Genomic DNA, 60,948 nt, shown 5'->3' on the forward strand with positions numbered 1-60,948 from the left:
TTTAGAAAATAGAGCAATCTGTGATCTTCATCACTCTGAAGTTACAGGGAGAGAAGAAAAGCGTTCTTTGGTTGTTGCTTCAAAGTCTCTTCCAATGCGTTAATGGGAGCCGGGTGGTCTGGGGAAGTTTACTGTAACTCACTTTACTCTCTGTAGTAAGCCAATTTAATCTTTGCTCTTTAAATAAATATAGCTTTTTGATGGCTCCTTGCTTATTATCCTTTTAACTTATAATATTGAACTTCCTGATTACTGCAAGGGTTATTATTTTTAGCGTCCAATTAAAAGTCTAGGCTACTAGGGACTTTGTAGAGTACAGCTCTTCTAAATCAGCCAACTGGTGGACAATATTCACACATTCTTGGTCTTTGTGAAACAAGTACTGAACGTGCAAATATAAAGGAAAGTGTCACTTTATAAAATGGCTTGTTTCCTATCCTATTTCTGCATGTAATGAACCCAAATGAACCAGCATGGTTCATTTTTATTTTTCTAAAAGTAGCTCCTATTTTATTTTCTAAAAAAGAAATAAAAAAGGAAGAAAAAGAGAAAATCCCTTTCAACTCTCCACCAATTGGCTCAGAAATTAAAGAAAATATATTTTATCAATTTATGAATCATAACAGTTACTTTATTAATGGATTTCTTATAAAGCAAATCCCATTATTAGATTCCAGTGGTAAAAATTCTGTTTTTTTGCGAGTAAATACTGAATGATCGTTTCAGAAATCCCACCTGTGTAAATTAGCAATTAAGTTGAGCCTTAAAAAAATCTAATTGTAAAGTTCAAATTATAGTGCTATTCATCATGGTATAGGTCTTTCAATTCTTTACATTTTTTTTTTTTTTTTGTATTTCAGAAATACCATTAGGTAAGATCTCACTCTTCCAAGATAATAAAAAGCATGTTTAAAAAATGTTAAAATATAGTCATTAACAATTGTACTGAAAATAGTGTCTAAAATACCCTCTAAGTTCCTTTTGCATATGTTTATTTTTAAAATACATACCTTTTACATGTGTGTGGGTATGTATATTGTTTTGAGTTCTATGTTTTTATGCAACATTTATTTCTCACATGTAGCTTTTGTTCTTCATACTTTCCATTTTAATGACTGCATAATATGTACATCTGGGATATTTTTGTTTCTTTGAGTATTATATTAACATTGGATATTTGTATTTCTCCTGTCTGTTTTCACTATTATAAATGTATGGCAAATGTACTCATAAGCTTTAGAACATTCTTTTGATAATTTAAATTCTTTGAAAATTATTGATACTATCTTTAGGGCCCAGCATGTGATCAATTTTGGTAAATATTCCATGAAATATGTGTGCTCCACAGTTGTTAAATGCAGCATTCTATACATGTTAATTAGAACATTGATCATTCTTGCTGTTCAAATTATCTTCAATATCAGCATAGCCCAATAGAAATATAATGCTATCCACATATGTAATTCTCATTTTAAGTTTTCTAGCAGCCTCATTACAAAGTAAAAGAACAGATGATATTTATTTTAGTCATATATTACTTCAGTGTGTAATTAGCATACAATTATTAATGAGTTTTTTAAATTTAGCCTTTAACATATGATGTCTGTTTTATACTTACAGCACATCTCAATGCAAGTGCTCTATTTGATCCCTACTTAAATTTCATGAAATTTACTACTGAAAAAGTAAACACAGACTCACATATCCAGATTGTTCCAACTAAATTTGAAAGTTTTCAATACTTAGATCAAGCGCCAAAAAATCATTTTCCTTTAATATTTATATTCACATTGACAAAATTGTTTTATCTGTTTTAGAATACTTTAACTTTTGAAGCAAAAGCATATAATTTTCAAAAATATGTCTTTCAAGTTTAATAAATTGACTAATTTTTGTGCCAACTCAGTACTATTAACATCAATTTCAAAGGCATATTGTTGAAGTTGAGAAGCAATTTTAAATTTATCAATGTTAAGAAAGCATTGTTCAAATTTTCCTGTAGTGTTTGCAGCCAATTCATATAATATTGTCAATTACAATTAAAATCTTTTTTATGTTGATTCATGTTAGAAAAATGTGTAAAAATAAGTATTACAAAACTTGTAAGTTTTGATGTTAACATGTTATCTTACCTGTCTAGCTAGGTTACAACAAGCTTTTTCTTTCCTTGGAACTTGAAAATTTGGCTCATTCATATGCAGTGTGATACCAGTGAGGAAACATAAATCAAACTCCTCAGGTTTTTCTTTGATTATTGGATATTAGAAAGGCATTTCTTTTGTTTCAAGAAAGTCTTGAATTGGAGTTAACAATACAATAAATACTTGTAAGAATCTTCCACAATTCAGCCAATGAACATTGGCAAAGAACACAAGATAATTAAACTCACTGCTTATTATTTCTTTCAGGAAGTCCATGAATTGGTGATGAATTCTAGCATTTGCACATATATATATGCAATATATATATATATTTTATACATATAACAATTTTAATAACTGTATGCATGACACTTTTCACAGAGACTCTTTCTGAAAGGTGAGCAAAAATATTTTCAATATGTATCACACACTGGAATGAAGTAATGAGGAAAGCATGAGTATCTTGTATAAAGTCTAATAAACATGGATTTTGATCTAAATCAACCAGAGCACCATCTGCTGTGGCAAAAAACTAATTTTTTCATCTGGTAGAAATTTTTCTTTGACAGATATAAAAGATTTGAGAATATCTATACCATCAGTTCAAATTTTTAGGCTGTGAATTTCCAATATTTTTTAGGTAATTGGTAACTCTTTTGAGACAATACATACCCAAAATATTAATTGGGCAGAGTCTGTTATACTGTATGACTCATCTAAAGCTAAAGAGAAGTATTGCATTTCCATGATGTTGGTGTGCCATTGTTTAACAAATAATTCACCTCCTGTTGAATTTATGTTACCCCTTTTTTTGGTAGGGTACTAAGCTTGCAAAACAATGATTTAAAAAAGATCTTTATAGTTTAGGATAACATCTAGAAACAAAGAAAATTTAGTAAGGATATATTATAGTCTTTTTAATAATTTATATTTTAGTTTCAAAAGAATAAAAAATGCCAATAAGATACCAGGAGAGCTGACGTTAAAAAAGGCTCAGGCACTTAATTTAACTTGACTCTCATTAAAATGATAGTTGTGACCTGTGATATTGTGATTTATACTAAGAAATATGTATTTGGTCTTTTTCCCCATTTCTGGTACAGTACTCCTAAAACCCTTGGAATTTCCTAAGTGGTAAGAGCAATAAAAGTGCCTTTTGTTACGTTAATGAGTGACTTTGGGAAAACACCTAAGGATGGGGGCTGGTTGCCAGTGGAGCCAACCTGTGACTAGATGGTTGGTCCTTTCAGTCCCACTCCCCAACCTCTGGGTAGGGGAGATGGGTTAGAGGTTGAATCACTTGCCAGTGGCCAATGATTCAATCAATCATGCCTGTGTAATGAAGGCTCCATAAAAATCCCCCAAAAGGACAGGGTTTGGAGAGTTTCAGTTTGGTGACCACGTGGAGACGTGGGGAGAGTGGCAAGCTTGCCCTATGCATCTCTTCCACTTCTGTGATTTAGTAAGTAAAATGTTCCTCTGAGGTCTGAGTGTTGCTCTAACAAATTAATCCATCCTGAAAAGGGGGTCATTGGAACCTCAATTTATAGGCAGTTGGTCAGAAGTACAGGTAACAACCTGGGCTTGCAGTTGGCATTCTGAACTGGAGGGGGTCCAGAGCCTGCAGTTTGTAGCTTATTGATCAGAAACAGATAACAACCTGGGCTTGCAGCTGGCTGGTGTTTGAAGCGGTGGGTGGAGGATAAACAGTCTTATCCTTGACCTGTGCAATCTGATGCCGTCTCCAGATGGATAGTGTCTTCCAAAACAACATGTTGAGGGAGTAATAAACATTTTGGAATGTTTACAATGAGGCAGGCTAGGTGAAGGTGTGAGGTGTACAAGGATGATGAACAAAACACAGTCTCTGTATTTAAGAATTACACAGAGGGGATCGGCAAGGGCACAGGGGATTAACTAAGGTACGATGAGATGTGTGCTATAATAGTCAGTATAATAGTGGTCAGTATAAGGAAATATGGGAACTGAAGTGACTGAGGAATAAGTGGTTCTCTGTATTGGAGTGTGATGGTGAGAATGGCATGATACACACAGGTGACATTTAGCTGACCTTGGAGGACAGAGGATAAGTGTTCCAGAAAGCAGGGCAGCATATGAAGAGGCAGAGAAAGACCATCTCTTTGACAAAAGTCATCTTCTAGCTAGACAACAAGCCATGACGGTTACAAGTCTATGAAGACTTGAAAGCAGATAAATATAGTTCAAAAGTCTTTTTAATAAAGTGGTTGCAATCAAAGAAGTTTTCTTCCTTTAGTTAGCCAGAAAATTCTTAATAACTTTGTCAAGAAGTGTGTGTTACAGGCCATATCTCATTTATTTTTCACAACAATTCTTTAACATAGGCATTATATTTGTATCTCCATTTTGCTTCTGGAAAAATGAGATTTGGAGAGTTTCAGTGGCTTAAGATGGCTCGGCCACACCTGGTGCTTGAACCCACGTGTTTGTCTGTAAGAACATTCTCTCAACTGCTATTTGGTGTCTAACCATTGAGTCTGGGAGTTTTCCCCTGTACTCTTAGACTTATTTTTAGCCTACTGACATGGGTGGGTGGATGCACGTATATACTGCAGTTGTTTATTATTGCCTGACCACGTGGGTCACATTGCTCGTTCTGTGCACATCTTTTGGACTCATTACCCCTCATTCCTCTCCTATTTAAGTTCTGACAGCAAACCTTTCTTGCACTGTTCTCAACACTTTGCCTGTTTCCACTCATTTAATCTTTAGTAACTTGCCCAAAGGCGTACAACTAGTAAGTAGTGGAGCTGGGGTTTGAACCCAGGAAGTAGAACTCCAGAAGCTATGCTCATAATTACTATAGTACACTTAATTTCAATCTTAATTACCCTTCAACTTCCCACACTTGAGACAGACTGTCTCTGTCTCAGGCTGAGCTCCCAAGCTCCATATACACCTAACTTATGGCACTGGAATTTTCTACCTTTTTGTGCATGACTGCACTGCACATCTTAATTTTTCTACTCCTACCAGAGGAAAAGCCCAGAGTTACGTAAGCGTCTATGACCAACATCATCATAAACCACGTCTCCTCTCCCTTCAATGTTTATCACCTGGAAAAAGCTTAATAAATATTTGTGTATTGACTAAGATCATAATTATGAATATTGATTATTCATTATTACATTGTGATAGAAAACATTGATGCCCCCCAGTGCTGTCACCGTATGCAGAGCTGGTTACCTTGACCCTCTAGATTTTAATTTTTTAATGAATTCTTTATTTTCATATATTTATATTTACATATATATATATATATATATGTATATATATATATTTGACTTTCCCTTTCCCTTGCTGGCTGGTGGCCTGCAATCACTTCTTTCTTTAATTCATAAACTTTATTTTTTAGAGAAGTTTTAGGTTCACAGCAAAAGTGAGCAGAAATCACAGAGTTAGTTCTTATATACCTTCTGTCCCTACGTGTGCCCAACCTCCAGCACTATTCACATCCCCCACCAGAGAGGTCCATTTGTTAAAATCGATGAACCTACCTTAACACATCAGTATCAGCTAAAGCCCATAGTTTACATCAGGGTTCATTCTTGCTGTTGTACATTCTATGGGTTTTGACAAATGTATGATGACACCTCTCCACCATTTTAGTCTTGTACAGAATAGCTTTAATCCTCTGTGCTTTGCCTACTCACCCCTCCTTCCCCTGACCACCGCTAATCTTTCTCCTGTCTCCATAGCTTTGCCTTTTCCAGAATGCCCTATATTTGGAACCATTCAGTATGTATTTTTCTTTAAGAAGGGCTTATTTCACTCTGTAATATGCATTTAAATGTCCTCCATGTCTTTTCATGGCTCGATAGCTCATTTCTTTTTAGCGCTGAGTAATATTCCACTATCTGGATTTATCCATTCACCTACCGAGGAATATCTTGGCTGCTTCTAAGTTTCAGCATTTGTGAATAAAGCTGCTATAAACATGCGTGTGCAGGCTTTTGTGTGGACATAAGTTTTAACTCATTTGGGTAAATACCAAAAAGCGTGAATGCTGGATCATATGGTAAGACTATCTTTAGTCTTGTAAGAAACCGCCAAGCTGTCTTCCCAAGTGGCTCTTGCAATCACTTCTCGCTTTTATCTCTGGCATCTCTAGTTTTCCTCCGTATTTTTTTTATTGTGGTAAAAAACACATAACATGAGATTACCCTCTTAACAATATTTTAAGTGTACAGCACAGTATTGTTAACTATGTGCATTGTTGTACAGAAAATCTCTAGGGCTTTTCATCTCGCATGATTGATAGTCTATATCCATTGAACAGCAACTTCTCACTTTCCCCTCCCCCAGCCCCTGGCAACCACCATTGTACTTTCTGCTTTTTTGAGTTTGACGACTTTAGATCATCATATGAGTGATCACGCCGTATTTGTTCTTAAAACTATATTATCCAGCAATCCCACTTTTTAGTATTTATCTAAAAGAATGTACAGTAGGATCTCAAAGAGGTATTTGCACTCCCTGTTTATTGCAGCATTATTCACAACAACCAAGAGGTGGAAACAACCTAAATGCCCATTAGTGGATGAATGAATAAAGAGAACGTGCTATATACATACAGGGGGATATCATTCAACCTTAAAAAAGAAGGAAATTCTGTCTTATGTTACAACATGTATGAACTTTGAGGAAATTACGCTACCTCTGTATTTTTTTTTTTTAACTACGTACACAGGAAGCCTGCTGTGGTTGATATCTGTTTTGGGGTTTCTTGGGGGTTTTTTTTGGTCATGCCACGTGGCTTGCGGGGATCTTAGTTCCCCAACCTGGGCCACAGCAGTGAAAGTGCTAAGTCCTAACCACTGGACCACCAGGGAACTCCCACTGCCTCTGTACTTTTAATCTCTTCTTTTCAACACCCTGTCGTCAGGGAAGCCAAGTCACTAGGCTTGTTAGAATTGTGTCTAAAGTAAGAGTAAATAGATATGTGAATCTGATCAAATAAATTCTGTGATGCACACACCCACACCTATATGTATGTGCTTAGAGACTTTTCTTGATTATTCCCATTTTCTATTTTTATTATTCATGATATACATTATTACATGATTGCAGTCGATATAAAGAATATAACTAGGAAACAGGAATAAGCAAAAAATGTTTGTATAAACTGCATGGGATTGAAAATGTGTAATGAACAGCAATAACAGTTTATATAAAATTTGTAGATGAAATCTATTGTTCAGATATCATTATGTAGAGACTCTTGACACCCACCGCTACTAGCTGACAAGCTGTCCTATTTCTGCCTCTGATTGACATGAGAGAGATTGGGAGAATTTTGTTTGCTGTTCAAATAAACTTTGAGGGTTCATAAATTTTAAAACTTCTATCATAGTACTTTTTCATTGCATGAAAGTGTCACCTGAGGGGTTCTCAAATTTTGTCTACATGGAAATTTCAGTTGGTGATAAAATAACTATGTCTTAAGAGATCATTTCCTCTGTCTCTTATCCTTTTTTCCTTCTTTGAAATCCTGTGAAGGGAAGAAAGTATTTCTCCACTTTGCTCCCTGTAAATCTTCAGAGAGCCAATTTGATGAGAACTTTTATAAATTCCCTTCCAAACATACACCCACACAGCTCCTTTTCAACATGCTTCATGCTTCATTTAATCACAACATTCAGCATTTACTCACTTACCAGGGACTTGCATTAGCACTTAGGAGTGTGCCCAGGAAAACGTCAGCTGGTCTGGCCCTGTCTTCCTCACTGCCTCATTTGGGCAAGAAGATTTGCAGAGTGAAGACCGGCAGCTTATTTACGTGCCAGCAACTTTTACTTCACTTTCTTTGAGTGCTTTTGAAGCTCCTCTTTGGGATTGCTGGACAGAAGATGTAAACACCACTCCCCACCTTTGGGTCTTCAACTCACAAGCCAGCATAGTTCACAAAATTTTAAGGGGTTCAAACAGGGGATAATAACTTTTAATAACCTAAAATATTGTTGTGATTGGCATGATTGATTTGTTGGTCTAGGATCAAAAATTCTTGTAAACTTAGCTTTTGGGACTGTTTACTTACACAGACTTACAAGGTAATCACCACTGTTAGGCAAATTCAGTCTTTCCCTCCTTCTACACACACACACACACACACACACACACACACACACACTCACTCACACACACAAATAAGTATAGGTTGGCATATAGAAGCCACTCAATAAATGGTAGGAATTATTATTATTACCGTCATCACCATTATTTTTTAACTATCATCTTAGTCATCAGGTGAACAAAATTTCCTTTAGGTAGAAATAAATTTCCCCATGGAGTACTGTTTAATCCTTCTCTTGCTGATAATCTTTCTCTTGATGACAAATTTGTCCTTTTCTCATTATGTTAGAACCTATATACCCTTGCCGATGTTTTATAATGCAGGTAGATGCTTTCGTGTTTAGTTGTGTTTTATATTCGCTCTTGTTTGAAACAATGACCTGGAGAACATCAGGCTGCCATGTTGAGCTGTCATGGATGGCATCCTGCACTATGGTTGGGGGCCTGTTGTGATGTGGAAGGGAATGATCTAAGGCTTTTCCCATTTCCCATTCTCCTGATGTTTCGTCACCGCACACACACATTCACTTCTGAGGAATGCTTTACTTTAGGAGAACTCTGTGTCATTACCTCTTCATATCAATATGAAAATAAATCAAGGACAAACAGAGTCTCATATCATATGTCATTAAGTCAAGAGCTCTTAAGCGTGGAGGTATGTCCATCAGAGTCACCAGAGGGGTTTTAAATATGCATAACAAGACCTGAACCAGAATCTCCTGTGAGACTCAGACACGTGCATTTTAACAAGCTCGATAAGTAATTCTAATGTCCAGTTAAAATTTCAAATCACTGATCTAAACCCACAGAATTATAAATATACTCCCATTGCTCAATCATTCACTGAGGCAAAAACATGGACTGTTCTTTCAGGAACTATTTTAATGGCCATCACCTGTTCTATTAAGTCATTCTCTATTGTTTTTCTGTTGTTGATTTCATTGATTCTCATTTTTATCTTTATTATTTCCTTTCTTCTGTTTACATTTGCTCTCTTTTCATTCTTGGTTTTTAAGATGGAATCTTAGGTCACTGATTTGAGACTGGCCTTCTCCTGCCTTTGGGCTTGGACTGGAACTTACATCAATAGAGTTCCCAGTTCTTAGGCATTCAGACTCACACTGGAACTATACCAACAAATCCTCTGGGCTTCTAGCTTGTCTACTGCAGATCTTAGAACTTCTTTTCTTCTTCCAGTTTTATTGAGTTATAATTGGCATATAGCACTGTATAAGTGTAAGGTGTACAGCATAATGATTTGACTTACATACATCATGAAATCATGACCACACTAAGTTTAGTGAACATCCATCATCATATAGATACAAAATAAAAGGAAAAAAATATTTTTCTTTGTGATGAGAACTCTTAGGATTTACTTTCTTAACAACTTTCATGTTTAACATACAGCAGTGTTAATTATATTAATCATGTTGTACGTTGCATCCCTAGTTCTTATTTATCTTATAACTGGATGTTTGTACCTGTTAACTACCTTCATCCAATTCCCTCTTCCCCTACATCCCGCCTCTGGTAACTTCAAATCTGATCTCTTTTTCTATAAGTTTGTTTGTTTGCTTGTTTTTGAAGTGTAATTGACCTACAACATTATGTGAACTCCTGTTACACACATAGTGATTTGATATTTCTATATATTTTAATATTTGATATTTCTATATATTGATATTTCTAGCATAGTGATTGGATATTTCTATATATTTCATAGTGATTGGATATTTCTATGTATTTATCACCATAAGTCTGGTTGTCATCTATCACTAAGATGTTACATAGTTATTGACTATGTGGTTGTCATCTATCACTAAGATGTTACATAGGTATTGACTATGTGGTTGTCATCTATCACTAAGATGTTACATAGTTATTGACTATGTGGTTGTCATCTATCACTAAGATGTTACATAGGTATTGACTATGTGGTTGTCATCTATCACTAAGATGTTACATAGTTATTGACTATGTGGTTGTCATCTGTCACTAAGATGTTACATAGTTATTGACTATGTGGTTGTCATCTATCACTAAGATGTTACATAGTTATTGACTATGTGGTTGTCATCTATCACTAAGATGTTACATAGTTATTGACTATATTCCCCACACTGTACATTTCATCCCATGACTCATTTATTTTGTAACTGGAAGTTTGTACCTCTTATTCTCCTTTATCTGTTTCATTCATCTTCCACTCCCTCTCCTCTGACAACTACCCGTTTGTCCTCCGTATCTGTGACTCTGCTTACGTTTTGTTAGTTTGTTGTATTTTTAGATTCCACATATAAATGAAATCATACAGTCTTTCTCTGTCTGACTTATTTCACTTAGCATAATATCCTCTAAGTTCATCCACATTGTTTCAAGTGGCAAGATTTCATTCTATTTTTATGGCTGAATAACATTTTATATCTCTATCTATCTATCTATATATATATATCACATCTTCTTGATCCATTCATCTATCGTTGGACACTGAGGTTACTTCCATATCTTGCCTATTGTAAATAATGCTGCAATGAACATAGGGGTGCATATATCTTTTCAGATTAGTATTTTTGTTTTCTTTGGCAAAATACCCAGAAGTGAAATTGCTGGACTTATTAACCTGGAAACTCTATGAAGGAAGGAACACATTTTGTCGTTTTACTGTTATTCCCAGAACCCAGTAGATTTGCTGGCCCATGATGGAAAAGCTGATATTCTCTATTTTAAGAAATAAATAATATTACCCATAGAGTCCTATGGACAATATTATATTGCATAGATGATGTTGTCCTCTTCCAAACCATTGGTGTCTTCCTTCTTGGAATTCCAGCATTTGAGCCTCTCTTTGGACACTTAACTCTGAATTTCTGTGGCCCTTAGTTATCTTTTCATAACCTGGAACCTGGGTCTATGAATCTGCACTCAGAGATTTCATTTAGTGGCAAGCATGAATCTGTGCACAAGGCATGGTCTGGCATCAGTAGAGAATCCACATGCAAATCTAAAAAGTCCATGTCCTTTGTACTCTTTCTCCCCTCCCTCCATTTAAGCATCTTTTCATTACTTTTCTCCTTTCAACATCTTTCTTTGGAAAGACATGATGATTTGTAAGTTTTAAAAAATAAATCACACACAACTCCTGGAAAGACAAATTTGTGCTCCAAACCCAGGCTTTGAAAGACAAGGTATCTGATCTCCAGAGGGAGGGTAAGTGAGTGATGGGAGATGAATTGGGGCATGCTTTTATGGTGAGAAGATTTTCAAAAATGAGATCATATCAGTAGCCAAGAGACGGAAACAAACTAAGTATCCATCAAAAGATGAATGGATAAAAAAGATGTGTGTATGTGTACAGTAGAATGTTATTTGGCCATGAGAAAGAAGGAAGTCCTTTTGTGACAACATGGATGGACCTTGAGGGCATCCTGCTAAGTGAAATAAGCCAGACAAAGACAAATACTGCATGGTATCACTTATATGTGGAATATTAAAGAAAAGAAGTCAAACTCATAGAAGCAGAGAGTAGAAAAGAGTTTGCCAGGGCTGGAAGTTGGTGGAAATAGGGAGAGGTTGGTAAAAGGGTACAAACTTTCAGCTATAAGATGAATAAGCTCTGAGGATCTAATGTATAACATGGTGACTGTAATTGAAACTTAACACTGTATTGTATAATTGAAATTTGCTAAGAGAGTAGAACTTAAATGTTCTCACCAAAAAAAAAAAAACAAGATAAATATGTAAGGTGATGAATGTGTTAATTAACTCAGTGGAGGGGAATCCTTTAACAATGTATATGTTTATCAAATAACTATGATGTACACTTTAAATATCTTAAAATTTTGTACATCAATTATACCTCAATAAATCTGAAATTTACAAAATGGTATTATTTGATTGGAAAAGCACAGTTACAATGTTGATAGGATAGAATATTTAAAATCGAGATTATATTGGAAAATCTGGGAATATTTCTTTTGGGGGTGATCTGAAATAGTTTTATCTTTTAGGAGGCTTGTCTGAAATGACTGTGTTTATTGACACATATCTTTTTTTCTTCTCTAAAATAAATGTAATTTCCCCCTTTTGTCCATGAAAACACATTTGAAATAGCGTTATGTGTGGGTTAAGGGCTTGTTCATTGATTTAGTCCGCAAGCTTTTAATGACATTCTACTAGGAGCTAAGTAGTGTAACATCATGTGAGCTGCTGAATTTCTCTAAATCTCAGTATTCTTATTGACAAAATGGTGATAATAACAACAACCTATTTTGTAGCATTATTGTCATAGGGTTTTAATGGAACAACGCATGTGAAACGTTAAACATGGTGCCGGTTATGGGAAGAGTATCCGATCAATGCTAGATGTTAGATCCTGTGGACGCTTAATGCCAAAGAGCAAGAACCTCACTTCCAATTCTGATAAATCTTTAGAGCTGTAAACCGGGTCAGGACGAAGCGTTAACATTTATGCTTTAAAAATCACGTGTGAGCTTCTCTTTTTCTATTTTTGTGCTCTTTCTCAGGCAGTTATGTTAGGTAACTGAAGACAGTGTTTCGATTTTTTAAAAAAGCCTAAGAAGATAAACAATTACTAAAAAGCTTTAGGATTTAATTCTCGATCATAAAGAGTAATCTGAGACGGAAAAATCTGGAAAAAACAAAAAAGCAAGCATATGGTATCTTAAAGTACCGTATTCTAGTTTCTGATCAATATCAGAGCCCAGTAGGTGCTGCTGGGCTTTTAATCAGCAATAAGTTAAGCTTCCAAAAATTGCATCTCTTCTCAATAATTCAATAAGATGAGGTTATTTTTTCCAAGGATATGATTGGTCCTTTCAGCAGAGGGGTGGAGAGAGCAGGAAAGTCTAGAAAATGAACACCTTTCACTTGGTACTGTTTAAAATCAGCTGAAGTAACAGAGTAACTAGTGCTGCTTTTGGAAGAGCCAATAGGAAGGCATCAAAAGATCTGAGCAAACCCAGCCTGAGAAGCCCAGGGAAAGACATTTCTTTCTGGCAGGTCCTTAAATTGGTGAGTTTTCATAAGGGGACAAAATAACAAAGGAACAACAAATTCTAAGATGATTGTCGGGAGAGTAGAACTTTGAGTTGCATGGTCAGTTAAAGGGTATGATGACGATTGCCAAGGCATGATTCGTGGGGCACAGAGACAGCAGTTCTTAATTCACTTTTAGGGGATTTCCCCCTCTTCTGTGTGATTGTAAGAGCTAGGAACAAGTTAGAGCTGAATTTTTCTGAAGATTCTGTCTGAATCTTTATTCCGAATGCCACTGTGTAATTGATGAAGCAATTTGGATTGTTTTTCCTCCTGTTGAGTTTAGGGTGAAATCTATCAACTAACGCTTATCAACTGATGCTTAAAAGACGCGGCAGAAACAGAATTTCAGATCAGGAATAAAACAAGAAGGCACCCAGCAGTAGAACAATGAGAGACTGTAACATTGCAGTTTGGGGTCTGTCTGAAGTTTTCTGCCAAAGTAACTGTGTGTCTAGCCGGTTTGTTCCTCCCAGTTATTTTTAAAACCTCTTGTGGTGGTGTTTATTCCTTCTCAAAGGAATGAATAGACTCAGTGGTTGAAGATTCTGCATGTGCTTCATGTTGGCCATTATTATTACTGAGGGCAGCTTCATCACTAGGAATCACAGCTAACACGATCTGATCTGAAGGGATGGAGGAGCTCAGGCCCCGCAGGAAGTGAACTGGGGAAGGAAGTAGGGGATTTCGTACCCTTTTTTCAAAGTTATTTTATTTTGCCCAAGTTTCTTTTTACACTAGAATTTGAGGGCAGGGGGAGAAAATGAAATGTCGACCGTGAGGTTGTAGACAAAAAGATTTCCAACTTGAGAAGGGTCTGCAGGTCTGGTGTTCTGTCATGATGCTGGTAGGGGTCCTGAGGTTCCAGCATCATCTCTGGGGTTTGTATTTTCCCATATGTTCTTGAGACAATCTCTAGGCTAGGAGCTACCTTGATGATCTGCAGAGGTTTGGGCTATTTGATTGCTTCCTTAGGAAAGGATCCTAAGGTATATGGTACAGGAAGACCCCTGGGAGAGAAAGAGGAAAAGGTGCCCCATGCCAGAGGTGGGCAGTATTGTCTGGTAGGTGAATTGGGGTGAGTGCTTGGGCCCTTGTTCTAGGAGTGAAAAGTACTGAGGGCTGGGAATTAAAATAGTAATTATCATATGAAATTTGTACCTCATCTTTTTTGCCTAGGAAAAGTGGTTTGGAGAGAATGTGGGATAAATTAATTTGAAACTCATTACTCAGAAGTTCAGAAAAGGAGAGATGGTTGAAATAGGAGTTACGGGACAGTTGACCCTTAAAAAAATGATCACGAACGATTTAAGAAAATATTAAAGCAGACCTCTCTTGCTTACAATCCTCCCAATGCCTTAGACTTATCAATTTGCTTCAAGCAGAATTGCTTAGGAATCAATTGACTTGAAGGTTATTATTCTCAGCAGACAGTTCAGCCCCTTTTTACATGGCTTAGAAGCTACTGAGTTGAATTGATTGCTCTCTTGCTGGCTTGGTTCTGCAACCGAAAATATTCTTTCCTTCCTTTTTCCCTCCTTCACGTCCTCTCTCTTTTCTTCCAGCCCTCTCTTCCTCCCCATGTTTCCTGTCTTGTTAAGTGGGTCAAACAAACAGGACCTTTATTTTCTTCTCTAGCATCATATTGAACCACAGCAGAAAAACCTGAAGGGTGTTAATGCGCATTTCTGTTTGACAGCCAACCTCAGCTGAGCACTAGTTTTCTTTGTGGCTGTGAACATTTCCCCTGTAGAGAAGGCAAGGATCTCATTAGCACTAACTAACAGATAAAGGTTACCTCTCTGGAGACCTGGATCGCAGGTATTTGGGCTCCCAAATTATTTTTTTTTCGATTGCCACTTTGTTAAAACAAAGTTTTTTATCCATTTTTATGTATAAAAGAAAAATACTATATCCTTATATATGCCAAAATCATCCAAATTGCTTCACTAGGATACAGATCTGTTTACAACATATTAGCATGAGTATTATTACTGCTTGATGAACATTAAGCCCCAGCAGCTGCCGACACAGTAAAACATCGTCATGAAGAGCACGGTTTATGCTGATTGAATTTACACAACACTCAGTGAGCAAGAAGAGACTCAGGAATGGGGGAGAAAATTCCCAAGGTGTCACCTGGGTCCCCGACCTGTGTCTGACACACATCCAAGGCAGTAGTGGTTGAGAGTCCGCCTGCCAAGGCAGGGGACACGGGTTCGTGCCCCGGTCCGGGAAGATCCCACATGCCGCGGAGCAGCTGGGCCCGTGAGCCATGGCCACTGAGCCTGCGCGTCCGGAGCCTGTGCTCCACAACGGGAGAGGCCACAACGGTGAGAGGCCCGCGTACCGCAAAAAAAAAAAAAAAAAAAAAAGACTAGATGCTTCCGCTGCAGGGGGCACAGGTTCGATCGGTCGGGCAGCTAAGATCCAACGTGGCCAAAAAAAAACCAAAATGAGATAACATAGGATAGGCTTGGCTAATCTACACACTGAAGAATTGAATACTGACATATTTGCATCATGGAAGAAAAACGTTCAAGTGTTCACCAGTTATTAATTAGAGACTCAAGCATGACTCTGGGAACGTGCTTTTCATTTTAAAGCAGGGGGCGTGGTTATGAGATGGGTCGGGCTGGCTTCTTCAGTTCTGCGGTGACCTCCACGTATCTGCCTTTCAGACCCTGGCGCCGGAGGAGGGCATGGCTCTGAACCACACGGCTCCGGCCCCGGATGAGCGCCTGCCGTACTACCTTCGGGAGGGGGATCCCTTTGCTTCCAAACTTTCCTGGGAAGCGGATTTAGTGGCTGGCTTTTACTTAACAATCATTGGTAAGTTTCCTTGCCTTTTCAGTGCAAAGGCTGCATCTAGAAAATTCATGGGCTGCTATGTTAATTTTGCACAAAGATTCCAACACTTGAGCGGATATTTTGAGATGGAGAGCGGGAGGAAGCAGGAAGAAGGGGTGGCATCACAGAGTTTATACATGTTTCATAGAAACGACTCTATTATCTTTATTATTAGGGATAACTATTCCCTCGATAATCCAAAGAAGTTTTACAGCAAAATAATTTATCTTGAGACTATATTTCATTTTGGTTGCTTTGATAGTAGGCTTGTCTACCAAAGGACAAAATTAATGATCATGAGCTCTTATTTAAATAGAATGCTTTTACTTTTTGAAAAATACTTTTGATATAAGGATAAGAGTATAGACTCAGAACGGACCTTAGAACTCATCTAGTTTAGCCTCTGCTTTTCACAATGGAGAGAACTCCGTCCCAATGCTGTAGTCAGGATGGATACACTATGTTTACTTCACCTAAAGTCAGGTCCCACCATGATAGCATCACCAGGTGATTTTGATGAGAGTTGAAAAAAATGTATGAATAATAAACAGAAGTCAGTTCAGGGTCAAACGTTTTCCTGCCTGATCCACAGCATGGTACGTCTGCTTCCAGGCTCTGGTATCCAATGTGGTGGCCACGTGTGGCTCCTGAGTCCTTGAACTGTGACTTTTCCAAATTGAGATGTGCTGTAGTATAAATAGACACCAGATACTGAAAACATAGGACCAGAAAAAATCATGTAAAATAGCTCATTAATAATTTTAAACAATTGACTACATGTCTAACCTATAACATTTGGGGCCTATTAGGTTAAATAAATATATTCTCAAAATTCATTTAGTAATATTTTTACTTTGCTTAATATGACGACCAGAAAAAATTTAACTACATGTGTGGCCCACATTTCTGGTTTCCATGACATTTCTATTGGACAGCACAAGTCTAGGTAATTAGATTCAACCACAGTACTTTTCTTACATTGAAAATCGCTGTTTTAAATTTGGGTAACCAGTGTGCAGGTGGGTTATGTCTTTAGGTGTGTCTGCCTTTAATCTTTTCAGTTGTTGGGTCAAGCTTTCTCTGTCTCCTTCTCTCTTTCTCTCCCCCTCCTTCTCTCTCTCTCTTTCTCATCTACTTATTACGGGCTAAGACTTTCATTTAACCTCCTGAAATTAGCCAAACTCATTAGAAAAGTCTGGAGACCCCTCTATGGTCAGTGCTTGAGGCAAAAGGAATCCATGAAATTGAATCAGAAATTCCACTGCAAAGGGATTCCCTGGGTCCTTGGCTTTGCTATTAGTTATTATGGTACTGATTTAAATTCTTTTTCTTATCAATGGACCTCCATGTCCTTTCAAACACAAATATATATCGAGTGCCTATTCTTTGCCACTGTTTAAGTTGCTGGGAATACAGAAGTGAACAAAATGGGCAAACTACTCTCTCCCCGCACAGGGACTACCTGCTAGTAAAATCCACATTGAATTTTTATTAAACATAAGTACTTTCAATGATCAGAAAAGACAGAAAAATAGACATCTTATAAATGAATTTGTCGCAATCAATTGCAAGGAATGAATTACAAAGTAGCATCTGTAACCTGACATGTTTCTCCAGATGACACAAAATAGGGAGGACGATTAAGGGGTGAAAATCTACAATCATATTCAAATGGGAGTACTGAAGGGGCACCAGATAAAGGGGTCCGAAAAGAGTCCCGGAACAAAGGGAGCCTCAGATCACTCAGGGAGTCGGGGGTGGGGCCAAATGTATGTTCCAGAGCAGTTGTTCGTTCAGGATGAGGCCAGGGTCAGCTGGTGGGGGCTGGACTCATCCTCGACCCAGTCTTGGGTTCGGTGCTGTGTCTGGTTCCCTCCCTCCTGGGGATGTGCCCAGATTCCTTTAAAGGAACCAGAGTGGAATGACATTCTTGGTGAGCTTTGTTAAATACTAGAAGTCTTAGGGAAAACTGGAAGATGAAAAGATAATGTGAGTTTGGAATAGAGGAGAAATAAACTAGAGACCCATTTCCGTCCTCTACTCTTTTACTACAAATACGTAGTTCATTAACGGTCTATATACGAGATTTAAATTTTTTGTATTCATAGAAAGAGTCAGGATTTTGGTCATCAAAAAATGTCCCCCTCACTTTAGCTTTTACCTTCTTAATCTTCTTTTCCTTTAACTCTCATTAAAAATAAGTTTGTGGGGCTTCCCTGGTGGCGCAGTGGTTGAGAGTCCGCCTGCCGATGCAGGGGACACGGGTTCGTGCCCCGGTCCGGGAAGATCCCACATGCTGCGGAGCGGCTGGGCCCGTGAGCCATGGCCGCTGAGCCTGCGCGTCCGGAGCTTGTGCTCCGCAACGGGAGAAGCCACAATAGTGAGAGGCCCAAGTACAGCAAAAAAAATAAAAAAATAAGTTTGCATTCTCCTCATACTCCCCTACGGGAGATTGCCTGTGGGAATAATCAACATGCAGCTCTCGCAGAGAGTTGACCATTTTTTGATAAGCTTTGGGCACTGGGTGAAACCTTATGAATCATTAGTAAAGATAATTTAAGAAAGGAAAAATGAGAAAATCAATATTCTCAAAAGAGAAGTAAAAAGACAAAGGATGTTTAAATGAGCTTTGTGTATCAACTGCATATGCATAGTTACTGTTTTTTAACCTTTTTGGATACAAAGTAGAAGGCATGTGTTTATAATTTTTCTAGCCATGTTTTCACATTTTAGTTTCCCAGTGTGCCTTGTTAGCTGGTTTCCTTTAATGCGACATGGGTTTCATTTTAGTTGGTTTAGAATCTCCACCACCTCTTCTATTTTTTTCCTCCTCTGTCTTAAGAAAGCTAAAGAGGTTTTAATAGACCACGAGGCAGCACTGACTCCTGGGATTCAGAATTTCCTAAGACCACAAATGCAGTTAATGCCTGGTGGTTTCAGACCATCAGCTGAAACACACATTTTTCCCCCTTGCCCCCCCAAATGAATTGTGGTGGAGAAGTAGAAGTTAAGATAGAAAAATCTGGGTTTCTCCTGTTAATACTCTCCTTATTCCTTACTACTAAAGGCAGCTGTACCAGATTCTCATTTATACACAGCTACACTATGAAGCAAGAATTCCTGAAGAAATCTACTCTACATGTTAAGCTATGGAAGTAGGTGTATTCTTTTCTTAACTAAAGTCAGTAGGGATTGGGTCTTTTTGGATTTAAACTGGGTTTGTAAGAACTTTTGAACAGTATCATTGTAATGTCAAAGCCAGTCATTAATAAAAGGATATATAAAAGTGGGAACACATTTATATCATTGTTGGTAGGTTGGTGGGTTGACGGCCACTTTCTCTCCCTTTGGTGGGAGTGGGAGAGTCCATGTTATCAATCGTCACCCACTTCCCCTTCATACTGAGTCCAGTAGCAGTGGCAGATATCCAGCGTCCATGTCCTCAGGATGCAAAAAAGTCCTGGATGTGTCTCCAGGAGATGACCCTGTCCTTGCAGGAGGTCATGCCAGCCTAATCTGGCCTCTGCTTCTCCTGAATGCTGGTCTCCCCTCAGGAGTCCACAAGAAGAGTGAAAGCACCTCATTTGGTTTGGGTCACTTCGTCTTCAGAATTTATCGATAGCCAAGGGGTTAACCCTTCTCATCAGAGGGGAGGAGTTCTGTAAAGCTAGTACTCTAAAAATGGCTGAGGAGATGCTGCATCCTGGGGATTAGTCCAAGAACTGACCATGGGGATTCCCACACCCTACTGAGCTTCACTGGGAAATTAGTGGTTCTTTTTCTGGGTAAGTGCCGTTTGACCATCCCTGACTCCTATCCCTTTGGAGGTGAACCATCCCTCGCCTGTCACTCACAACTCATGCTTTTTATTTCATCTTCTTGACTTAGATTTTTATTTAGAATCTTCTCGCTACCCTCTAAATCTATGGTGTCCATTTTTTGAAATTGAGAAGTGTTTCATATCTGAGTGAGCTCTAAATCCTAGTTTTAACGATGGAAATTTATATTTTTCCTTGTAGGGATTCTGTCCACATTTGGAAATGGGTATGTCCTTTATATGTCTTCTAGACGAAAAAAGAAGCTGAAACCTGCGGAAATAATGACTATCAATTTAGCGATCTGTGATCTGGGGATTTCAGGTAACGCAGCCATGCCATTTCTTCTTTGGGGGTTTGAATGCCCCGTTATAAAGTCCTCACTGGCTCACAGATCACCCTACCCCCAGCTTCTTTTGCTCCTCCTTTCACAAATCATCTTTACAGTGTTTGTGGTAAGTCAGCAGAGTGTTGTTTGGCTAAAGAGATCATCCATTTAACATAGATGGAGTCCATTCCATGTGCGGGGCATGTTAGATGCTGAGGATACAATTTGAAATGATACATGAGACTTTGGATACCTCACAGTATAGTGGGCTAAATGATTCAGAAAACAGAAACTTACAGACAGGATTTAGATCACTGTTTTGAGCTCTGTTACATCCCTCACTTGCTTAGGGAAATCTGTTAAAATAAACATCAAGGGGGTGAGGTTTTAAGGGTAAATGATGGGTCAGAAAGGTGAGCCAAGGAAGGGGGAAGGGTTGCCCTTGTAATGACATATTTAAGTGTGGCTTAGGGACTGACTGCAAGTATAGGAAGCTTCTAGTTCAGTGGTTCTTGACCTTGGCTGCACAAAAAAGTCACTTGGGGAAATTAAAAACAAAACCAAAACCAAAACAAAAACAACTCACAGCTGGGTTTCATACCCAGAAATTTTGCTTTTAATTAGTTGAGAATGTTACCTGGCCATCAGGTTATTTAAAATTAGAATTTCCAGGTAAATTTATTGTGCAGCCAAAATTTTGAACCACTGGTTTATTTCTTGCTTCTTTGGTCTCTCTGGTAACCCAGCAAGGAGGAATTGGAAGAAAATTTCTCTTTAACTGTAATTCATTTTTACAAATATGAACAATTTGGGGTCAGTCACTTCCCTTTACATTTACATAGAAAATTCCAGAGTTGCCTAGATACACTCAAATATGCCTCTGGATCCCCACTTTCTGCTACACAGCGTATGGTTTTAAGGTACTAGAATTAGGGAAATTGAGTTTGAATAGCACACATCAACTCGTCTTTCCACTGGAAATCTTTTAGCAGGGTCTCATCCAAAGCATCCCTTCTAAAATGTTTCCCGGTATTTGTTTCTCTCTTCATAAGTGGATTTTTCTGCCACTGCCAGTCTCTGAAAACAAGTCTTGGTGATGTGTCTACTTACTGAGTCACTGTTCATTACACAGCCATGGATGTGCTGCCCTCTCACTGAGTTTGGATGATCTTGGTTATTTGGGAAGACTTTACTCAGTATGGACAGACTGAAATATCATGACCTCTTTGGGGAAATACACATGCACATTAAGAGGAAAGTGACATATCCGGCCCTTTTCTGTGAAAATAGTCGCGATACGCCTCGGAGAATTTGCGAGGCTGCAAAGTGACTGCCATTCTCGTTTTGGCCACGCGATGGCGGTGTCGCAACATGAATGATGGCTCTCCGGTCAGCTCACCATGCTGCCCCCTAGTGGTTCTCTCGTTGGTACTGAACGTAAAATGCTTGAATGAAACCTGCCATTTTCAGTCACGTCCTTCGCTTATAACCAACTTATGCTTAAGGCTGAATTAGACTAGGTTTGAATAAAAATGTCCTTAATTGGTCAGATACATTGAAAATGCTTTCAACCAAGCAAGTCTGCTGCAGAATTGCATAAACCACCTCATTACTCTGTATATATCTTTAGAGTAATTCACCAGAAAGCATTTTCTGCCATGGGTTAGTTTTCTCTGATCAACTCAGATCATTTTTTGCAACCTCTGGTTATCTCTTAAATACATTTTTTACTTCCAATAAACCTTAAAAATTTTTATGTCTTTTTAATTTTTTTTCTTGCTTCACTATATTCCATTATAAGCACCTTGAATAAACACATCCTAGAGACCAGATGTATGTCATCTATACAACTAATATTTATTGTTTAAAATCAATGGCTCTCAATCATGTATATGTATTAGAATCACCTGGGGAGCTAAAAACAATATATTGTGACGGCCCAGCCAGATAAATGAAGTCAGGTAAATTAAATCCAGATAAATTAAATCAGATTATCTGGGGGTTGGAGCTCTGGACACTGATATTTAAAATTAAGCAAAGCAAAGCAAAACAAAACAAAACTCCTCCAGTGATTTTAATGTGCAGCTGGGTTTAGAACCATTCTACCTAGTGGAGGAGGGAGAGACCTTTCCAAGAGGTTCATCAAAACCCTTTGGCATCCCGAAGGTTCTAGATGACATCCCATAGGTTCATCAAAAGCTCCACTCCAGAAAGAAGCCTAAAATACCTTTTGCTGATGGATCCCAGGCACAACAGACAAATTTTGCTCCATCGGAGTCACATTCAATTGTCTTTTTTGCTGTCTTTAGCACCCACCCAACAGACACTCAATTCAAGCTCTGAGTTTGCTGTCTCCCCTGCCTAGAATATTTTCCCTCTAGATGTTTGCTCGAGTCCTCACCACTGATTTAGCATCTACCTAAACATCACATGCGCAGAGAGGTCTTCCCTGATCTCCTGATATAAAACAACCATTTCCGTCTATTTCCTTCCTCTGCTTCATTTTTCTTCCCGGAACTCATCATGACCCATCAATCCATCATATTGTATCTTATATTACAAATTATTTGTTTCTTTTGCCCCCTCTATCTATTAAAAATGAATCTGTTAATCTTAATCTCCACTTTGTCCTCTGGCACCTTGTTGCATCCTGGGCACTAAATAGTTCATTTGTTAAACAAAACACGAATTCTTTTACACTGGGTTTCCTCACTGACAATGGGTTGTAGACCCAATAGGACTGGGAAGCTCTGATATGAGGGTGCCCAGTCTAGCCAGTTGGAGTATGAGACCAGCTGTGTAGACCACTAGAGGCGATGTATGTCTAACTTAGAAAAGCACCCAATAAATATGTGTTAATTGACTGAACTAACAGTGTACCAGGTACGGGGCACACCTGGGAGGGGTGGGGAAGGCTGGCCCCTGCAGGCTGCCAATGTCAGTGACTTGGTTCTTCTAACGCATTCAGGTTGGGGAACCCTCTTTTGACAGATGGATCAGATACAGATTTTGGAAAGCTTCCTCAGCCATTTCCTTCAAAGGGGGGAAGATTGAATGCACAGCGGGATAAGGCGGGTGCAGGGCATGAATTACGGTAGAAGATGACTTCCTAGAAAGTAAACAAACAAACAAACAAAAGGAACTGATGAAGCCTGAAGGAATAAATAGTTTAAATCCCAGAAATCTGGGTCTGGCTGTAAACAAACTGGGCCTAACATTTCCGAAAAGAGCTCTCTGTGGTCTGCATGGGATAAAGCTCAACAGCGAGTTGCGGTAGGCGAGGTACATTTTAACTGAAGGGAACTTCCCTTGACAAGTTGCTTGGCGCTCCAGTTGTAGGCAAACCGTTCACCATCATCTCTTGCTTCTGTCACCGCTGGGTGTTTGGCTGGATTGGCTGCCGCTGGTACGGATGGGCTGGATTCTTCTTCGGCTGTGGAAGTCTTATCACCATGACTGCTGTCAGCCTGGACCGGTACTTGAAAATCTGCTATTTATCGTATGGTAAGTAGGAAGGTTTCTATTCCCTGAGAGTCAAATCTAGGTGGATTGTCAAAGCGGTACAAGTTTTACCCAGAGGTAATAAGGATTATGAATAACCTCAGAGACCAGGAGTATTTCTACTTATAGCTTATCTTGTTCTAACCTATGTTTAAAGATTGGAACCTGTGTCAATGTAGGTTTCTTTAAATACTACTTTTATAGGAATGTCTGGTGTTTGGCTATGATGCTTTTAAAAGTATCGTTTTTCTGTCTAAATTGTGTAAGCGTTTACCGTGTATGCCATACAAGCAAAAGAATGCATTTTATACATTGAAAGGATGTTGGGTCCAAGATGTATAGCTGATTCCCCAAGTAGTAAATATAATTATACGGAAAGATGTTTCTGGTTCTCCTTTAGCACTCAGGATCCCTATGACTGCAGAGAAGAGGAATTCTCCTCCAGGTTAGAGAGCCGTGCCGCAGGAAAGGACACACATACAGAAATACCGCCCAACATTCTTTTTGTGGTCTTGGTAGGTAGAAAGATGAGCAGCTAAGAGAACGGGCCAGGGGTGAGCCAGCCATAAACAGATTTTCAGAGGCTAAAGACTTTTCTTTAACGATAAAACGATTCTACGTGTGAAAAATTAACTTTTCGTACTTTGGCTTCTTGGGGCTCTGGAAATCTATTGAACCCAAAAGAGAAGGATTTGGGCCCCTTAAATTTAATACTGAGAACCAGGTGTAACCAGGGAATAATATTGGTTCCCACCACAGCTGCTTTGTTTGTTAATCTCAATCAGCTTGATTGTGTGACCATGGGGACAGACTGTGGCCTGGAGCCTGAAATGGGAAGGATCAACTTGATGTGACACTCTCAATGGGGTGGAATTTCTCTTTATATTTTAAAAGTTTACAGTCCTAAATTAAAAAAAAAAACAAACATGCAGGGGGTCAGGGCAGGGGTAGGGTCATGGCCCAATGATTGCACCATCCAGGCTCACCTTTAAAAAAAAAATTGCATCTTTTTCTAAACAGCTTAAAACTTGCAATAGAAATAGCTTGAATCAAAAATTCCAATAAAATACAAAAAATACAATTATAACTATGCTGGATGATTTCAGATTCAATATTTTTCTATAAACTTATTTTTGGTCATATCAAAATAGATTTTAAATATAGATTTTACAGACAAAAAAGCAAAAGTTTCATTTCCTGAGAATATTTGAGGAAGACTAAACCTCGATGTCTCTGCTTTTTAAATATTCTCCTGACTTTAGGCTTTGGGTCCATTAAAGAGATGGTGCCGCCCATCCCCAGAATCATTGCAGGGCATAATTCCTATGGGCACTATCTATTTTTTTCCAGCTTCTTCTAAGGTTGATTCTCGATAGTCTAGTTTCATCATTTGATTTGTCGCACAATTAAACACTCCACACAGTGTCTTGGAATGCTGGAATTAGAAGGTCGCTTGGGGACATGTAGACCTTTTTCCCATGTAATGTGATAAACTGTTTTAAGGCATCCCTGACAGACAGCCACTTGGCCTCTTCTTGAATAATTCCAGTGACCAGTGACGGGGAGCTTACTACTGCACAAGGCAGCCCATTCTCTGATTGGTCTGCTCTCATTGTTACAATGTTATTCCTTATATTAAGACAAAACTGCCTCCCAGTAACCTCCACCCATTGGTCCTAGTTCTGACTGCTGGAGCATCACAGAACCAATCTACTAATCTACTCCCTCCTGTACTTGACAGCCTTTCACCATAACCGAATGTAAGTATAAAACACCTCACTAAGTAACCCTAACCATAAATGCTTCTACGTATGCCTATGCACATTCCTATAAATATATATAATTATTTGTGCCAGTGTCTTCTCCATTAGAGTGGAGAACTGAGAGCTGACAGATATTGTGGCTACATAATTGTTACCCCTCTCTGGTGGGTCCGTGAAATTTGCATTTTATGGCACTGTATGTTTGGAAAAATAGAGACAAAGGAAACAATCTGTTATATTTCTTCTTAGCGCCAAATAAGACAAACACAGGAGTAAATACTCGTGTTAGTGCAGTTCTTCATAGTTTGCAAAGGAGGCCTGGCATTGTTCATTTCACCCGTACCAAAATCTGTAAGCAGTATATCTTTGTTTTCTCCATTTTACTGATAAGAACACTGACGTCTGGAAAGGTTACATGAAGAGGGTCAAATACTAGAAATGAGAAGCATTAGGCCCTTCTGATTTCCCAGACCTCACATGACACTAAACAGAGGCAGGCCTTGAGTCTGTGCTGAAGAAATCGTTTGGCTTTTATTAAGCATGCTTTGATATTTCTTCTCTGCTACCAAAAAGCAAGGCAGTTAGGGGTTACTTCTCTGGCCCTTTGGGTCTCAGACAATAACGGGTATGGAGGTAATTTCCCCTGCAGGCTGAAGCCCTAGATCAGGCTGACCTGTCTTAGGTGGTTGTACTGAACTTTTGCAAATGATCACTAGCGCTTTACAGCTTTCCTTAAATGACTGCACTGTTTCTGCCTCTTGGAATTCTCTTTCGGCGAATGGAAACTAGTGCTGAAACACAGAGCTCATTTTTTGTTGTTGTTGTTTTACTGGAAATATTTTCACAGAATTTCTTTTGCAGAACATGATATGATCTACCTAGATTCCCCACTTCTCCATCTGTGGCTGTGTGAATGTGACTGTCGTATTAATAACATTGGAAGATTCAAAATCTCCTCTCACCCAGTGGGGTCACCCCATAACGTCACCCCACACAGTCATGACCGTGGCACCAACACCCACTCCACGAGTGCTTAGGTGAGAGGCACACGAGCTTTTAGGAAGAAGTGTATTTTAAGGATACAGGCAGTGTCTTATCACTTCTCCCGCAAAGGACTCTACCTTAGATAAACCCTTAACACATGCTTTTTTGGGCTCCATCTTTATATTCTACCAGTTGGCCTCTTGTCCTGGATAGGATCTCAAAGATCATTCCGGATGTTTTCCCAAGATCTTCCACTGTCTTCAGCATCCTCTCATCTTTTTTACTGCCACCTCTCCCCAGCTTTTGTCACTTCCCCCTCCCAAGGCTCCCAGATGCCTAGAGAAAACCTTCCCTGTGAAATCACTTCCAGTTTTATTCTCTTGGAAAAAGGGCCCAAGCTCTGGAACTCTCTTCCCTCCACCCTACTCTCCCTCCGGCTTTGGTTACTGTGACCACTTCTCCCAGAATCCAATGGATTAACTCTTTGGATGTGGAATTTGACCTATGGAAGGGAGGTATCTGGGCGGAGGGTAGATTACATCCTGCTAATGCTATTCTTCCACCTCCAGGGGTTTGGCTGAAAAGAAAGCACGCCTACATCTGCCTGGCCGTCATCTGGGCCTATGCTTCCTTTTGGACCACCATGCCCTTGGTAGGTCTGGGGGACTACGCACCTGAGCCCTTCGGAACCTCGTGCACCCTGGACTGGTGGTTGGCCCAGGCCTCAGTAGGGGGCCAGATTTTCATCCTGAACATCCTCTTCTTCTGCCTCTTGCTCCCAACGGCCGTGATCGTGTTCTCCTATGTGAAGATCATTGCTAAGGTTAAGTCTTCCTCCAAAGAAGTAGCTCATTTTGACAGTCGGATCCCTAGTAGCCACGTGCTGGAAATGAAACTGACCAAGGTAACTGCGTCGTAATTTACAAACGTGTTTTCTAATCAGTTAAAACTTCATAGGGCAAAGAGGACAGAGAATGTTGGAGACTGGGAGAACTCCGAATGTCCACTGTTTATGTCCTTATGAACTTTGTTATTATTTATTTAAACCTTTGTAGTATCTCTTCCCTCTGTCTCTATCTCCCTCTCATTTACACACACACACACACACACACACACACACACACACACACACACACGTCTAATAGCTACCGAATTTATACAATGGATCTACTGGGGGCTTTTTCTTTCTATTGAATAGGATATCATTGCTTCTTACAATTATTTCACTAATAAGAGTAATAACTTTTATAATTCATAGAACGTCTCACAGTATTTACTGTCCTGTATGGACTTTGATGGGCACGATTAGGGACATTCCTTATTAACAGAGTCAGAGCTTACCATGTCTGCTTTCCTATGGGAAACCCATCTTCACACAAGGGCAATTTCTGCAGCATTGAGTCCCTTGGCAAATGCTAGCCTCAGAGTTAGCAGCTCTTCAGATATTGTGGTGTAAGGAGAAGAGCAGACAGTTTGAAAACGGATGAGAGTTTGGATTCTATCACCGACACTTGCCAGGTTTGTGACCCAGAGACAGATACTTAGCTTCTTTGAATCTCTACTTCCTCACTTGTGTAACAGGGATAGTAACATCTAGCTCTCTGGGTTGTGGTGGGGAGTCAATGAGATAAACATGTTATCCTGTCATCGGCTGCGTGGATGATGTTAAAGGAATCATGATTCCTCATGTCTCTTCTAACTTTTAGGAGGTCTGGTAAGGGCTAAGGCAGTGGTCTTTACACTTCCATCACGTTTCACCCTTATATCGAGGAAATAGTTTTCAGCACATACTCTCAAACTGAGTTTTTAATATTAGCATACCCTAGTTTCCATCTTATATTTGAAAGATAAAAATAAATGTAGATTGAAGTTCTAATCATTCTTCTGGTGTCCCAATCCATCATGTTGAGTGATATCCACCTTCAAGTGTCCTCACAGCCTACCCTGGAGACCACTGGCCTTAGGGACCAGGAGTAACACAGTTCCCTCCAGACCACAGGTGGCTACCTACTAAGTCAGGACTTTTGTCCTAGTAATAGTTTTCTCTCCAAATTTCAGATTTTTAGATGTTGTGCAAGGACCTCTTGGTTGCACAGTGAGAGCTAGAGGTTCTGGTTCCTTTACTCCCTAAACTCCACATTTGAGTAGAAGAAAGTTTGAAGTTTTCATCACTCTAAATCTATACTGATCACCTAAAAATGGAGCTGTTCTACCTGGACAAATATGCAGCATCAGGAATCATGATCAACTTCTAGCTTACAATGGGCTGTTATGTAAGAAAAATATTTCCATAAATTCAGGATCATGAATTAAGTTCTTCATTTCTAGCTCTTCCTTTAGCTCCTGTCTGTGATGTAAAAAACAAACTAATGCCAATAAATTCATCCAAGTTAAATGTGGATCCCGTTTCATCCAAATCCTATTCAGTACCAGGTACTGTTCTAGGAACTAGATGAATGCAACCGAGCTAAAAGTGTTGGTGTTCAATAGTTCGTGGAAGTATGCCCAGGGAACCACGTGATGGCTGTCACATGGGGATGTGATCTCAGTTGCATTCCTGTAGGGTGGCATGCCACGAAGCTGCCGAGATGTCATATGATGTCCTCTCCTCTTCCCATCCCCCAAGGTTACTGGCCTTGAGACACTTGTCTGGGTGAATCTGGGTCCTCCTACCCATGAGGCCCTTCTCCCGTTTCTCTGAGGCAATCACTCATCATCCTCTCTCCTGTTAGTTGAACTCCTCAACTCAGCCCACTCACAGCCAGCTTTCACCAATACCCTAGCATCTGGTTCTTCGTGTATTCTTGAGGGTGGGCAGCTCGTTAGTCAGAGCTCCTAAAGCTCGTAATACATACACGGGGAAGCTCAGCATATAACATTTAATTTGATGCGTAGTTCTTTTGTTTGTTTTTATTAAAAATTTTATTTTATATTGGGGTATAGTTGATTAACAATGTTGTGTTAGTTTCAGGTATAGAGCAAAGTGATTCAGTTATACATATAAATGTATCTATTCTTTTTCAAATTCTTTTCCCATTTAGATTATAGGGTTTTGAGCAGAGTCCCCTGTGCTATACAGTAAGTCCTTGTTGGTTATCTATTTTAAATATAGTAGTGTGTATATGTCAATCCCAACCTTGATGTGTCATCATTCTCCTTGCCCTGCACTGTGCAGATCAAATAGTCAGGCTCACCCAGACCAGATTAATCAAAGCAATGTTAGAGGAAAAGCGTAGGCATATATGTGTATGATTTTACTTTATATATGACTTCTAACATGTATTCTCATTATATTATACATGATATCTATAGTATATGTTACATCTTGACTTCATTTGTATATATAAAACCTATATTAAAATAACCTAAACATACAATGCTTCTAATTATTGACATTTGTGCAAAATATTTAAGTCAAAATTCAACCTACCTTGAAAAATAAACAGAACTTTCTACTGTGGCACATTCTGTTCTAAATTTAAACTATTTTCAATTACTAGTTAATTTTGATTTTGTTTGTAGTGAGTCAAAATAAGTAGAAAAACCTTCACAGGACTTTTCATAGTCTTAGAAGCCTTGTCCTCCATTCAACTACCTCTCAGGATTGGCCCTTTGCTTGTTCATTTGATGCTTCTGATCTTCATAATGTCCTGGTCTAAAAGCTTGTGAAAGGCTACCTCATAGGATTATGGGATGAAAATAATTCATTTCTTTGTGTACTCTAATTATTTCTAGGTAGCTTATTATCTGGGCCTGCATTTTGCCAGTCTGACCTCGCCAACTTAAAAATTGATGTTCCAGCTATAAACCTTTCTCCACATTGTAATTTCCTTCTAATTAATTAAAAAATGGTTTTGCTAGACTTTTATAGCAGGCTGAAATTTCAGACTACAGAAATTGCAGAGGTGTGCAAAAGCAAAAAAAACCCTACAGAAACCAAAAAAAAAAAAAAAGGAAAGAAAAAACCCTTTCTCTTCATATTCCTATGACTCAGTATAATCTCATTTTTATGCCGGCATTTGACCTTGTAAAACAAACAACGTTACACAATCAGGGTAAATTCAGTTGAATTGGGTTTTCCTCCTCTTCCTAGGCTCTGTGTAAGTTCAGGGAGGTCTTTATAACTCCATGGGACCAATGGGCGGGGGCATCTTGTTTGGTTGTTGTCATTTATTGACCCTAGTATTGCTGAGATAGTTAAGGTTTCCTCTGGCCTCAGGCATCCATTGTCATGGGTCACTTCGCATCTTTCTTGTTTCAGCTATAAGGCCTCTTTAGACTCACTGGAAATTCCAGGTACTTCCCCATCCTTCTTTGGCAACCCATTGGGTGGATGTCAAGACCTTGGCTGGCACCCTGGGAAGTGAGGCACAAGCTGTCTGCTTGTGCAACTGCATTGAGAGTCTATTGTTCCCCCAACCCCTTCCCTGGCCCCCTGTGCTCGGTTCAGTGGAGTATTTTCAGGACAGCTTCTCAAGGTCAGTTACCAGCTCCTCTGATGTCCTCCCTTGCCTTTGGGCTGTAGGCCCTTGACGCACTGTGGGCTCTTGTATCCACGTACGTCCCTTTAACTTGTCCACACTGTACACGTAATGCCTCTAGTCTTGCACATCTCTGGCTGCAGATGCTCAAAAATCATTTTTGTCACACTCGAAACCCTCTACTTCAACTATTTCCTCTCTTGTAAGTTTCGAATTTCTATTTTGAAACTCAGACGCTGAGAAATGAATGTTTTACTTCTTCGGCATTTCTGCTTGTGACAACCTTCATACCAATGCAGTGGACACTCTTGCTGCTGCTATGATGAGGGGGAAGGTGGAGTAACAGGAAGGAAATACCAGAAGTTTCCATTAATTTTTCCGTATATGACTATGCTGCACATCTTGGTACTTCATATTTATTCATTCAGCACACACAGCTCACCTACAATGCCCCAGGCCTATAGTTAGTATCCAGATCCTGTGGACACCTGGGTTGCTCTTTATTTCTCTTATTTCTACCAGGAGACCTTCCCACTCCCTCCTGCTTTGTTGAAGTCCCTCTGCTATGGGCCACCAGAGTACTTGGCATATCCACTTTTCTGAATGACACATCTTTGTGGCTCTTTTTGCAAGATAATAGCTGGATGAGAGCAAGTGCTGTTTGCTCTGGCTCCCCAGGGCCCGACACCTGCTAGATGCTTAATCAGGATTGCTGGGATGACACATAATTGAATATACTATGTTAACCTAATCACCTTGATCAGTGTTAACTGGTCCCTTGACCCCCAGCTTGAGGCCCTCTGTCCGTTTTATACCTGCAGAGGCATTCTGTTTTGCTTTGTTCTTTCACATTGACTGTGAAGCCTTTTTAAAACTCATCAACAGTAAACCCCTGCTTCCTTCAAAAGACTCCCCTCCAGCATTGCTCATGGAATGTTATTTATCATTGGGGGTTCGGCGTCAGAGAACCCCCATGGGGACTGTGAGGGCAGTTGGTGGGAAAGCAGGACTGTATTCTTGAACCAATTTCTTAATTGCTTTCCTCTGGTTCTTCTTACTTGTTCTTAGCTTCAGTGTTACTTTCCAGAGAAGCGTTCTCCAAATTGAATGCACGTCCTCCTATTAAAATGTTTCATTGCCGCTTTTACATGTGCCTTGTAGAACTTGTCACAATTTTTAGTTAATTTACCATTACCTACCTACTTCTGTGATTATTTGTTCCATGTCTGTCTTTACCACTAGTCAATAAGGCCCACAGGGGTAACAACCATATCTTTCTGTTCATTTTGTGTCCCCAGAACCTAATACAATGCCTCAAACATATACAGATATATTTGTCGATGGAAAGAATTTCAAAGTTCAGTGCCAGTTTTGCCACTTCCCCACTGAGAAATCTCGCAAAGCTGACGCTTGTTATTTGTTTTGGCTGACAGTGGCTGAAACCCTTTCCGGGTCTGAAATTTCCATGTTGAGAAATTGTCAACATTTTATGTCTTGCTGGGGAGCAGCAGGGGAGAAACAATGTTTCTGTGCAAAGATGGCCTTTTGACTTAAAAGATACGCCAAGACAAGTTATTGATTTTCCAAGATTCCCTTGTGGCTAGAGTGCAGCTATGACCCTAGGCTCCAGCTATGGTAGCCTGTCTCAGAAACTAGTGACACCTGGTGAAGGGCAGGGAGATTGCTCCCAAGGACACGGCTACAGCAGCAGGAGTTTGTGTATCAGAACAGGTTCAGGTCATAGTTTTTGGGTATCATTTCTGTCTGCTTGGCCCCGATTCTCAGTTGAGCATTCCCAGTGATGCTCTGTCCTAACCAGTGCATTCCTTTTCTGTCTCACTCAGCTAACGTCCATTTCTGTTGCTTACAACTCAAAACACAGATGCATAGAGTGACATGACCTAATTTGCAGCCTCTCCTTCCAATCACAGCTTTCGCTTGCTTATGGAGTAGTGGTATTTTAAGATTTGAGAAAACTGCAACTGGGAAGTGCAGAATTCTTCTTTTTCTTCCACTCCTTTAAAAAAATTTTTTTAAATTTATTTTTTGGCTGTGTTGGGTCTTCGTTGCGGTGTGCAGGCTTCTCTTGTTGTGGGGCACGGGCTCTAGGCACGTGGGCTTCAGTAGTTGTGGCTCTCGGGCTCAGTGGTTGCGGCATGCGGGCTCTAGGGTGCAGGATCAGTGGTTGTGGCACACGGGCTTAGCTGCTCCTTGGCATGTGGGATCTTCCCTGACCAGGGCTCAAACCCGTGTCCCCTGCATTGGCAGGCAGGTTCTTAACCACTGCGCCACCAGGGAGGTCCCTACTCCTTTTTTTAAAAAATATAAATTAATATTTCCTAGTCGGATCACAACCAGGGCACCAAAGCTCTCAGAAGTTTTTTCATCAGTGTATGAAGGTGGGTCTGAGACAGTTGGCCTTTGTTGTCATTCTGCTGGTAAAACAGAAGGAAGGAGGAAACTCAAACTAGACGTGTTTGGAGTTGTCGCATTACTTAATTTCTTAAAGGTGGTGTGAAAGCGAAATATCGCTACCCCTGTTTCTACATAGAGGAGGAAACAGAGGGCCGAGGAAGGTAGGTCACAGCTGTCCAGCTCCCCACCTTCCTCCTTGTCACTGGCAGCATCCCTCAATGACAGGCTGCCCACGCGTGGAGGGTCGTAGTCTTACAATTGGCATTTATCATTGCATTGCCAACTTTTATTACTGTTTTCCCCTCTAGTTGGGAACAAATCCATATACTTGCTGGCTAGAGCCAAGAGAGAAAAACCAAATCTGATCCTGCCTGTGTTCCTGCCAAATGTACGCTCTCTGTAGGCAGGCGGGACCCTCTCCTGCTCTCTCAATGCACAGATGTGGTGATCTCTCTCCTTATGACCTTATCGCATCCCAGCCACTGCAATATCTTTGTTATCAGTAGTCGAGCTGGTTCTGGAGTGTGATTCAGCCTCATCATTGGTGGGGCATTTATTCCATCTCTTTGGCTCTGATTTTAAGCCTTCACTTCCGCATCCAGTCCTCTCCTTATCTATTTCATTATCCAAGGTAGCACGCAGCTTCAAATGTTGGCTGAAGTCTTACTTATATCTGGGCAAAGGAGCCTGGTGGAAGGAACTGAAGGGGCAGATCTTAGAGAGAGATTCTGTCTCCCTTACAGTGGTCAGTGGAACTGAAGCAAGATTGGAATCCAAACCTGAATATCTCCATGTCAGACTTCCCCACTATTCCACGCTGCCTCTGCACACAGACGAGATAGGACTCCCCTTTTTTGGAAAACTTCTCTGCTGTAATGGTTCAGATGTATTGGGCCCAGAGGCAGCGCCTTATAGAACTTCTTCATCCCTATTCTATTCTTGCTTTAATTGGTTAATTCACTGGAATTGATCCATTGTGGGCAGTATTGCTTACGTGATGCCTGATGCCAGCTTGAACCGTGTAGCTGAAACGTACCAGTATTTCTTGGTCCTCTGCAGCAAGATATTTGAAAACTCAGCAGGGTTGCAGATGTGTGATTCTTTTGTAGAAGCTAAACACGTATTCTATGAATTTCCTCCCACAAAAACTGTCTAGTTTAAGAATTTGAAGTTTTATTCCTTTTCCAGTGAACCAAAAGGCAGTGATAAAAATGAAGCAATTAAAAAAATAAACAACTTAGAAGAAATTGATGGGTACAGGTGCCTGTATTAGAATTGGTTTAAGGATGTCTGGGAGAGAAATTTTGGAAAAGAGAAATGAGGACACACTTAGAAATGTGGAAAGTGAAGGACAGAGTGATGGGAAGATTAAACGTGCTCCAACTTGAGTAGAAAGTTCTGGGAAAACTGAATGTCACATGAAACTTTTGCAAAGTTTTGCAAAGTTTTGTAGTCTCTCTTAAAAATAGCTTTAATATTTCAAAGTTTAATATTTTGTGGACTTTATTTAACATGAGAAGCTTGTAGAAAATGACTGTGCCTCATATTAACTTTGTATTCACTTCAAAAACATAAGTAACATTATGCAGTACTTTGAGATCTAAGCTTTTATCCCTCTTTCTGCTTTAAACTTGATTTCTAGTCATTCAATTTGAAGTATTTAGCTTTATTCTAATCCCAGAAAAAACACTCGGATTCATTTGCTATGTATGTAAAAACCTTGGTATATTTTAATTCTCTTCTGTCCTTTTAAAAAGGATAACAAAATGAAAATGTTTTAAGTCCTTAGTGTTCCCCATTATACACTCCCATAAAAAGAGAAAATATGTAAAACGTAGAAAATATTATGGACTAAGTGCTAATCTATTTTTTGTCAATGACTTTGGCAGCAACACAGAAAACACCTTTTGAGATACTGTGAAATCATCTTATGACTCACACCAAAGGAGAGAGGATGGAGCTATGTTAAGTTCCCAGACATCGGCTAGAGCAAGCTTTATTTATATTGTTATTGTTTATTTGAGGATTTAGAAAAAAATATGACCCTCGCTGTGAGCTTTGAGGCATCCACTCCATTTACAAACAAAAGTCACACAGACCAAACCAAATGCTGTTTCTCCTGGGTAAGCGTCTGCAGAAAGATGGAAAGGCAAGTAGGCAGGAGAGCTGCATGTGTGCTTCAGGCCTCCTCTATAACTGCTGAGCGCAGGTGAGAAGTTTAGCTCAGGACCCTAACTCGGGACTTGAGGACGTGCAGGAGATCTGGGCTCATTTGATTCACCTCTTTGGGATTTAGATTCTCTATTTGCAAAATGGAGCAAAATGGTTACTGTTGAGGTTTTTCTCTGCTACAGTTAATATTTAAAGACGATCCTTGAACTTTTTGGGGTAGAACTTTAGAATCTGAGACTTTCAGGTAGATTTCTTATGCTTGCTTCTTGACACAGCCCACACACATGGGGTTCTCAGGGCAAGCACACCCTACTGGCAGGCTGTGCCACAGATCAAGTAGACTGAGGGGTCCGGACCACTTCCTGCTCCCACAAAAGCATATTGAAATGCACATACACACAAATGACTTTGTTATGGGAAAAACTCTTCCAATTGAATTTCAAACACAGTCAAGTATGTGCAACTATTGTTGCTTTAACTACTATTAATAAAATATTTGGTGTCTCATTCCTCATCCTCCACACCATCTTGACGTTGCTGACCTTGATGCTGGGAGCTGTTAATTTACATTTTACTTCTTAAATTAGGGGATGGGGGCTGTGAAAGGAAGTGGCTCCTGGCCTCAGATATCTCCAGCCTCTCATCCTCCCAGGTCTTTAGGTAACTCAAAAGGAAGGCTGACTTTTCCTAAAACTGCCTTTATAAAATCCCAGGGTGGGTCTGACTATGCTCGTTCTAGTCATGTGTCCAACCCTGCTCCTAGGATTGTAGCCAGGGGCATGCAGTCCTCTGGTCAGACTTGGTCTTGTGATTCCTGAGATGCCAACTCCATAAAAGAGGATACAGGGCAGAAGGGTTGCTGGCAATGCTAAGGCCGAAGGTGTACTGGGAAGAGGAAAATAAATACAAACAAACGACAGCAGATCTTCATCACACAGAGGGCAAATTTGAATACGGTTTCATTATTTATCTTACTGAAAGAATAATCTAGTAGATAATGGTATTAAGGATGCTTTGAAGTTAGTTCACTCTCTCTCAACCGGGGCTTAAAATAGCTCGCATTTAAAAGAAAACCGGAAGCTTGGACTTCCTTTGCAAATCTCGGTACTCTAATTAAGACCCCTTTTGTTTCTTGTTCATACAGTCACCTAAACAAACCTGCTCAGAATGGAAAGTCTAGGCGTGCCGGCATTGTGTCTGCTTTGTTCATTCTTTTATCCTCAACACAAACACGTAGGAGATGCTCAATCATGCTTGCTGGTTGAATGAATAAACAATGACTTTTCTGCCTCCGATTTTTCCCAGCTGCATTTTATTTTAGAGGTTAATCTTCCTAAACGTGACTCTCATATGTCGCCTGCTCAAAAACCTCCTGGTGCTTTCAGGCATATGGAATTAAGGGCAAGCTCAGTAATATGTTATACAGAACCCTGAATACGTGGATGTTATCTTTCTTTCCAGGCTCGTCTCCCTTGGTTGCTTTCTCACACATCAAAGTGAATTGCTTACTAGTTCCTATACAAACCTCACACATACCTGTCTTTACCTTTTCTTGTGCTGGTCTCACTCGCCTTTATTTCCATTTGCCAGCGTGTAGGTTATACGCCACATTCCTCCTGAGACTCTTCTTACTTTGCTCCATAGCATGTAATTTTGTCTTCCTCTGAGCCGGCCCTTAAACCATATTCAGCTTTGTCACGTAGTTGTTTGTGCTCTAGAGGGATACAACCCAGGCACGGAGGTGTGCGGGTGTCTCCAGAGCACTTACACAGTGTCTCACGCAAAGCACTTGCTAAAAAAAGATTTGTTGAATTCAAGTGGGATAATCTATAGGGTCAGACTACATTCTTTTTTTTCAAAATAAATTTATTTATTTTTGGCTGCGTTAGGTCTTCGTTGCTGCAGGCGGGCTCTCTCTAGTTGCGGCGAGCGGGGGCTACTCTTCGATGCGGTGCGCGGGCTTCTCACTGCGGTGGCTTCTCTTGTTGTGGAGCACAGGCTCTAGGCACACGGGCTTCGGTAGTTGTGGCACGTGGGCTCAGTAGTTGTGTCACGCGGGCTCAGCAGTTGTGGTGCACGGGTTTAGTTGCTCTGAGGCATGTGGGATCTTCCTGGACCAGGGCTCAAACCTGTGTCCCCTGCCTTGACAGGTGGATTCTTAACCACTGTGCCACCAGGGAAGTCCCAGACTACATTCTTAAAGAGACTGAATGGCAGATGGTGAGAAACTAGTCAGGGTGCTTTGAACCCTGTCTCTAACTATTCTTTGGTCTAAAATTAACAGGCTTCTAAAGGTAAATATAATTTGGTGAGAGAGAAAAGCACTTTCTGGAAAAGTCTCATTTTATACAACTGTGTCACTTTGGTTCAAGCTCGATGACTCTCTTTTGCTTTGTAGCTAGTGAATTTCCACCATCCGAGCCTCAAACTTGAGCCAAAGGAAATTCTATTTCATAGAAATCTCGGAAGAAGCTTCCTATTAGAATTTCAAACAAAGGCAGAGTTTCTAAGTTTCCTGAGGCAAATGAGGGCGATTTAAAATTTCATCAAGGTGTACATATTCTCCATCTAGTTTTTAAGTGAATGTGGGTTGAGAAGTCTGGAAATTTCCGGCTCACAGATGTCCTTTTAGCATGATTTTCCTGCTCCACGTAGGCACAATCTGACACCTTTTATAGGGTTAAACTTCGGGTCTTTGGGTACATTCAAATTCTGGAGTGGAGAATGGATAAGATGTGGTGAATGGGATAAGAATTGTCATAACTTCTTCTGGCTGAACATCTCAGAGATCCATATGAAATGATTCCTACTGGCAAGATAAATGAACACATGATAGACAGACTTTCTTGGGTGTAAATAGGCTGCCTGATCCTCTCCCCCACACCCATCGTTTCCACCAAGTGCCTCGATTTTGTTCTCTGTCGCTTTCCCTTACCAGGTAGCGATGTTGATTTGTGCTGGCTTCCTGATCGCCTGGATTCCTTACGCAGTGGTCTCCGTGTGGTCAGCTTTTGGAAGGCCAGACTCCATCCCCATACAACTCTCCGTGGTGCCAACCCTCCTGGCAAAATCAGCAGCAGTGTACAACCCCATCATTTACCAGGTCATCGATTACAAATTTGCCTGTTGCCAAACTGGTGGTTTGAAAGCCACCAAGAAGAAATCTTTGGAAGACTTCAGGTAAAATTTCTGAAGCTGCAAATGAGGGATACCCTCTTTGTTTCAAAATCCCGTGGGGTTCAAGCCACTGGGAATGCTGCCTTCTTAGGGTTAGAGCTCATCACTTAGGATTAGTGCTAGGAGGACTTTACTTTCTGTTCACCAGAATTCCTGAAATCAAGTAATCAGATATATAGGAGTTGGACAACAGGAGTAGAGGGCGGGAAAAGTGATTCTGCTTTTTACTGTAGAGCAGCCAAGATACGGAGCCATGACCATTTGAACATCCACCCTGTATCACTCCCATGTGGAACCAAATCCACTTCACTCCAAGAGTTACTGTGCCACGTGGCATCGATCCAAAATTAAGTTTTCACAACGGAAAAGATTCTCTTGTCTGGGACATTTCTACCATTAGCTAAGATATAGAATTTGGACAGGCAAAGGAAGGGGAGAAGGGGAGATGACGTTTTTACTCTCTGCCAGTTTCTTTATTTTCACAGCAAGACCCATATTATTTCTTCTCTTTGTCAGATGAGGAAATGGAGGTTCAAGCAAGGTGAAGGTCTGTTGGGTTTCAAAACTCAAGCATGTTGACCCATAACTATATCTACTTGCTTTAAACTGACCTTCATTCGAGTTCAAACACATTCTAAAAGATCTACAGTTTTAACGTTAGCACTTATTACCATTTTATGCTATGACTACTGTGTTGCTTTTAATTATCCCATTTTCTGAAAAGATCCCTGCCATAGGATAATAAAAAATTAAACAGAATAAAAAGATCTACATTTTTATACTTCCTTCCCCCACATATTGTGATTTTGATGTCCTGTTTTACATCTTCTGCTACACAATGAACAAGTGAGTTTGGGGATCCAGCGCCATTTTTCCTAAAGACCCGAAAGGCTCAGGGTGAGTCAAGAGTGGAGGGTGATTGGTCGTGTTCTGTATCCACTCAGGGACAGTCTTAGTAGAATGTGGAACAGGCACCAAGTTCCTGGTCTGAGGTGAGGGGTATTGAACGGCCCCTTAATTCTTACTCACTTGAAGTCTAGATATTTTCAATGCTATTTTCCTTGAGTAAGTAGGGAACAGAGGAAAAGGTAGAATTAACTATGAGAAGATGTGGGGTTTTTTTTTTTAAACATCTTTATTGGAGTATAATTGCTTTACAATGGTGTGTTAGTTTCTGCTTTATAACGAAGTGAATCAGCTATACATATACATATGTCCCCATATCCCCTCCCTCTTGCGTCTCCCTCGCACCCTCCCTAACCCACCCCTCTAGGTGGTCACAAAGCACCGAGCTGATCTCCCTGTGCTATGCGGCTGCTTCCCACTAGCTATCTATTTTACGTTTGGTAGTGTATATTAGTCCATGCCACTCCGAAGTGAGAGAAGATGTGGGTTTTGACCTTGTTCTTTCACTGTGCTCGGGCAAGTGACAAATCTTTTGACCTTGAGTTTCCTCAGCATGTTGGTACAGCAGCAAAAAAAAGATAAAACAGGCACAAAACGAAAGGTAGTGCTGTCGCTGTTGCCGTGGTCCAGGGGAAGAAACACACAACTTGGAGGTAGGAGACCAGAGTTTAAGGTCGATTTTGCTGTTTACAGTAGCTCTACATCTTTGGGAAAATGAACCACTCAGAGCCTAGGATTGGGATGAGCTGAGGGCAAAGCCCATCTTCCAAGCTGTAATAATGACACAAAATGCCCAGGTGAAAAGGGCTAGGTGACAACTGTTAGTGTTCTTTTTTCCACATTGTTGGTGGTTATTACCATCTCTGTTGAATTGACTAGTTAAATTCAAATGCTAAAATGCATCTGTTTTGGACGTAATAACACTTTGTCCTTATCAGCTATTAATACTCTTATTATGGGGCTTCCCTGGTGGCGCAGTGGTTGAGAGTCCACCTGCCGATGCAGGGGACGCGGGTTCGTGACCCGGTCCGGGAAGATCCCACGTGCCGCCGAGCAGCTGGGCCCGAGAGCCATGGCCGCTGAGCCTGCGCGTCGGAGCCTGTGCTCCACAGTGGGAGAGGCCACAACAGTGAGAGGCCCGCGTACCACAAAACAAACAAACAAACAAAAAACCACAACAACTCTATTATGAATGCAGGTAGGGAGAACACTTGTAATGGAGCAGCTGCGGGAGAAAATAGTAAGGCACTTTTTCATCTGAAGGAGATGGGAATTTGACAGGAATGACTGAAGACAAATTTCACTCACCTCATAATTTGGCTTCAGACTGACTCTGTGTTCTGTATATTTGCTCACAAGTGTGAGTAGCACGTAAATATTCAACACTCCACAATACAAAGAGAAAAAAAATTAGGTGGAAGAAAATGACTTAGGGCCACAAAGCTTTGGAAAAATCAGTCAGGCAAGGGACAATTCGGTTCACCTGCTCCGATTAGCCATTTATATGAAACAGAGCAATTGCTTTGCCTAACGAAAGCAAGGGCTGCTTCCTTACTCCAGAGTTTCAGCTTTTGGTGGAAAAAGCAGGCAGTGGTGATGAAGCAGCATGGAGGCCTTGGATGCTAGAGGTTGAAGCATCTTCAGAGAAGAAATGTTGAAAAGGTGTGATGAGTTGCAGATTCTAGAAGGATCTATTTTGGGGGAGAGCCAGAAGGCTGAGCAGTAGCCACCAGACTTTTCTTTTTAGCTTTCCAAAGAAGACAGACAAACAAGAAGAACAATATTTATCTTTGCTGCTATCAAAAAGCTAAGAAAATAGGTAATGTGGAGGTCCATAGAGTGAGGTGTAGTCATAGGAAGCCAGTTCAGAGTGGCTAATGTACTACCAGAACAATTCAATTGAATTAAACTGGATTCATTTTAGCCTTGGTCTTTCATTTTCTGAGCTCTGAAATGTACTACTCATAATGGGAGACTCTCTTGGGAAATAGTTTGAATTCAAATAAAAAAGCTAATGTGTTTGAATATGAGATTGTTGAAATAAATTTTGAGTAACTTTAACGGTTCATTAAAAGTTAACTCATTTTTCCCCCCTTGAATTGAGTCCCCTGAGATTTTGGTAGAAGCTGATGAACTGAAGGAAAAAACTGTGGCCAAGAGCCCTTTCTGAAGTTTCATTATTCACGACACTATATTATCCGGAAGTAGTCTCGCATATTTTGTAAACAGTGTTTCTGCACCCTGGCTGTGTATTAGAGACATGCAGGGAAATTTGAAAAAATACCGCTCTCTGGACCCCATCTGCAGAAATTTGGATTTAACTGGTCTGGATTAGACCTGAGCATCGGTTGTTTGGTTGGTTATCTCTCCCAGATGATTCACATACACAGCCATGGGTGAAAGCCAGTGAACCAGAGTCTGGGAAAGGAAGACATTGACGTTGCAGCACGTGGAGTCATAGGCCTTTTACCCCACCTACCTAGAGACCAGTGAGGCCACCAGTCACCAGGTGACCCGGACTTCAGATGCAAGGCCAATCTTAGGTGGAATAGAAATGTTCAAAAGAGCTGGTGGTGCATAGTGAAGGCCTGAGGCATTCCACATTCCTAGTATTTTAGTAAAGATAAAGAACAAAGCCCCAGACTCTGGCATTGCTTGTAATCATGCCTCCTCTGACCACGTTAGTTGGGTGAGTCACAGGGCCCAACTGAGTGGTAGGTTGGTGTGCAGAGAATTTTGTCCTAGAGGACAGGAAACTCACTAGGGCACAGGAAATGTGCTCTAAACCAGTGGCTTGTTTTTGGAAAGCTCTGCCCAAGGAATTTCTTGACTTTGAATATTCTAAATTGAATTATTATTTTCCATCTCTTTCTAATTCAAGTTTTGTGCATATAATCTTCATGGTACTCAAGTTTGACATGCTATACATATATGTCTTTGTGTATGTATCTGTGTGCGTATGTACATATATAGTGTATTATATATATATTAAATTGCATTTTTCTTCTCCTATATCCAGGCTGCACACTGTAACCACAGTCAGGAAGTCTTCTGCTGTGCTGGAAATCCGTCAAGAGGTATGAAGTTGGACACGGCATTACTCATGGACACAATGATTCACTTATTTGCTTCTTCACTGCTGTAAACGTTTGTGACCACACTTCTATCTCGATATTATATTTTTATATTTTGTACCCTCTCCCTCTTTTTCTTTAGGCCAAGATTTGCTAGGAAATTCCAGTGGCCAAATGGAAACTAGATGATAGGTTACTACTTCCAGGAATATTACTAGAATGAGCCTCCCTGGAATTTTTTTTCTTTTTAATTCTATTTTAAAACCTATTGTCATGGTACATAGTGTGAAGTCTGAGGTATTAAGAACAATGTTTAAAAGTTTTATTTATTAGGGCATATTTAACTTCATTACATCATCATTATTATTTCTTAATGTAGGGCCAGGGAGGCCGTTTCTGGGGCTCATTTAGGTGGGTGATCATGGGGGGCAGGGTGTTGGACCACAGGCTCTCTGAACGGGAGATGCTTCTGATTCTTGAAGCCTCTCTCTTCTCATGCGGACAGAGGGTCACACCCTAATGGTAGTGATGCCACAAAGTAGTCCTCTAAGGAAAGCAATTTTGCCTTAAATCCCTCAATGGAAAACTCTCTTGTATCTCAGAATTTGAGGACCAAAGAGATTCCCACTGATGATAATTTGACTCATATGGATTTTTTCATTAAGTTCTACATACTACTGTAGTGGACGTGACAGGGCATTACTAGCTATAATTATTTAAGAAACGAATTTAGTGAACTAGCTCTGTATAAGTGCTGTTTCTTTTATTCTTTGTTACCTTTGTTCTTTCTTTTGTTCCTTCTTTTTTCGCAACAAATACCTTGTGAGGTCCGCAGGTAAAGAGATGCAGATGCCTGCCCTTTAAGAGTTCGTAAAGGCAGCAGGCATGTAAATACTAGGTCTACACTGGCCTTCAACTCCACGTCTGTCTTCTCTCCTAATTCAGCATGCAAGGCCATCTCTACTACAGTTCTCTATTTAAGGCCGACCACGTGCTACCCCTGCTCCCAGCTCCCATCTACCTCCCCCTCCTGCCAGGAACATAACGCACCGATTCTGATCCTGCTTTTCTGACAACAGCTGGTGAGAGAAGTGAGGAAGGGAAGGGAGGGGCTGTTGGTACTCTCTCCACCCCTCCCCACTCCTTTCACTCAAGGATGGATAGAGAATGGACCCTCCTCCAGGGTTCAGCCTTCAGTGCAGGACACCTGCAGTTTCTTGGTCTTTCAGTTTCCTCCAGAGTTGGGGTGGGGGACCAGGAATGGGTTGTTGTGTGTCAGTGGTTTAAGAAAAATACTAAATAGATGTGTGTATAAAACACACTCTATGATGCAAGCAAAAGGAGTGACAAATCTACTTGGGGCTTGGGACTGCTTGAGAAAAGAAGCAGGATTGTCCTGAAAATAGAGAGGCCAGGGACTTTTAGGCAGAAAATATAGAGGTGTGAAAAAGTGTGCTGCCACAGGTGGAGAGCGACACAGGTTTAGAGAAGAAAGTCTGTGTCTGCACCCCAGCTCTGGGCCCTTCGGAGAGCCTGTAGAATGGGGATAGTAACAGGAGTTTGCTCACAGGGTCATTGTGAGGCTTAGAAGAGAAAATATCCATATAATTCACTTAGCACCGTGCCTGAAACAGAGGGAGCATCCCTTACATGTTAGCAATTGCTCTAATTATGATTAAGGTGGGTGCTGGTTGTCAGAAGTGGGCCTGGAAGTTGTAGTCAGCAAGGCCTTTGTTGTTTATGCTGTTCTGTGAATTTTACCTGCAAGGTAATGCAGAGACCTTGCAGGAATTCAGGTAGGGGAAGGAAGAAATGAAGTTTATGATTTTTATTTTTTAATGTAAATTTATTTATTTACTTTTATTTTTTGCTGTGTTGGGTCTTCCTTGCTGCGCACGGGCTTTCTCCAGTTGCGGTGAGCCGTGGCTACTCTTGGTTGTGTGTGTGGGCTTCTCATTGCAGTGGCTTCTCTTGTTGCAGAGCATGGGCTCCAGGCGCAAGGTCTTCAGTAGTTGTGGCACACAGGCTCAGTAGTTGTGGCTCACGGGCTCTAGAGAACAGGCTCAGGAGATGTGACGCATGGGCTTAGTTGCTCCGCAGCATGTGGGATCTTCCTACACCAGGGTTGGAACCCGTGTCCCCTGCATTGGCAGGCGGGTTCTTAACCACTGCGCCACCAGGGAAGTCCAAGCTTATGATTTTTAGAAAGACCGGCCTGATGGCCATATGGAGGGTGGATTGTCCTGGGTGGGGATGGGGTTCAAGATTAGAGATTTGGAGACAAGTTAGGCAGCTTTATAAAGAAATTACAACTGTTAATGGGGGCCCGGATTAAGGAATGGTAACAGAAATTAAGATGAGAATATTTAAATTTAAAATCTTTTAAGAAGTAGGGGATCTTGGCAATTGATTACCTGGAGAATGGAGGAGTCAGGATGACCCACAGGCGTCTGCTTAGGAAACTGGGAGGATGATGGTTTCTACAGAAGGGAAAAATGCATGTGGGAGTGGGACAGAGGGCAGATAATGAACTATATTTGGGATGCGTTGAACACAGTGTCACAACACGGGCCAAGCTATTTAAAATAGTGGTTAAAAATAATCTACATTTCATACTGGTTGATATGGGGATTATAGAGTTTGGGAGTTAGCAGGTAGGAAAAGCATGTTAAGGAGGAAATTGTTGGTCTCAACCTGAAGAAAATGAAGTGAAGGAGTTTTTGAGGGAATGATTATGGAAATAAACGTTGGAGGGAATAAGTAGAAAAGAGCATTCAGATGAGTGTCGGTTTGTCCAGAAGGTAGAATTTAACACTGACGTAGGAAGTCCCTGAAGGTAGACCATACCCTGTCATTTACTAACTGGTTAACTGGAATGTGGTCTTTAACACAGCTTAGAAAAGCAGGAACGAGAAAAGGTTAGTAGAGTGATGGGGGTGTGGGGCGAGGGGAGGAAGCGTTTAATTCTAGGAGCCTTGAGGGAAGTTCCGAAAATTCTCTTCTGCTTCCAATTTGAAAATATGATTTAAAAAGTGATCCTCCATGTTGTAGTTTTACATTTTTTTTGGTGGTACTCTGGGATCTGGGAGGCTCCAGAAATGTTCCCAGTATCGATAGGGAAGGACAGAGCTGGTCCTTGGGATAGAATGGAGGAAGAAAAGAATGATTCTTTGAGGGTGAACTTGTATGCACCGGGCTGCCGGTGGGTAATTGCCCCACCCCCAGGGTCTTCCAATGATTTGAAAAAGCCCTGTGTAGTCTCCAGACACCTCTACTAATGTAAGTTTACTTTAGCTTAAAGAAAGACATTTCCTTTTGTGTGCTGATGTGGTTGTGTGTAAGACAGACTTTGAAATTTTGAGCAGGCACTATGTCTATTCTCCTCTAGGTTCTGGTGACTGGTCCAGTGCCTGATGTGGGATGGGCACTAGGAAACTGAATGGTTGAAATCAGTCATCAAAAGGGTAGCTATCAGGTTAAGATTTGGGAAAGATTTGGAAGTATGGGCTAGCGTATTAAATCGAGAATGTAACATCCTAGATATCTGATTTATTCTTTAAGTTCACTTATTCACCTGCTTCTATGGACCTCCATTTAAATATGACCTGTCTCATTAATGAGTGAATGAATAAATGAATTTGTGAAATGGGAATTAAGAAAAGAAATGCCCTATTAACTTGAAAGGTTGGATTTCAAGAATCATAGTAAATTCCAAATACATTTTGATTTTTTCCAAGTAGAGTGAGGCAACAGGAGTATATTATGCAGTAAAATCCTATTATTTGACTCTTAGAAATATAGTTGTCTCAAGAATCAAGCATGATGCTTATTTAGAACTGAAGTGGTAACTAAAAAATTTTTCTCATTTAGTTTTCCCTTGAAAAACTCAATACCACCTCTAATGAGCTTTAGAAATATGAACCCCAAATCCACCAATGGGAATGCTTCTCCATTAAGTTAGTGCAAATGAGGGAGAAACAGGAAGAGCGGAGGAGACTGAGAGTAGGATACTGAAGGGGTCGCTGATGCCTGCATAACAAAATGTCTTAAAGACTTTCGAAATGTCAGAGGACATTTTATAGAGTGAAGCTATACAAGCAGACCTTGGAGATATTGCAGGCTCGGTTCCAGACCACCACAATCAATGGAATATTGCAATAAAGCAGGTCACACGAATTCTGTTAATTTCCCCGTGCACATAAAAGTTATGTTTACACTCTACTGTGGTCTATTAAGTGTGCAGTAGCATTGTGTATAATTGTATGTAGGGATCGTCCCAGTTTTATCATCTGATGATGAAATAAATTATATATATATATATATCCCTCACATGTATCACAGGCTCTAGAATAGACAGACATTATATACATTACATGAAACATATTTGAGAGCAAAAGTCATTCAAACTGTATATGTGCCTTATTGTTGGTTTGGTTTTGATTTGGTTTTAACATTGACCAAATCTACATAGGCAAACACTGCATTCTCTCATTCCGCTTTGAATTCAGGAAGCTTTTATTAAAGGGCCTGTAGCCTACACTGTCCTGAATGTTTTGGGAGATGCAAAAAAGGGGAGGATGTGCTTTCAGTTCTTTAAGAATTTGGGGGTTTCGGCAAAGTCTTGACCTCTATCTACATTATAAATGGTTTTAATAGTAAAAATTTTTAGATGGGGATCTACAGACGCCAGTAGGGTTTACTTTGATGGCGTACTGTGAGAAAACGCAAAATGTCAAGACAGATCCTGGAAGCGGATTTGCAGAGGTGCTTCTGTGCCCCAGATGAGCAGAGAACCACGGGGTTTCTGGCAAGTCTTTACGAGCTGAATTCATTCCTTGCCTGGGGCAACGAGCTGCCGTAATCTCTGGATATTTGAACGCTTGGTTTGAGCAAAGGCAAAGTTCACAAATCTGTTTCTTTCCCCAGGTTACAATAAAATTGGGCCAGCTAGGCGGTTTGGGGAAATTACGCATTTTCTCCCAAACAAAGATTAGAGCATCAGAGACACAGCATCGTTTAGAAGTACTGAGTACGGTTGCTCATTCACCCAGAGCTGATCTCAAACTCAGGTTCTGTCACTTACCAGCTGCATAGGCCAATGACTCGATCGCTCAATGTCCTGATTTGTTCTAGCTGTGAACTAGGGACAGTCTTACCTCATTAGGATTTGTTGTGAGTGATTTAGGTTTGTAAGGTTCTTGGGACAGTTCTGGTCCACTGAAATTATACCATAAATGAAAGCTGCTATGATCAACACAGCTAGTGTTAGGAACTGCCACCTCGGGAAGATGCTCACCTGTTTAAGCCACATTTGGAGGCTGCAGGTAGTGCATTAGACCAGGAGGGTAGAGGTTTGCTCCATTCCAGTGGGAGCCCTTCTGGAAGGAGAAGGGGGCAGGAGTGCCTTGTCTCTTTAGTTCTAACGGAAGGATCAAGATGACCAGCCCTTCACTGAGGTGAGAACATTATAATTATAATTTATAATAATAAATTATAATTATAATTTCCCACTATGGATCTTTATGGAAATAGAGGCAGAATCAGAACTTCTCTTTGAGGTTTCATACTAGTTATAGAAATTCTCAAATAGTTACCTGGCCCTCAGGTTTCTAGCTGGGGAGTGGAGTTAGAGCACAGAAGATTCCATTTTGAAGGCTTATTTAGGATTTTTAACCTGTTAATGTCTGTGTACGATGTGTAGCGTGTGGTCTAAATCCTTGTTGCCTACAGTGTGGTCTTCGGAACAAGAGCTTGGGTATTTTTTCAAGGCTGGCTAGATTCTCCTTCTCACAAAACCAGGGGAAGGGAACATGAGGCTGGTGGGCGAGTCAACACGCTCCTCGCCTACAGGCGTGTTTTAGTGGGATTTCCTACTCAAAGCTAACTTATTTAGAGAGAAGGAAATTTCCCTTGATACCAAGACTTACACTTTTGTAAGTATTTTCTTACTTACATCCACTTGCCCACACACCCAAGTGAACAAAATCTAATTTTGTCAGAGGAAAAGAAAAGCCTCTGATCCATTTGAAAAAGGAGCCAAATTCGACAGCAGCCAACGTGGGGGATTTATCCAAACTGCCCAGAATTCTATCTGAAGCTATACATTTTGACATTCCATCCATGTAGGAAGCACAGCCATGGATGAGCCCAAACTGATCAAAAGCTTTAAAGCATAGGAAGTGAAGAATAATAGCATGAGAGTAGCAAGTCACTCGCAACACTCCCGGAGAGTGGAGAACCCGGCACCCTTCTCTAAATACAGGACCAGACCTGAACACCGCACAAATACCTCCAAGCTCGGGTTTTGCAGGAACTCGCTGCCGTTGGGGAACTGGCAGGGCATCCATCCAAAAGAGAATCTAAGTCTGCAGCTGAGCTTGAAACAAAGCCCTTAGCTCAGGGTGAGGATGAAACCAAGAACTCTTTAAAGATGATACTAGTCCTAAGACAGGGAAGATGCCCAAGAGGAGAAAAGACCCTACCCTTTGTTGTCAACTCAAGTCCCGCTGCTCGCTGCTTACCAAATCAATACTCAGAAACGTTGATAGAAAGTAAAGGTGCCTTTAATCAGAATTCTGGCAATCTGGGGAGGTGGTGGACTCAGCCTCCCCCAAAGACTACCTCTGAAGATTCTGTTGGTCCATGAAAACTTTTAAAGGGAAACAGGGAAGTAGTCTCGGTTAATCATTGAGATGGGGGTCAAACATGTCGTCGACGTGCCCTACTGTGTGCAGGCTTGTGTACAGACTCTTCGACTCCCCGTGATCTGCCTCCAGATGTTATCTTGTTCACACAGGTTGGTCACACAGTTTGTTCGGGAGACTACTGAAGGGGAAGCTAGGGAAGAGATCTGGTCATCTGTTAATTACTTATTTTTCATTTCTACTGCTTTGATCTACGGAAAGAACTGACAAGTTAGGCAAGGTATTGTGTGACTAAAAGATCTGAAAGGTGCGCTTGGGCGGGAGATGAGTAGAGCATAGGGGTGCCTAGTTTCAAAGTTAGTTACGATACTGCCTTGCTAAAGTGACACGTAAAGGGGCTTCCTGCTGAGGGCGGTTTCCTGCAAAGAGCTGCTTACGACACCATCTCTTTTGAGCCTTCTCCTGGTATTGTTAGCTGAGGTAGCTGGGCAGCCACCAGGGAGGAGCCTGCAACGGAGGGTGTGGGCTGGGAGCAGGACAGTCCCAGAAATCAGCAGTCTGGTCCACCTGGAGCCAGGAGACCAGGCAAGCACTGCTGTGAGAAGCAGCTGGCTCAGGGGTCTTCATGGTAAGAATCAAGAGCCCCTGGACTGTAATGGGTTGAGTGGATAAGGCAGAAATGAGAGGGCAGTGGAGGTGCATGAGACAGTGGATGAACAAGAGAATTTCCTGTTTTGTGCGGGGTTAACGCAGCTGTTGCTCGTCCGGTCCCTGCGGGTGGACACGGCGACTTGGAGGATCTCATAAACTGGGGACTCTGTGGCAGAGGAGAGCAACGACTTCTTCTAAGCAAACTCTACAAAAAAAATTTGCTTGCAAAAGTTGATATAAAAAGGACTCCTTTAAATTCGTTTAAAAATTATTTATTTATATTTAGCTCCTGGAGAAAATACCAGAAGTGGTTAAATCATTGTGTGCATCATTTAGCAGCAAAACAAACACCCTGACTAGAATATCTAGCCGTTGCCTCACCCCTTGGTCACCCTAAATTTCCTAGGCGGTGGCACCAATGCCATGCCCTTCCTGGTCATAATTAACTGAATAATTCTGAAGGTTATGTATATAGGCATTGTAAGTATACCTGTGATACTGGAAGGAAGTAAGGGAGTGGTTTATTCCGTATTCAGCAGTGTAGTGCCTTGGTTCGGTTTAATGTTGTCTTGATTTAATTTAGCACAAGTATAGCTTCCTTTATTTTCAGTCGACTGTGGGGAACTATGCAAGTGTTTTCAGTATATGCAGATTGTTTCCAGATTTCCATTTTGGGATCATACATTTGAGGGCAGAGTAGTCCTCATTCTCATCCAAATGTGGCAACTGAAGCTCATCTATCAGAGTTGCCTGAGATGCTTGTTTAAAATGGAAATCCTCAGGCCCCATTCCACACCTCCTACATCAGACTCTCTGTGGAGTGGTACCTATTTAAATCTGTGTGATGTTTAAATCTAGTGGTGTTTATTTATATCTGCATTTAAATACACATCCCAGGTGGTTGTTATATGTTCCTCCGTTTGAGAAGGGTAGTTTTAAGAAGGAATAAGAGGGAATGCTAATCTAGGCGATATGGGTCTAAACAGGGGTACCGGGGCTTCAGAGGAAGAGATGGATGATAGATGTAGTTTGGAAATAAAAATTGGTAAGAGTTGGCGATTCATTGGCTGTGGGTAATGGGTAGCAAAGGAAAAGGAAATGCTCTTCCTGATTAAACAAACTCTGACTTCAGTTATTGAAATGAGATAGAGACTATTTTTCTCCCACCTAAAACTCTACCTCTTCCTGCCTTCTCCCCCAGGATAATTCAGATAGTTGCTCACTAATTTCTTGTTTTTTATTCTGGAAATGAACCAGAATGTCTAAAAATGAACACTCAGTTTAGTTCCCCAGAAACTCAAAACGATGTCCAGAGTGGTTGGTCAGAATGTGTATTTATTCAAATGAAGGTCCCAATACATAATACAGTATATTTTTGAAATTGTCATGCCAAATGTGAGAGACGTGGAGCCTGGCAAGAGTAATTTAGTTAAACGAAGGAGTCTGTTCTGTGGGCAGATTGGCCATTAGAGAGCTAATGAGACTTGTTTATGAACCAATGTTATCATCGTTTTTTTTAATTTCTGGGAGAAAATGTTCTTTAGTTGATAATTTTATCATCCCACATGTCTGTTGATCAGATTCCTCAAATGAAACGCTCAAACTTCACAAATCCATAAGCTAATCTGTCATAGATAATCCAGAAGTGTCATCCGAGGTCCCTCCCATATATTTGAAGGAAACACTTCAAGGAGACCGTTGGCTTTGGCTGTTCTGAATAGCATAAGCCCCTGTGTGATGCCAGCAAAGCCCCAAGCAACAATCTGATTGGAAAGAATATTGCTAAGGGAGTTGTCAGAACTGGTTTCTGTCCCCGGTTAGTTGTATGACCTTGGTCCAACACATGACTGGATAGTGATGTTAAATCAGACATGAATGTAAACCTCAAGGAGCTTGTTTTCTAACAGGAAGGGCAGAGTCAAGGGATAGATGGATAGGTAGTTTGGCTTTAAGGAGGAAGTAGTTTGAGAAGAAACTTAAAGTATGGGTTAGGTTTTTGGGTATGGGAGGAGGTCAGGGGACTGGCCCCTGAGGGGCATGACCAGAGGATAGAAAACAGTTTGCATTGGATGGATCAAAGACTGTGTAGGAGTAAGTTAGGCTGTACAGGTGAGTAGGGGGCAGATCCTAGAGGGTCTTACAGCTTAGTCTGAGGAGGTTGCATTTCATAGGCAATATATCTCAGGAGTAGAAGACAAGGACAGGAGTTGGGAGGCTAGGCAAGTGGAACAGAGAAGGGAGTCCTGAACTAGAATAGTGACCATTAGAATGTTCAGGAAGGGAACAGGATGAGATGCATCTGGAAAGCTTGAATCTGCAGGACCACTTACATGTGGGAAAAGGAAGAAGAAATTCATGGGAGAAGCTGTCGTCAATGACAATATCCATCCCCACCCCTGTCCTTCTGGGTGTGTGTGTGTGTGTGTGTGTGTGTGTGTGTGTGTGTGTGTGTGTGTGTGTGTGTGTGTCTGTGTGTCTGTGTGTCTGTGTGTCTGTGTGTCTGTGTGTGTGTGAATGTGTGGTATGATTAGGGTCTGGATTTAGTTTTAGAATCTCCCACTGACCTCGTGGTATGCTTCTCCTTGAAACTCAATTTTTCCTTCTCTACAATGGGAATAACATACTTACTGGCTCTGAAGAGTGCATCTAAATTGCTCACATGGTGTCTGGCACATACAGAGATGTTAGCTTACAAATGTTGGTTCTCTGACCTCCCACCCCCACCCTATTTGCCCTATTAGGAGAAAAGTAATTTACAAGGAATGTCAGAATAATGAGGCACCCTAGGAACATTGAAGTCAACTAGCTGAGTGGCCTCATTCTAGGATAATGGCAGAGTTACCAACTACAGCATGCTGGAGACCCACATTTTCAACATCCTCCCCTGCACACCTTAATCTAGTAAATAAGGGACTGATGTTCTAATGAATTGGGCTTTTGAGAGCTCATCTGGACCCAGAGCTGATTCAAGGAGGTCAGTCTGTGTCTTCTTCTGGGTCAGCTTCACTCCCCATCTGTAATTTGACTTGTTCTCTTACAGAAGAGGTGCTGGGCAGACATGAGTGTGCATTGGTGAAAATATATTTTAGAACGACAAAGCAACGCATAGGGGTCTTCTGCTAATGGGAAGGGTCGCCAGGTTAGGGAGGCAGGTTTGGTCCTGATGCCTTTACCGTAGTATCTGAGTACCTCCCTAGGGTTTTTTCCAGGTCAAGTCCAGTTTCCGTGAGGATAGTGTGGGCTTCCTGTGCTCAGAGGTTCCGTCATGACAGTTAATGTGGAGGTCATTGCAGATGCAGGTTGCCAGATGTGGGTCCCATGTGTGCAGAAACTGCCCAATTCTCACAATCGAATTACTTCCTCCTCTTTTTTTCTTTTCTTTTTTTCCACCTTAAGGATCTTGGGAACGTCCCCTATTAGACGTCTTTAGAGAATAAGAAGTCAAACCAGGGCAACCTGAATCAATTTTTTTTTTTTTGTAAAGAGGAGAACAGAGACCCATTATTCTTATAACTCAATAGAATTGTTTTTTAATTTATTTTTTCTTTATTTGAACTGTACAATAGGAACAAAAGAAGAGTCTACCTTAATTTCAAAGGTAACTCTTAGTTGAAAAAGAAAGTCACAGTGCTTGACCAGAGGGAGAGTGGAGATAGGAAATTTAGAGGATGGAAACAAACTTCAGTATCTTATAAATTTTGAGTGGATTATAAACACATAAGAGATGAATAAAAAGGCCCTGCTTGGAGACTGTTGGGAAATGACTAATGCATGAACACAAATCTTGGTGGCAGGTTGGTTGGCTGAGAACTTTCTAAAGATTAAATGAACAATAGAATTTTGTTAATGCCCTAAAATGAGTTTAAATCATTAAATACATGATGCAAATATGCAAGTACCTTTAATTGGGCATAATTAAAAATAATGAGGTATGTTTAAAATAATGACATTTAGAGCAAGAGAGCAGTTAGGGAGAATTTGTCCAAAAAGCCAACAAGTGATAGTAGTGTGGTGATTTCATTGTTATCAGTAGAGAGAATTCTGTTCATATAATAAATTGGGCACTTTAGCAAGTGAAATAGGTTCTAGGTCAACTGCACATCCTTTCCCTGGCAGCTGGAAACCTTGGCATTCCCAGAAGACAGCTTTAGTTAAAATGAAAAATGTACACGACCCTTCAAGTCGAGCCTATTTCTTACTGCATCGGGTCAATGGAATGTTCGGCGTATTCAATTCTCTGTAATCCAGCGCTGATTCTGTTTTTCCTTCTGCTAAAGTGGGGTTGGTTGGTTTGGGCTGTACTAGTGTATCTTGTAGGCATATGAGCGAAAAAATTAAGCTAATTGGGTTCTCCTTGACTACTGTCTCCATGGGTGACCTCTTCAGGTTCTTTCAGGTGTGTGAAGAGTTTCATCTCCAAGTTAGTGAGAGGAGCAGATAATTTACCTTTGCACGAATGGGTATGTGAACCTCAGAAGATTAGCCATTCCTCTTGGATTTTGGGGTGTGTGTGTGTGTGTGTGTGTGTGTGTTTCTGGTTTGCTTAGTATCTTTTCAAAAAGAATTTTGGAAAAAAGAAATTTTTATGGAATATTTCAAACATATACAAAGGAGAAATAGTACAATGAATTCCAACATAGCCATCATCCAGTTTCAACAATGATCAACACATAGCTTATCTTATTCCATGTTTATCCTCATCCACTACCTCCCTCTCACTCTTCCCCCATTATTTTGAAGCAAATAACATCCTGGGATTACACCACAATTTTATGAATATCTGATTTGTGAGAACAAGATTTCCCAAACTATGATGCACGAAAACCCTGTCCTGAAAAGCTACTGCAAAAATAAAGGGTTTTAATCTTCAAATACTCTGGGCAAATGCTAGACACCATCTCTCCTTTTTGAAGAGGTTCCCTGTACATTAACATATTAATGGTTCTGAGAAATCTGCGTGTAAGAAATTTAAACCAATATCTTCCAAACTTAATTGAGTCTAGAACTCTTTATTTCCAGCAGATCCTATTTATATCAAGTGGAAGAAATGTTAAGAGAAAATATTTACAACATTTACTAGGCACTCAGTACTTGCCAAGTTTTCTATAAAACATTTTCATATGCATTGATTGCCTTATTTAATCCTTATAATAATACTTTGAGATGGGATTTCCAGATGAATATATTGCTCTGTTTTCAGATGAAGAAATTGAAGCTCAGAAGTATGAAATAACTTGATGAAGGTCACACAGTAGGTAAGAGACAGGGGCAGGAACTACCTCCAGAGGTGTGTGACCCCCTGGAACCTGAGCTCTCATCCACCATGCTGTACATTTGGAGAGGTGGGGTTAGCGATATCTGATGACATGAGCATCCTCTAGCGGCTTTGATATCCTCTTGTTTTCTTATAGTGACAAGGGAAACAAAGGGACAACAAAGCACACTTGGTCAGAGTCACTAGGCTAAGGATTTTGTTTAATAATGCTATTTTCTATTTCCATTGCGCTTTGTACTTTCTAGATTATTACCAATGCCTTATGAAAAGGGTAGGATGGGTGTTATTCCTATTCAGCTGATAAGGCACAGAAAAGGTATGTGTCTTGACCAAGGTCAAAAGTTTGTTACAGTCCTGGAATTAGAACCGCAATATTTATGTCCATTGCATTTTCTTTTGACTGCCCCTGACTCCTGGCTTGTTCTGGTTGATGTGAACTGTGGAAGCAAAGAAAAGGGAGGTTTGTGGGGAGACTGACTTAATTCAGAATTACTTGATAGTGGAGAGTCCACAAGTGGTAATGCTCTTTTCAGAAATATTCTAGAGGCAAGATCTGGTGCTTTCCTTAACAGCTAGATCATGTTTCTCATGTGTTAGGGTAGGAAAGGAAAAATCTAAAGATTTCATTGTTTTAGGACAACCTATGACTCCCATCATGTCCCTTCGCTCCTTTAGACCAGGAAAAATTCCACCAATGCTCATCATGAAACCTGCCCACATCCAACCTCAATCTGTTTTGGAAGCTCTGGCCTGTGCCTTGTCGGTGATGGCAGAGGCTCTGTGGAACCACTTTGTGGTTCCTTAGCAGAGATGTCCATGATATAGCTGGAAAGGCACTGAGGGAGAGTTGGAAGAGCAGCTCTTTGTTATCTATCTCACTTTCCTCTGTCAAGGTCAGAGTATTGTCTTCTAGAGTACACGTTTGGTAAATTCTCCCCTGAGTGTAAAATCATGCAGAACAGTTTTAGAATTATGCAATTATTTTCAAATGTGTCATGGGAAGAAGAACAGTTGTATAATATCTACACAGAATTAAGTGCCAGCATTTTTAGAGCTTTACTGAGGCAAACTAAAACACTTCTGATTAACTGGGCATTTATTTTGGCTGAGACAGACTTGCATGGAGATAGGGAACATTGGGATGTATGCTGCTAATAACGAACGTGATCACTTCATTAAAGTAGGTCAAAGTAAGCAAGTGTGATAGGTTTTTTCCCCACATGCTATAATTACCAAGGGAATTCAGCAGGTTTTAGTCCTGTATATAGCTAGGCCATAATAGTATCTAATAAGCAATCATTCATTGCAGGTGATTAAAATACGTGTCTCCAGACAGATTAAAAGAGGAGAGATAGAGAGTAAAGCATCATGATCTCATTATGTATTATATTCTCCTCTCATAATTAAGGAAGGTGTAAATTTAAAACTTAATAAAAATGTGGAGGCACCATGATATAACAAGAAGCGCATTGGTCCTTCGGTTAGACAATGGGAGTTAAGGAATCGGTTCTTATACTTTTGACAACACGGCCTTGAGAAAATCATTTAATTTCTTTGAGCCTTGGTTTGCTTATTTGGAGATGAAGATAATAATTATTTGGGGAATCAAATAATATGATATGGGTATGTACAGTCCTAAAAATTTGTTAATAATAATTTTTAAATGTGAATGATAAAGCCAGACTAGAAAGGCAGCAACAAATGACAACAGGGTCCCCTGTACGACGTGGTGTATCTGGGCGTGCAAACCTGAGACTTATGTCTGTGAAACAGGAGTGCATCAGGCTGTCTCCAAGTTCACCGATGAGAGGAGGGTCAGCTAGCTCAAGAGCAATGAGCCAGAGAAAACCAGAAGAGCCAATCACACACTAAGTATCAACCTTAGAAATGCAGTACATACTGATTTTGGGATCTGTGACACTAAGAAGAAAGAAAGGTGTTTTTTTTTCTGGCCTGGTCACTTTGTTCCTGGTTCCTGGTTCTAAGTTTCTAAGTATGTGTAAGTCAATGGTTATTGTGATAAGAGAGTGTAAATCTTGTTTCTTTTTCTGCTTGGTTTAATTAGGTTGTGATTGTCCAGAATGAAAAATGTCTATTCCATGAACCCAGGGAGCTATTGCTCATACCAAACTTTCAAATCAGTGAAAGCATTCACTTGCCCTAGGAAGTCAGGCAACTTATCCATGTTTCATTCTTGGAGGTTTTAAAACTCAGAGAGTCCCAAAGGCTCTTCCCAGAAAACACAGAAAGCTGGTGATAGAGCCGGAAAAGCCTTCATGAATCAGAACTTTTCCACCTGCTTTATCTACTGGAAGTTAGATGGGTGTTTTGTAAAGTATCCTGAGCATGGCTGTTACTCTAAAAAGAGAATATCATTAAGGAAAAGAGAGACCTTAAAACATAGCTAAGGTAGGTAGAAGTGTCTGGCATATGCTGGGGGTAACTTTCAGAGGAATCTGTGGCAATCTGGTAAAAGAAATTAGAAAGTCTCCAGTAATTACATCCTAAATAAGAAGGTGGGCTATATAATCTCCCCAAATGAAAAAGGAAATAAATTCCAGTTATTTTTCAGACAAGCCTTGGGTAGATTACAAATAGTTTGAGTGGCAGGTTGAATTGTTGGGGGAAAATGATTTCCTCTGTAATTAAGTTTGTCTCTTATGCTATAAATGTCAAATGAGAGAAAAAATATAGAAAGATTTCAGTTCATCCTAAAGAGACTACAAAATAATACTAAGAAGAATTTTTAAAAGTTTTTTACTTGATGTTTGCAAATTTAAATAGTAATACAATCTCATTGGAACAATTGGAACAATATCACACAAAGATGTATAAAAGCAAAGATGATCGATCACCTTCCCTGCAAAGTCATCTCAGTGTAAATAGTGTGATGTGTATCCTACTCACACACCTGAGAAAACATGTTAAAAGTGGCAAATTTTTAGATAAAACCAGAGAATTTCAAAGTGCTTGAGACTTTTCAGCAAGATCAGAGACAACCAGAACTACCTTCTTTGGGTTGAATCAATGTAGGAGAAGCTAGACTGAAGGCTTTGGGGCTAGAGTCTGGCAGGGGTCAAAAAAGGGAACCAAGAGAAGCAGATCCAGAATAATTTATTTCTCAAACATTATCTCTGAACTGAGATGCTAGACAATCAGACTTCTTCCCTCAAACCTTACTCCTCATTTCCTTAACTAAGTGTCACAGAAAGAAGTATATGGTGACATGGTAATCACATATCCTTAGAACAGGTGTTATCACCAATGTGTATTTAATATGCATCTTTGGGGGCATGGTTGTAAGGTGCAAAGGTTAGAAAATAAAGCTAGGGAAATGACCCAGACTTTCAGGGCACAGAAAGAAATCAAGGATCTAGAGGCAGATGAACAAGTAAATTACGTAGCAGAATGAATCAAGGACTTAATACATTTGTGGGAGGGTGAGGGAGGAAGATCTGGAGCAGGCACATATTTGGATAAGATGGGCTTGGAGAGGAAGAGCTGCCTTGATTCCAGAGGCAGCTACCTCTGCCTAGTGAATATGATACAGCAAAGTGTTGGAATGAAAGGTAATAGTGTTCTCATGCAGAGATAAAACTTTAATCTGAATCCACTGGAGCATAATCCTACTATGCCTGGGTTATCTCTTCGGGGCTTTTGACTTGCAGTATGCTATCCAAATTGTAAGATGACAAAGAGCATTACAGCTACACAATGTATCTGTGCATCCACGGGAGAATCTGAGGAAATAACCCTTTTCTTTCTTTTTCTTTCTTTCTTTTTCTTTCTTTCTTTCTTTTTCTTTCTTCCTTCCTTCCTTCCTTTCTCTTTCTTCCTTCCTTTCCTTCCTTTTCTTTTTCTTTCTTTTCTTCTTTCCTTCCTTCCTTCTTTCTTTCTTTCTTCCATTCATTCATCTATTTATGTGATCATATATATGCATGTATATATGTCTTTATATAAACATATGTATCCCTGCATACAATTGGCCAATCTCTCAATCAAAAAATTTGTAAAAAATTGTGATGAGTAATAATTGCATTATTTATGGAATTCTTTGAAATGGAAAAAATTGCATATTTCTTGCTCTTGTGGCAATTGGTTTCATTTACAGAAAGCTAAGCAGTAATTTCTTAACTTGGAAATTTTACACATTTCTTAGTGGGACACAATACAGTAGGCTGTTCTGGTTATAAGTTCAGCTGGGCTAGGGCAGTACCCTTTGGAACTTTCTCTTTCTCACTGGGTTTTCATCTTTAGGATCTATCTGAAGTTACCAAAGGCAAGCATTAAAGTTGATGCTTTATAAAAAAAGTCAAACAACTCTCCATCTCCACCCCAGTGTCCATTGCTGAGACATGTGTGAATAAATCGATAAATGAGAGTCTGGCCTCAGAGGGTATGGCTCAGAGATTGTAGACTGTCCATATAGTTGTGCCTTCTGTGAATAGGTTTGAAGAGCAGTTGAATAGATGCTAAAAACAATGGATTTTCCCCTCAAAAATGTTATTGTCTATACAGAGCAGGTACAAATGTTCTAGTACTCATGAATTGGATAGAATGAGTCCTGGTAATAATGGGGATTGTGACAAGGAATATGAAGCTATCCTCTGGGGCCAAGAAACCCTTCACCTGTTCACAGAGCTTCAGAGAAAAAAATGACAGGTTCTAATACATATTTTGAAATTCTGAAAAAAATTTAGTCTGTTATGTGTATTTGTTTTTAAAGCTTGAGAAAATAGATGACCAAGGCCAGCTGAAGTGTTACTGTTGAAATTTAATCATCAGTATGCAACATGTGTTGTTAAGTACTCACTTTGCAACCTTCACGGATGATTAAAAAACAGTGACCCAAAGATGTTTAAAAAACATTAAAAAACAAAACAAAACAGTGACCCAGGATGGAAAGGGCATCCTTAGCAATGGGAAGGCAATGAGTAGCTTAAGCTTTTTACTTATTGTGATAGCAATTGAGCTTCTTGATAATTTATTGTTGTAAAAATGTCTTTGAAACCACCAATTACTGCTTCCTGTAGATGGTTAGAATTTTGACTCTTATTTGGGAAACTTCTAGAAGCATAATTTGCCAAATTCACTTGTACAAAGCATTTGTAAGTACTCTCTATGAGAATATTCAGAAGATGTTTAGTTTCCTATTTGTTTGCTCTCTCCCAGTTGTGTGTTCAACTAAAGGACACATTTGGCTACTGCACTGGGGAAGGATGGATTAGTTCTTCTCATCTCTGTCAGTTTCTCTGTATCCTCACATTTAAAATAATTTCTCTCTCTTTTCAAGCCACAGCTGTGTTACTGAAGTGTGTTTTTTCAATAAAGAAAATATGCTGCACTGATGTTCTGAATTATATTGGTTTTGTTCGCATTGTTTATTTTAAATCTGAAGATTCAGTGGCACAGTGGGTAATAAATGAGAGGCTTTGACGGAACTAAGAAAAGCTTACATTAAAGGGACCAGCCAAATTGTACAATTTGGTAACTCTATCTGCCCATTATGGTGATTTGTGTGGACTCTTCTAAAACTTCAAGATTTAGGTTAAAATGCTCACTGGTTAGGAATATTTCTTAACATTTGATAGTACTGGTTGTT

At 40.2% G+C, this 60,948-nt stretch overlaps 1 protein-coding gene across 1 annotated transcript; it reads left to right on the forward strand.

Moving 5' to 3' along the window:
* The first annotated feature begins 16,012 nt into the window (after positions 1-16,012).
* Positions 16,013-42,785, forward strand: OPN5 (opsin 5). Its single transcript, XM_030871104.2, has 6 exons — positions 16,013-16,142; positions 20,180-20,299; positions 23,637-23,807; positions 27,121-27,455; positions 38,558-38,799; positions 42,722-42,785. The coding sequence occupies exons 1-6, from the start codon at positions 16,013-16,015 to the stop codon at positions 42,783-42,785; spliced, it is 1,062 nt and encodes a 353-aa protein (XP_030726964.1).
* The last annotated feature ends 18,163 nt before the right edge of the window (positions 42,786-60,948 follow it).

Source organism: Globicephala melas, chromosome 11 (assembly GCF_963455315.2).
Source record: "Globicephala melas chromosome 11, mGloMel1.2, whole genome shotgun sequence".
NCBI lineage: Eukaryota > Metazoa > Chordata > Mammalia > Artiodactyla > Delphinidae > Globicephala > Globicephala melas.

Bases quoted from the DNA above. Each gene is read 5' to 3' on its own strand.
- OPN5 (XM_030871104.2), top strand. From the start codon at position 16,013: ATGGCTCTGAACCACACGGCTCCGGCCCCGGATGAGCGCCTGCCGTAC. The intron at 16,143-20,179 runs GTAAGTTTCCTT...TTTTCCTTGTAG, and splicing joins CTTTTACTTAACAATCATTG to GGATTCTGTCCACATTTGGA. The intron at 27,456-38,557 runs GTAACTGCGTCG...TTCCCTTACCAG, and splicing joins TGGAAATGAAACTGACCAAG to GTAGCGATGTTGATTTGTGC.